The following is a 60,948-nucleotide window of genomic DNA, read 5'->3' as shown; positions in this document are numbered from 1 at the left end:
TCCCTCAAATAAGTCCTCACTGCGAGGTCATACAAATCACTGACTTCATTCACCTTAGTGTTTAAGCAGATGCCAAGGGTACAAAGAGGTGAAGGCTACCCTGAAAGGGATTTTTTTTTCCTTAAAGAGTTCAATAAAAGGGAAAAAAATGCTCATAAATTGTTTAGATCCTGAAAAGGAAAGTCGGAGAAGACATTTTGTGTGGCTGATTGCAATAGTTAAATAAACAGATTGGGGTGGCAGTGGCGGGAGGGAGGCGCCCATGGCGTGAAGAAAATCCTGTGGCTTTTGGAGATTTTATAGTCTTCCTGTATGGGCAGAAAGAAACTGAATCTAAGAAGATTTTGAATTAGACAAGGAATTGTATCAGACTCCACTTAATCGCGTGACCTTGGGTAAGTCACCTCACCCGTCTGTGCTCTTGTTTATTTATGTGCAAAGTGGGAAATAATATCCACTTCGCAAGACCTCTGTGAGAATTACGTGAGATAATGTATATGAATTCGCTTTAGTACAAAGTAAGAGCTCATTAAATGTCAGTGCTGCTACTGCAGCTTCCCAGAATGGGCCGTTCGTTACTCCAAAATTCCAGAAACTTTGTTTTCTACAGTTTATCACCGTCGGCTGTAAACGGATGAGAAGAAACAACACATTTATACCTGGGGCTCACTTATTTGAACAAAAAACCGCTTTAAACTTTAAATAGGCAAAATACACTTAAGTGGTGGCGGGACGCGCTTTGAAAGCACCCCCACCCCGTTCTCATCCCAGTGGATTGTGGAAATTGTAGTCCCTGGCTCTCGTTGTTTGGGCACAGAAAAGCGAGTAGGAAACTACAACTCCCAGGAGGCAAAGAAGCGGGACTATTTCCCAGTCGGGCGGTAGAGCTGTAGGAGGGAATTGGCAATCTCGCTGCCTACGTGGGAGAGAAGGGAGGGTTGGGGGAAGCGTGGAAAACCTGAACCCAAGCCGCTGCAGCCTGAGGAAGATTTGGTGGGAGGAGAAGTAGAGGGAAATAGACGGGTGGAGGAGGAGGTGAGAAGGGCATCTGGGTCGCTGCTGCTGGGCGGCACAAAGTTCGCGATGTGGCTAAAGCCTGAGGAAGTGCTCCTGAAAAATGCGCTGAAGCTGTGGCTGATGGAAAGGTCCAACGACTACTTCGTGCTGCAGCGGCGTCGGGGCTACGGTGAGGAAGGCGGAGGGGGTCTCACAGGTAAGCTGCGGCCACCCGCACCCACCCCGGGGCCGTGCTCGCTGCCACTTAAAAGGCGGTGAGGGAAAACAGTTACTCGTCGCCACCCGCCGCTCGATTCTAAACCCCTGGCGGAGGGGCTGGGGTTCTTCTCCCGCCACCACATTTCCGTTGCCCTCCCTGAGTCCTGAGAATGTCTCACCGGGCGAGCAGCTGCTCTTTGGGTGGCAGGAGGAAAGGTTGGAGGGGTCCTTTCTGAGGCGGAGGAACAATCAGAGGCAGAGGACGGGTTCTTGGGCAAAGTACCTGCCCGGTCCCTTCCCACGGGGGCGGGGGCTGATGACGAGTGTTAGTCCTCGACAGGTAGCTTTGAAGCTGGTGACAGGGGCCAGTTCGCAGTTGTGGACTTAACTTTTTTCACAAAATCCCCTATCGATAATCACCATCCTGGGGAATGCGGGATGTGTGTGTGTGTGTGTCTGTGTGTCTGTGTGTGGGGGGGCGGGGAGGATGGTGAGGAGAAAGGGAGGAGCCCCAGTCACATCCTGAGGGATGGGCTTCAAATGAGAGATTAGGAAGCGGGGTGGGGGGAGCAGATCGGAGTGGGGGGAGGGCGAGGGATAGGTCTCAGAATTGCTGACCTCTCCCAATTTAGCATCTTTTACTTTGTCACCCCGTTTTCAGTCCTTGGGATCTTATTTCAGAGTAACCGTCGTAATTCGTTTCCCTCTCGAGGGTTTGGCGCTGCCCTTTCTTTCAAAGCCATGATTGTTACCAAACCCGTGAAACAAATGAAGTTTAACTCTGGCCGCCTAATCCATCCTGCCTTCAGTGATTTGATTTGCAAATCCAGAACTGTCCCTTGGTCAAGTGTTGAAAGCCTCCAGAGAATTTTGAGACCTCCCGTCTGGGGCGGGGGCATTCAAACTTTTGGACACTGGGGCACGCAGAGCTCTTTTTCGTGACAATTTGCAGTTTGGTATGGTGGCCTTGAAGTGGTGGGCCAGACTTCATTTAGGCAGCGTGATGTAGCGGAAAGAGGGAAGAGCACAAAAACCTGCGTTTTAGTCCTACACTCATGTCTTGTTGAATGGCATTCGACAAATTCTTTAACTTATTCAACCATAAACGTCTGCTCTGTGCCACATGGAATGCTAGTGTACAAAGACAATTAAGATTCACTTCCCCCCCCCCAAAAAAAAAGATTCACTTCCCCGCCATTGAATTAATTGCTCATAACCTGGATAAGGGGGGAGAGGATCGGGTTAGGGGGAAGTAACCAGTAAACCAGGCAAATTATAATTATAACCAGTAACTAGTAAATCAGGCAAATTAGAATTAGAACCAAATAACTGAAAGGTTGTGTAAAGATTCATGCAGGAGATGGCATGGCTTTTCCTCTTCTGTGAAATGGTATCTACCTCACAGAGGTGAGAGGATAAAATAGGTGCCAAATCAATGTATGTTGTTAAGATGCTGATAAATGTGCACTGTTCTTTCCTCTTTTTCAAGCCCCCCCCCCCCCAGGGTGGAGATAATTCTGAGGTTCTGCAGCACTTTTTTTTTTTTTTATTTTGCAACACCTCTTCATCTCATCCAGCATCTGAAAAGGTATTCTTGAAAATATGGCAACAAAAATTGCCTCATTAAACTTCACATTTTGTCATTTTCTGATTTTTAAAAATTACAAGTGTTATTTTGCAGAGGAGCCTTTCCATTTAATAGATGCATATATTTTCCAGATTAACATTTGAGAATCAGTCTTGATAAATACCAAGTGACATAATTTACCCTCTTTAGTCCATGGAGGACAGGTCAGAGTATATTTAAAGTAGATCTTATAGCCCTGTGTTACAGCATAATATTTTGGTTCCCCATTTTATTTGACCAGAATTTTGATGGTGCTCTTGTCCACATTACCAAAGAAGTATATTTCACTTTGTACAACTGTGTTCCTGGAAAATAATAGGTAAATCAAATTCTTGAGAACCAGATCAGTGTAATGTAGTATGAAATAGTTTTTCACTTCTTGCAAATTTCCTTTAAATAATCATTCCTTGTTTTCTGTTTTTAGTTTTTCATTTGACATATTTTCTTAAAACATGGACCAGTTGCACCAGTTTCTCTATTCCACCCACTCCCATGTACTCTTCAAACGCATATCTGTAGAATAAGAGATTTGTCCGCAGAAATAAACCAAGATTTCTATCGCACATGTATGTTGAGAATAGCCATAACCCCATATTGTGGTCAGTGTGTCTGTCTGCATGATCAGTTTACCTGTGGTATGTTCAAAATGCTTGAAATTTCCACATGAGTGCTGCCACTATATTACATGTAAATTAAGCAAAATGGGTCAGAAAGGAGCAGAGGTGTTTTTAAGCTTTGTTTGGTTCTTTTGGGTCCAGAAGAAAAGTGTGTGCTGAGTTTCATAACTGCTCAGTTACTCTATTCTGACTTAAATTTGTGAAGCCAAGAGCTTTGCTATGCTTTACCGCAAATCCACATTTGGATTAGCTCTCACAGGAGTTTGGGTGCCAGCATAAGCTTGCCTTTGTCCATTTTGTTTGCTGAAATCCAATGTTATGTGCTACCCTTTTAAATGATTCCATTATACATTTTGTTTAATGAGGAAGAGATAATAACCACCTAGAAATGTTAATAGTTGTACTTTCTTTAAGATTTTATTCCTTTGCCATGTGATAATTGGCAATAACCACCAGCAATGTAATGACTTGAGCTGTGGATTTGAAGTTAGTTGACTCTGTTTTTTTTTCTAATAATGGAATTGGGGCAACAGAGAACCCTAGGGTGGTTATAACAGGAGACTAATTTGTAAGTTAGAATTCTGAGGTCCTTTTCTAAATGAAACACATCTAAGGGATATCTTGTAGATTACCTATCACTTGCCTAATTTATCTTACTTAATTGTCCTGGTTCACAGCAGGGTAAGATGTCTTGTGGATATTTTTGTTATACATAAAGGTTATTTTATAGATAAAGTAATTTTCTTTCATTTAGGAAGAAATTCACCCTTCTGGATTTTTGCAGTTACCTTACATTATCCCTTGATCATCCTGGCTGATAAGGGTAATGACTTTCCTGTGGCATCTAAATTTAGCACCTGGCTTTATGTAATTGAAAATAATTTATGCATATTTGGCTTATTAAGCACAAATCAACAATTTGCTCTGCTTGATAGATTGGAGCTACTACATGAGTGGAATTATGGGGCTACATTCTGGTGTATGGGACTTAGGAAGACCTATCAATCAGGAAGCTTTAATTTAGATTATTTGTTGAGACTATTTTATTCTTGAATATTCCATATCTGAAAAATGTAAGCAGGTTCTTGTGTGTTACATTGACAGTCTCCCTCAGTAGACCTTGTTTGAGGGTTGTAGAACAATACTAAAAAGTAAAATTTATTAAAATGGAGAAGTTTTAGACATTCTGTTTTCTTATCTCCTCTTTCATCTTGGCACCATTATTTTGAAATTAAATCATATGTAAAAACTAGAACATAATAACGTTTTAAATAAGCTTTCCATTTCAAAATGTTTTATGATTTTTTTAAAGATTTTATTTATTTATTTGACAGAGAGAGAGAGAGCACAAGCAAGGGGAGTGGCAGGCAGAGGCAGAGGGAGAAGCAGGCTCCCCGCAGAGGAGGGGGAGCCCGACACGGGACTCAATCCCAGGGTCCTGGGATCATGACCTGAGCCGAAGGCAGTCCCTTAACCCAACTGAGCCACCCAGGCGCCCCAAAATGTTTTATGATATTTATATAAACTTAACAAATCACCATGTAAATGATTCATCATAATTATACACATACATAATAAACAATAAAGTAGCCTTTTAAAGAATTTCTTAATGACCATCCCTCAAAAATATAAGGCTTTCTCTCTTTTTTCCCCACTCCCAACTCAAGGAGTCCAACTCTGAAAATGTTTTCATTTTTTTCTTAGCAAAATATGCCTGCATTCCATGTTCACAAAGGAACTATCTGATAAAATTTTTGGCTTCCCAGGTACCTTATTACTGGGACTGGAGTACCCAAATGGTGGCCATGATATCACATTTTAGATAAGGAAATATCAAATCCCCCCCTACACACACTGTAAATTAATAAATATCATTTTGACTTATTGAAGAGAAAATCCCATAGGGCAAACTTCGGGAGGACAAATCACGCTGTGTGCTTCCCTCCTTTACTCCCTCCTTGGAACATTTTGATCCATGTGAAATCAAGTAAAAAATTATAGTTGACCCTTGAACAATGTGGAGGTCAGGCATACCAGTCCCCCTATCCCCACCCTGCCATGTGCAGTCACAAATCCACATATAAATTTTGACTCTCCCAAAATTTAACTACTCACACCCTACCATTGAGGGAAGCCTTACCAATAACATAAAGAGTCAATTAGCACATATTTTGTGTATTATATACTGTATTCTTACAATAAAGTAAACTAGAGAAAAGAGAGTGTTAAAGAAATCATAAGAAAGAATAAATACATTTATATTACTGCACTGTATGTGTGGGAAAAAATCCACGTATAAGTGGACCTGCACAGTTCAAGCCCATGTTATTCAAGGGTCAAGTGTACTTTATTATTTTTTTTCAAGTGTACTTTAAAGATGGCTAAAATTAACAACATAGGAAGCAACAGATATTGTCAAGGATGTGGAGAAAGGGGAACCCTTTTGTGCTGTTGGTAGGAATGCAAACTGGTGCAGCCACTCTGGAAAACAGTATGGAGGTTCCTCAAAAAGTTAAAAATAAAACTACCCTAATATCCAGCAGTTGCACTACCAGGTATTTACCCAAAGGATACAAAAATACTGATTCAAAGGGGCACGTGCACCCTGATGTTTATAGCAGCATTATCAACAATAGCCAAATAATGGAAAGAGTCCAAATGTCCACCATCAATTGATGAATGGATGGAGAAGTTGTGACGTGTGTGTGTGTGTGTAAAATGGAATATTACTCAGCCATAAAAAGAATGAAATTTTGCCATTGCAGTGATGTGGATGGAGCTAGAGAGTATTATGCTAAGCAAAATAAGTCAGCCCGAGAAAGACAAATACCATATGATTTCACTCATACGTGGAATTTAAAAAACAAAACAGATGAACATAGGGGAAAAAAAGAGAGAGGCAAACACAAGAAACAGACAACTATAGAGAACTAACTAAGGGTTGCTGGAGGGGAGGTGAACAGGGGTGTGGGTTAAATGGGTGATGGGTATTAAGGAGGGCACTTGTTGTGATAAGCACTGGGTGTTGTATGTAAGTAATGAATCACTGAATTCTACACCTGAAACTAATATTGCACTGTATCTTAACTCGCTGAAATTTAAATAAAAACTTGAAACTACAAAAAATAAAATAAAGTAGAAAAATAAAGATCTTTTTAAAATAATTATCTAATTCCAGTATACTTAACATACAGTGTTATATTAGTTTTAGGTGTACAATATAGTGATTCACCAATTCTGTACATTACTCAGTGCTCATCACAATAAGTGTACTCTTAATCCCTTTATCTGTTTCACACATCCCCCACTCACCTCCCCTCTGGCATTCACCAATTCTGTATATTTAAGACTCTGTTTTTATTCATCTGTTTGTTAATTTATTCATTTGTTTTGTTTCTTAAATTCCACGTATGAGTGAAATTATATGGTATTTGTCTTTATCTGACTTGCTTCACTTAACATACCCTCTAGATCCATCTATGTTGTTTTGAGTGAGAAAGGACAGCTTCATTGGTGGTCTAATGACTTGAAAGATGATCATTGTCACCACTTTCTCTTGGTAGTAGTGGAAGGATTATTGACAGCATACCTATAAGCCTCAGGAGTTTTTTAGATACCTGTTGATAACACTGTTCTCTCTTCTTTTCCCCTCCCTTGCTTGTTGCTGGAGTCTTTCTTTCCTTAAGCATACAGGAAACCACTACTCCACTTCACCTTAGGATCATGAATCTTCAATCCTCAAGAGTTAAGTTAAAATAACAATAATGAGGGTGCCTGGGTGGCTCAGTTGGTTAAGCGACTGCCTTCGGCTCAGATCATGATCCTGGAGTCCCAGGATCGAGTCCTGCATTGGGCTCCCTGCTCAGCGGGGAGTCTGCTTCTCCGTCTGACCCTCCCCCCTCTCATGTGCTCTCTCTCTCTCTCATTCTCTCTCTCAAATAAATAAATAAAATCTTTAAAAAAATAATGATGATGTGGATTGTATAGAGAGGGGTTTTTGGCTAAGATATTGGAAATTTATAATGTAAGTAGGAGACTAGTATTTGCTCTCAAGTGGATTTCATTCTAATAAAAAGACTAAACAAATTTAAAAAAGTGATGATATTGACCAACTTTCATTTTTCCAAACCTCTTATAAAGCTGACCTTTCTCATTCAAAGAGATCTTTAAAAGTAACTTTTTACTTGATTTCACATGGATCAAAATGTTCCAGGGAAGGAACAGAGCACAGTATAATTTGCCCTCCTGGGGGTTACCCTATGGGATTCTCTTTTTAATAAGTCAGCTACAAGCCAACATCCATAAATACATCAATATACCACTGAGTTCATTGATTGCACTTGCCTCATTAACTCTACTACCTTTATCTGCCCTGATTCTTTAATATTTTTATGTCTCTATTCAGCTATAATTGTTTTATAAAGGCTTTGTTTCCTCATCCATAAAATGGAAACAAAACTTGTCTTCCCTACCTCATGACATTGTTCTGAGAGTCAAATGAGTTTTAAAACTTGTGAGCAGCTATATAAACATCTGATATTCATTTATCTATTAATGGAGTGCCATTTTCTGTAGGGCCAAAGGAGCATCTATATTTATACCATTTTCCATAGTAATTACTTTTCCCATGTTGTATACAGAAATTGATTTGGAGTAGTAACATTGAATATGTCCAATCTGCAATGATTCCATTACAAAAGTAAAACACTGATAGTTATTCAATAATTTTGGTATGATTGTGATTATGCATTTATGATTTAAAACCAGAATAATATACAAGCATTTGAATAAAATACCATAGCAGCATTTCATTTTGATCTATGATTGCCCCAAACCTGGAAGTTCCCCAACAGCACTTCTACAGATAAAAACATCACTTGTCTTACTGAGTGATATTGAAGAATACATATAGTTTTAGTCACATTAGTTATATTTTTCAAAACATGATACTTGAAGTAGAAATGAGTCAGCTGATGAAAACCCATGCTTCTCGTGGACTATGGATGTAAAGTAAGCTAAAAACTAATAATAAAATAAATGGCTCTATAATGTTTACCCTGTTGGAGTACCAGCTATGACATGTATTTTATGTTACCTTTACGTTAGAAAATCTGCCCAATTTTCCACCTTTTGCTGCTGCTATATAAGCACAAAAGATAAGAAGGAATTTTGTATGTGGTTGTAGAGGATACATTCATTTAACAGATACTTACCAAGTGCTTTCTAAAAAGCAAGCACTCTTTTAGGTGCTGGAGATAACAGCAAATGAGCAAAACTAAATCCTTATTCTCATGGGCTAACATTCTAGTTGAGGGAGGCAAATAAACAAGTACTACATGGCTGGTGGTGATAAGCCATATGAAGAAATACAAAGTAAGGTATAGTGATAGGGGAGGAGGTTGGTATTTTAGATAAATTTGGTCTAGGAAGGCCTCTTTAAGGTGACATATGAGCAGAGACCAGAGGGACTAGAGCATATGAAGCCAAGCGGATATTTGGAGGCCGAGTGAATATATATAATTCTTCTAGGAATTTTGCTATGAAGAGGAACAGAGAAATGGGGTAGTAGCTGGTTTCTGCCCTGGGCATTGGGTATACAGTAGTGAATAAAACAGAAATAGTTCCTACCCTTACAGAGTTCATAATTTAGTGGGACAGACAGATAATAAACAAGTAAGCAAGCAAATATATAATTACTGGGGTAGTCAGTAATATCTCCCTGATTTTGGTGACTTACAGTCATGAATGAGGGGTGTTTGAGACCCCCAAACAATTTTCCAAGGCCAGTTCTGGTGTGAAGTATGCTTATCAGATGTCCTGTTAAATGATACAAAGATTCCTAAAAGCAGTGATTAATAACAATAGGTGGTATTCTGGTGGCAGAATTCCAATGTGATATCTCAGGAGCATCTTGTCAAAAAGCAGTTTGTATTGTTTTTGAATTAAATCAGCCAAATATGAAAACTAATAATATCTGGGATGTGGTTTGATAGAGAGAAATGAGGAGGACATTCTAAGCAGGACAAATAATATGATAGTATAAAATCAAAAGATGGCAGTCACTGGGGACACAGCAAATATTCCAGATTCATTTCTTTGCGGTTGGAAATACGAGACTCAAGATATAATGCCCTTAGCAACTAGAAAAGGTTGTTGAAAAGGAATGCCCGTATCTATAGAATAGGAAAACCTGATAGAGAATTAAAGGTACTTGAGAATTAAACCTTGTGTTTTTTTGTCTCCACTATTCTTTCAACTCCAGTCTAGATGGTCTTGTTTTTTCTTCTCCCTTACTCCAGTATAAAGAAGTGAAGTTTTAAAACAATCACATTTGTTGATTTTTTTATCATTGTATTAGTTGTCCTCTCATTTTATACTAATGAAGATTATGGTCAGCTTTAGGCCTTTTTTTTTTTTAAGAGTTTATTTATTTATTTGAGAGAGAGAGAATGAGAGACGGAGAGCACGAGAGGGAAGAGGGTCAGAGGGAGAAGCAGACTCCCTGCTGAGCAGGGAGCCCGATGCGGGACTCGATCCCGGGACTCCAGGATCATGACCTGAGCCGAAGGCAGTCGCTTAACCAACTGAGCCACCCAGGCGCCCCTAAATAACGTTTTTAAAGTGCTGTATCATTTGTATATCTAGTTTTCAAGTAAATGTCTTTAAAAGAATGCAGGGAGAGGAAAAACAGGACAAAGAAGAGTTATTTTTATTAACTGTTTTCCAAAGCTCTTAGTGTAAAGTTGGCAGCTTTCAAAATGCCAACTGTGGCTATTGGATTATCCTAAAATAAGCATTCACAGTCCTGTTTTAAGGGCTTAGATCTGGTAGCAAAAGCAATAGAATCAAGAATACCCACAACCTCTGAGAACACTACTTTCTCCTATTTGAAAGTATTTTCTACTAAGTGTGTTGGCAGTTTACTAATTAGTTTGTTCATTAACATTTAATGAAGTTGAGATTATAAAAAATTCAGTAAAGGTGTACTTTTTTGACTTTGTAAACATGACAATTTATGACAAGATACAGAATCCACTATAAAGTTCTAGCAGTCATTTCTATGGCCAAAATTTATAATCAAACATTTTACTTAGAATGTAAATAAATCTTGTTTGTAATTAAGAAGTTCATTTAAATGACTCTTCTGCAGCTAGAGCAGTGTTGCCTTACACAGTGCCCTCAATCTAGTTTACAAGCAGAAAGAGACACTTGTCAAACTAAAAGTGTGCAAAATTTGTACACTGATAATGAGTACCACCTTCAAGCTGTGGCTGTTTTAACAGCCTCTCCAACACTCAGCCCTTGGGGTCCTACCTGTTTGTCATTATTATTGACCTAATACAAAAAAGAAATGTTTGGGGCTCCTGGGTGGCTCATTTGGTCCAGTGGCTGGCTCTTGATTTCAGCTCAGGTCATGATATTGGGGTCTTGGGATCAAGCACCTGTGTCCCGCTCCATGCTTGGCGAGAAGTCAGCTTCAGGATTCTCTCTCCCTCTGCCCCTCCCCCGGCTTGCTCTCTCTCTCTCTCTCTCTCAGATAAATCTTTTAAAAAATTTTATATGCAACTAATGAATTGTTGAGCACTACATCAAAAACTAATGATGTACTATATGTTGGTTAACTGAACATAATAAAAAATAAATTAAAAAATTTTAAACAATGGAGGCGCCTGGGTGGCTCAGTTGTTAAACGTCTGCCTTCGGCTCAGGTCATGATCCCAGGGTCCTGGGATCGAGCCCCACATCGGGCTCTCTGCTTGATGGGAAGCCTGCCTCTCCCTCTCCCACTCCCCCTGCTTGTGTTCCCTCCCTCTGTGTCTCTCTCTGTCAAATAAATAAATAAAATCTTTAAAAAAAATTTAAACAATTTAAAAGAATAAAAATTTTATCAAATTTGCAAGTGTCTAAAAATTGAAAGGGACAATTAACACCATAGATCAGTTATCTCAACACTGGCTGCATATTACGTTCAACTGAGAACCTTTTAAAACAAAGTAAATGACTTTAGGAGGGATGGATGACAGAAGATTGATGAAATGTTCGTAATTATTGAAGTTAGGTGATGGTCACATAGAAGTGTCAATATATTATTTTCTCTATTTTTTTTTACATTTGAAAAATTTTATAATACAAAGTTAAGGGAAAAAATAGAATACCCAGGCCATATCCCAGATAAATTAGAATCTCTGGGCTTTAGTAGTTTCAAAAACTCCAAATGATTCAAATTTGAAGTTTCAGTTGAGAGTCACTGTCATAGAAAATAAAATCAAGATCCATAAAGATCTGGACAAGTTCGAATGCTCAGTTGACATCAGTGGAATAAAATTTAACATGGATAAATGTAAACTGCATTTAGGGGTTTTTTGTTGTTGTTGTTTTAATCAGCTGTACAGGACAGAGAATACCTAGGTTGGTGCTTGTACTTGTGAAATAGATCAAAGTAGATTAGTCAATCACAAGTTTAATATAATATGACGTAGTGGCTTAAAAAGCTAATATGATCTTAGACTGCATTAATATAACCTTGGAGCCCACAATATAAAAAACCTGCATTTATTCAGACCATATCTGGCATTCAGGTTTGAATGGCACATTTTATAAGAGACTTTGACAAATAGGTACGTTAAGAGAATGGTAGAAGAAAAATCTCATATAACAGACAATCTCATACAACAAACAATTGAAAGAACTAGGAGTATTTTAAGCTAGGAGAAGAGAAGAATAAGCAAGGGGAGACAAGATAATCATAATATTTGAAGACCCATTGTGTTGAATAGAGAATATGTTTTGCATGGTCCCAGATGCTACAAGGAAATAGCATTTTATTTATTCTGAGAAAGACCTTTTTTTTTAAGTGTATAAGAAGTAGCTTTATTTTTTATCTAAAAAAGGTAAAAAATGTTCATTGTAAAAGTTTCCAAAAATATGTATAGGCATTAAGAAAAAATGATCACCCATCATCCTGCTGCCCAGTGATAACCACTGTAAGTAGGATCACCTACCTTGTTTGTGGGGCCCAGTGCAAAATGAAAATTCAGAGCTCTTTGTTCAAAAATTAAGAAATTTCAAGACAGTGACAGCAGAGAATTAAACTAAGCAGGGGCCCTTCTGAGCATGGGGCCCTTTGGACAGGTCACAAGCTCTTGAAGCTAGCCTTGACTATAACATTTAGATATATAAATCCTTTCATATTTTAGAAAGGACTTTCCAATTTTTTATTGTGTTTAGTTAGCCAGCATATAGTACATCATAAGTTTTTGATGTAGTGTTCAAGGACTTTCCAATTATTAGAAAGTCCCACCAAAACAATAGTCTACCTTGGGAAAAGTAGGAATATATAGGAATATAAAGGAATAAGCCAGGCTTTTTATCAGAAATACTATAGAGTGAATATGCTAGAGGTTGGACTACATGACCTGTTAGGATATTTTTCAGCTCAATGGTGCTTTATCTCTATCCAGCAAAAGAGAATTGGTTCATGAGCAATAATCATTACCTGCAAATAGCCTATTTAAAAAAATGGTAGAACCTTGCTTTTTTGTTATCTTCCTATGCCATTTAATAAAAGTATTGTGATGGTGTATATCCTTAAGAAGTTTGGTGTTATTTGTATGGCTGGATGCTACCAAAACCCCATAGACATTACCAGGATCTAGAGCTTTGGTACCTTACTCAATATAGACATTCAAAGGATGATTTGAACTTCTTTATAATTTTAAATCTCTTGTTCTGTCTTGTAGCTATTCTCTCAGTGTCTATTCTCTTCCCAATTTACTATAGCTATAGAAATTCCCATGTGTAGGCTGATTGATGACCTTGGATGTTCAGGCTGTCAGATAATAAACCTCTGTGTACATAGAAAAGCAACCCAAAGTTATCTGCTTGTTTTCTTGTACTTTTACAACCCAGACATTGGCACATATTAATTCCTGATTGACTTGCAAGGACTTGATGATGATTATAGCTTAATGAGCTAGAAGAGTTCCCCAAGTGACTGGAAATGTATTCTAGCGCTAGCTTCCAAATTATTTGTCATATAGCTTTATATTAACTGACAGATTTAATGTACTTATAAAAACTGAACAATTTCCTTTCTACATAGTGTAAGGCACTTATAATCTTGTGAACACATTTCTGCTGCAAAAAAAAAAAAAAAAAAAATGGCCTTTCCTGTCAGTGATTTTGACTGCTTTGTCCCCAGTCTCACAACTTTCTATCAGAGAACTAATTGTTATTATGTTACTCAGGAATGGTTATCTGTGGCCTCTCCTTTCTTTTCTGCCTCCTTACACATCCACTCTCCCACCATTATTTTTCAGCTGAGCCATACTTTTTTTTTTTTTTACCATTTTGCTCTTTCTCCTGTTCTAATATTACTTTTTCTAATGTATGTACGTAAGGAAATAGAATTTAAGCTAGTTTTATTTAAAATGTAGTAAAGCCAGGGGTGCCTGGGTGCCTCAGTGGGTGAAGCATCTGCTTTTGGCTGAGGTCATGATCTCAGGGTCCTGGGATCCAGCCCCATATGGGGCTCCCGGCTCAGTGGGGAGTCTGCTTCTCCGTCTCCCTCTGAGCCTCCGCCTGCTCCTGCTCTCTCTTTCTCTTACACTCTCTCTCGCAAAAATAAATAAATAAAATCTTAAAAAATAATAAAATGTGGTAAGGGCAAAATAAATGATTTTCCTTATAAATTTGACAATACTTTTTTAAAATTTTTAGAATTTAAGTTTTTGGAAGGCAAATCTAGCAGCTAAAACAGTGCTGTTTAATAAATGCTTTTATTTAAAGTTATAATTCCTTTATTTTGACAATGTTGTCAAGTTGTTATATGTATATTTATATACACAGACATTCATACCCTTGGTTTTGTTTTTCAACTTGAAGAGAGTTACCTCTTTTGGTTCTTTTACTTCTACTCTTATCTTTCTTCTGAATATTTTCACTTTCTGGTCTTCAAACTGAGAACATTCTCCTTTTTTTCCATTTCCTGAATAATTTCAATCACATTGCTATGAAGAGGCTATCTGCAATGTTTAGCTCCTACTTTTCTTTATCCTTGATCTCTTAGCCAAATCCAGCTTCTCACAGTACCTTTTTCATGCTGGAAGTGATAGAATTATTTTTTTTCTTTTATCTCCAAACCCTCCAGGATTTCCGTCATTATTAGTTGAAATATAATCACTTCTTCTCTCCTCCTCATTCCCATTCTCTTTTCCCCAGCACCTCCTCTTTCATAATATTGTCTGGATTTTCTTATTTCTATTTCTTAAATTCTTCCATTCATACCAGATTTTTTTTTTCATATCAGATCAGTTTTTTTCTTTGTAATCTGTACATGTTGCCATTGCCAAAATCTTCCTTGATACTTTACCTCCACTATCAAAACCCTCTGTCAGGTTGCTAATTGATATTATATAATGCTGCATTTGTGACCCCTGTTTTTATTTTTTATTGATTCTTACATTTACTCTCTTACCCTTTCCTTTCAGCTGAGCCAAATTTCTCTTTATATCTCTATTCTACCACCTAATCTTCTAATTTACCTCCCTCAATGCTCATAATAACTTCCTATCACACATCTGCCAACCTACCTATATTCTCATTCAAAGCTTGCTTGTAATCTTAACTCCTTTTAAGTGAGTAAAGAAAGGAAAATAGCCAAAAGCCTACTTTGTAATTGGTTTGAATTTTTTCTCAAATCTATATGCTGAATTAAAAATACCTTATAAAACAACACCAACACTCAACCAATCAAAGCTTACAGGAAAGGAAAGCAGTTTTATATATTTCAGTCATCTCATTGAAATTTTGCCCCTGTTGTGCCCAGCAACATGTTGAAAGTTAGGGGGCATACAAACCCAGAAGTAGAAGACATGATTATTGTCCTCTGAGAGCTAACATTCTAGGTAAAGAGACAATATGTGAAGTGTTTAGAAAGTAGCTTTAATAACTAGCCTAATAATCAAAATGCTAGGTTGTATTGTACAGACTTTAAGTGTTCAAAGTAATCAGGGAAAAGAGAAAGCATTATTACTTGGGGTTGCTAGTAAAGATTTTATGTGGGAAGTGGGTCTTGAGGAAAATGTAGAATCTGGATTCGCGGACTGAGCTAGAAGACTTGCATTAACATGCATAGGTAAAAAGAGAATTGCTTAGCAAAGACTCTAACAGAGGAATTAGCTGATTGTTAAAGCAGCAAACTTTATTCTAGGGAGGAGTAGGAAATATAATCAGATAATTACATTGGAACTAATTGATCAAAAGCCTTGAATTCAAATTGAGGAATTAAAAATTGTTAAAAAGAAAATCCCCTTCCTATACATTTATTTAATCAACGTTTTACCTTGTTTAAATATCCAAGATTTGTTAACATTGAGTGCTTTATTATATGGTAAGCATTGTTCTAATTTTTATATGTAATAATAGCTCATTTCATCTTTTTAACAACCCTTTGTGGTAGGTTCTATTTTAACCCCCTTATTTTACAAATGAAGATGAAGAAAAAATAAGTACAGCTTGTTCAATTTGGCACTAGTGACAAGAACCAGTATTCAAGTCTAGTAGATCTCTGGTACCAGAATCTACATTCTTATCTGCTATATATACAACCTTATAAAGGATATATATAAGTGCTGTAAATATATAGTGAGATTTGGACAATTGAACCTGACTTATGTTTTATTGAACGATAATTTTCTCAAGCACTACTCATGTTGGAGCACAGTAATCTCTTCATCCTGAATATATTTTTTCTTTAAGAAAATCTTTATAAGGAAACTTTGGGCTAGAAATTTTAAAAAAGATTAATCCATTGGTTGTTCTTCAGATGAAGTGATATTGGTTTTATGTTTTGTAAAATCTTTATTTCAATGGTCTCTTTATTACACCAGGGCTTCTGGTTGGGACTCTTGATTCAGTTTTAGACTCTACTGCTAAAGTTGCTCCATTTCGCATCCTACACCAGACACCAGATTCTCAAGTTTACCTGTCAATTGCATGTGGTGAGTACGATTTTTAAAATGTATAATCCAGGGGCGCCTGGGTGGCTCATTCCTTAGGCGTCTGCCTTCGGCTCAGGTCATGGTCCCAGGGTCCTGGGATCCAGCGCCACATTGGGCTCTCTGCTCAGCGGGAGGCCTGCTTCTCCCTCTCCCACTCCCCCTGCTTGTGTTCCCTCTCTCACTATGTCTCTTTCTGTCAAATGGAGAGGTGAAATCTTAAATAAATAAATAAATAAGTAAAATGTATAATCCATTCTATAGTGGTTTGCCATTAGGATATTCATTCAGATAATCTTTTCCTACTAGGAATTACAAACTTTAAACACTTTTTAAACCTTAAAAATATTTAAAAACATATTAAAAGGGTGTGTTAGTCCCTACATTTTTCTTTACTAATCATTTCAGTTTGTTTTCCTTTGGATTAATTGGGCAAGGAAGATACTTCAGTGTGGAATATTTATTGCTCAGTTTGAGTGAAATAAAGGTTTATTAGTGGGAGGCAAATATAACATTTAAATAGATGAAGTTTGAGTTGGAGATATGGTTTCTGAGACATTTTGACTTGTCTTTTTAAATGCTTTATTTTTTAAACACAATTTATTTGGATAAAACCATTGGGACCACCAGCATTGCAGTAGGACCTGGGTAGGGACCGGAAGTGCTCGGCAGGGCAGCAGCAACCTTACTCCTTTTATATAGTGTGCACCCTTGTGCAGATGCATTTAAATCTTACACTGTGGTGAAGGGATGATTTTTACAATGCTGCAGTAGAATTGGATTACTAAACTGTGTTCTTGTCTGATATAGAAAATAAATGTTTGCATTATTTCCACATGGGGGAAAAATGTATAATCCAAACAAATAAGGATACTAAGAAATTGAATATTTACATTTATTTATACTCCCTAGTTTTAATTTAGAAAGGAGTTAAATGTGTAACTCTACATTGAGAGAATAGCAAGACATCTAATTGTTTAGGGAAGAAGGATTACAGATTATTACAATTTTTTTAAAAATCCATTAGTGTGAAGGACCTGAAACATGTGTTCCAGCAAATTTTGAGCAAACTTTGGTCAGCACTACTGCTATATGATTCCTTTCTTCAACTTACATCTGCTTCACCCAACTGCTGAGAAGATGAGAACTCCTCACACTTCATCTGTAATAACTCAGATTAGGGGAATCAAGCCCAAAACTAAAGATTGTCCCCTAAGAAAGTTTAAGCCTGAAAAATTGAAACATTTTTAGTTACACACCTACTTTCTCACAAAAGGCATTATATCCTTGAAATAAGAAGAGATGTCTTACTGGTAATGCTACATATTCATTCATGCTGAGGTAGTTCAGATGCCTCCATATATATATATATATATATATATATATATATATATATATATATACACACACACACACACATTGTAGATAGAAAATGAATTAGGATATTCTTCCTGATAAAACAACTCAAAATTAAAAAAAAAACCCACAATGACAGTTTACTTCTTTTATGATGCCATTATAATGTTCTAAATTAAAAACCCGGATTTCTGGCCTTATTAATGTTGAAAGACTGCCTTTTTCTCTTTCATCTCCCCCTCTCTTAAGTAGAGAGGTACACTTAAAAAAAAAAGCATGTGAGTTCCTGGATAGTTCATATGTGTGAACATACAGCATACCATGAATTTTTAAAGATATGTGGCTTATCTTTTGCATCTCCCTATATTTTTACTTTAGCATTGCCAGTGAGTGTTTTCTCTTGGCTCTCTTAAAAAGAATGCCATCTAAACTAAATGAAGAAAACATTATACCTGCTGATGTTATGAGACATTTGTAACCTCAACTCTAAACCTAGTTGGTAGAAATTATTTAGGGAAAAATATCCATTCTACTTTAAAGAGGGGGGATTATTATGTAACTTATTCTCCCAAATTAACATGATGCAGAAATATAATAATTACCAACTTGAAGCTTCCTTATACATAAAGGACCAAAATAAAGGCTTAAAATTTTCCCATGGCTTTTATTTGTGATTCATTAAAAAAGTTATTACACTTGGTATTGTGACTTTAGTAACATGAATACAATTTTTAACTGGATTATAAGAAATAGGCAGTTTTGCAATTTCAGTTAATATATCACTTGCATGTATCATAAAACATACTAAGGAGCCAAATGTGTCTTTTGAATGATATTTTTTATAATCCACAAAGCTGGGGAGGTCTTAAAAGTATCTTAAAGGTAAAGATCTTAAATATCTTTTTTAATCCGCAATGCTGGGGAGATCTTACAGGCTTTAAGATCTTAAAGATCTTAAGTTCTTCAAGCCAAAGCAACCCAGAGCTAACTGTAATATTTGACCCTCAACAAGCTACCTAACACTGATCCAGCAGGTCACATAGATTTACTTGCTACAGGGTTTCTAACCTCTTTGCTGAAACTTCTTTAGGTTAACAAGGCCTTTTAATGAAAAGGGTGACTGAGCAAAGGCTTCACCTTCTAAGATAAGTAGAGTTGCCACAGTTGAAATCCACATTTATACAGTGTGCATAGTATTGTCATGTGCATGCTGTTTGCAGTCACACAGATTATAGGGACAGTACTGACTGTATTACTTGAAGACCACGGATTAAATTATATATTTATGTTCTGGCACTCTATATATTCTCTTAAAAAACATTGGTTGCTGTAGGCACCAGTTATTGGCATCTTGTTTTCAGAATTTTATATCTTTTGTCATGAGTTCTATTTACTTTTCCCCCTTTCATTAAATATTTTAGTCTTTCATTTATAATAAAAAATAGTATTTATCCCTACATATACAGATGAAGTAGAGAATAAGTGTAATTAATATCTTTATTCTTTTATGATCATCTTTTCTGAAAACGAGCGAATATAATTTTATTTCTTTTTAAACTGAGCTTGTAAATATCAAGAGCAGTTTTGTTGTGGAGTTTCCCTTGAGTCTTTATTCTCTTTCATTATTAATCAGGAGCCAACAGAGAAGAAATAACCAAACATTGGGATTGGTTGGAACAAAATATCATGAAGACCTTATCTGTGTTTGATTCAAATGAAGATATTACTAATTTTGTACAAGGAAAGATAAGAGTAAGTGATGGATTTATTTTGTAGATGGAATACTATATCTTTGACCCTCTTATTTTAGGATCAAAGGCCATGTGGGAAGGTCATTGTTTTACTGACACCTTTCAGGATTGGCAGAAGTACACATATGAATGTCAGAATCAGTGCTAAAGAAAATTATGAGGTCAATGATTAGTTTTTGGTGCCCTTGTGAGTGCTCTTAGGGATATTTTCATTTCAGTATTTCATGAGTTTGGAATTTGGATGAATCCTTCACTCAATCAAAAAAAATATTTAGCAACTTCAGTCCTGGGTTTCGGCACCAAAAAAACCCAAAAAAACAAAAAACAAAATATTTAGCACCTACGTTTGTGGTAGCTCCTTGTGAGGCATTAGAAAAAGCCTTATTACGAAATTAAAGAAAATTTGCTCACCTCTCTCCTAAGAGAAGCATTTATGTACACACATTTATACATATATGTAGCTTGTAGATATATACAGTTGTATTCAGTGAACTGTTTAAATATATAAAATGTATTTTTATTAGTAGGTAATAATTGTCAGAAAATATTTTGTCTCCTTTAGGGATTGATTGCTGAAGAGGGAAAACATTCTTTTGCAAAAGAAGATGATCCTGAGAAATTTCGAGAAGCTCTTTTGAAATTTGAAAAATGTTTTGGTTTACCAGAGCAGGAGAAGTTAGTGACCTATTACTCATGCAGTTATTGGAAAGGACGGGTTCCTTGTCAGGGATGGCTCTATCTTAGCACCAACTTTCTGAGCTTCTATTCTTTTTTGTTGGGATCAGAAAGTAAGTGGCTTCTGTTGCTTACCATGACTTTGAACTTGCTGACTGACCTGTCAACTCTGTAGGGTTGTTAGGTTGTATATAAAGCAATAGGATTGATATTAAGAGTAATTAAACTGTACATTAAAAAGTTCACTTCATCTAGAGAAAGAATCCTTAACATAGGAGCCATTGAAAGTATATATAGAATGCCTTGCATATTGTGGGAAGTGAGTGAATATTAAATGATGATGGTGACCTGGCACATAGCTCCTTTCTTTGTCTTGTTCTAAACCATAGACTCTGCAATTCATGTTTTAATCCTTGTTTTAGAAATACAGTATAAAAACGGTAGCCATAGTATCTAATGGCCCGCAGTTATAAAGAAGAATCAAACAGTAATGTTCAGAGCACACATATAGTTTTTACATCAGTGATTATGCAATTATGTAAAGTAACAGATTTAAATATAAAAGCAGAATAATTTTTTAAAAATTCTTTAAAATTGTATCTGTTCCTAGAATCACCAATTATTGTATGTTAATGGTTATGCTTCAAAATTTTAACTAATCTTGTAGTCTAAAGTATTTTAGTTGTTCATAGCATTTTTCAAGTGGTTAACTATTGTTTTAAAAGACCTGATTGATAAACGTTAATCAGTATTGAGAAATTTAATCATATCTGCTTATAATTCTTATTTGCAGTAAAACTCATTATCTCCTGGGATGCAGTCTCAAAACTTGAAAAGACTTCAAATGTTATACTAACAGAGAGTATTCATGTGTGTTCCCAAGGGGAGAATCACTACTTTTCAATGTTTTTGCATATTAATGAAACATACCTTCTTATGGAACAGCTGGCAAACTATGCTATAAAGAGACTTTTTGATAAGGAAACATTTGCTAATGACCCAATCCTTGATGATCCTCTACAAATCACCAAGAGGTATTCAAAGCTTAATTAATACTTTTCAAAATACTGTTTTACCAAAGAACAGTAACATTGATTATCATTAAAAGTTAACTGTTCTGTGTTATATGATAATTTTTCTTTGGAATTAATCATTGATGTGTGGGGTATTTTTTAGTTTATTCATATGCATTTCACAAATAGTATTCCCTCCATTAAGTTTAATCCTAAGAAGTAATAGAAGTTAAGTTTGAAAATTACTTATTGAAACCCCAGTAGGATTTGCCCTTGGAGTGCTTTTAGAAATAGAGATTTTTATACGCCTGGTTAGTCTACATTTCTCTATGAGTAGTCTAAACAGTTTCAGGTATGATATTGTAAAATGTATTGTTTATTTTTAAATATAATTTGTAGACAGCATCATTTTTTTAAAGATTTTCTTTATGTATTTGGGGGGAGGGGCAGGAAGAGGGACAAGCAGGCTCCGTACTGAGCGCGGAGCCCCACTTGGGGCTCAATCTCACAAACCTGAGATCATGAGCTAAGCTGAAATCACGAGTTGGCCACTTAACCAACTGAGCCACCCAGGGGCCCCTAGACAGCATAATTTTTATGAAGAGGCAAGTTAGTGGAGCCAGTGGAACATGGGCTTTATAAGGAGAGTACAACAATGCTTGGACAAGTCATTATCTCTCAGGACCTTAATATCCTCATGTATCATTTCTACCTCAGAGAGCACTTGTGAGTAATGAACACTAACGTGTGAAAGCACTTTGTAAACATATGAAACACTAGATAAATGTTAATCATTATTAATGCCTACATGAGAAGTATCTCTGATAGCTGTTTGCTTCTCTATTTGGTTTGCTGAAACTGACCAGAGCCCTTTCATACTGCTCAACACTCAGAACAGTTGACTGAAACAAGCATGCCAAAGGAGAGGGAAAGAAGAGAGGATCTAGAAATAGCTAATGAATGCACCTTCTGGCAAGGAGCATGCGGGTATAGACTGTATGGGAAACTATGAGAGGAACCTAAGCCGCAGTCCTATGGATAGACCAGAACAAGTGACCTAGAGGGTTGTGTGATTACTACATAGCCCTAACTGGATATGGTTGTTCCATTTGCCTATTTCTAACCATTTCTAAAATCTGTATATGTAAGGACTTCTTTGTGAGTGTGTCTGCTTTTCTGGAAAATAGATCAGCAAGATGAATTTTTTCTATGTCCCAGTGTGCATGATTTATAAATAGAACTCTATAAGGATTAGGAATTCAGTTTATGTTATATTATAGTTGAGCATTTGTTTTTGTAGTTTGTTTCTTGATTGGCCACCATAAACATAAACTTTTTAGCCATTTTATTTCCCTTAGAATATCCTCTAAAAAGCCATCTATCAAGGAGTTGTTCATTACCAAGTCTGTATTTAAATGATATAGGAAATCCATTTTTGTCTATGTGTATTTTTAAGAGAGCCTACTGAAAATCATAGATATCTAAATCCTTTTTTCTAGTAAGTTAAAAAGAACAATAGATTATTTAGACTTAGCCTCCAAATGACCTTTTTCTAAAATTGAGTATCTTTATTGCTTCAGCTTATTGTTTTTACAAATATGTATTACTTCTATAATTTAAACAGTATACATTAGCAATAGTTTCGGTGTATATCCTTCCAGACTTTTTAATGCATTAATTAAAAAGTATTTGCAAAAAACATGATTGGGACTAAACATTACATATTATTCCATAGTCTGCTGTTTTCCCCCCTTAAAATAATATATCATGGACATCTTTTCATTTATATAAATAGACCTCATCTTTTAAAATAATAATAACCCACCAAATTATAATTTAAGTGAGGTAAAATTAATGTGGTTTTCTGTTCATCAGAATTATTTTGAAAGACATGATGAAATGCCACATATTCAAATAGTATATGCTGGGAGGATGAATTTGGTTTTAACTTTGTTGGCTTTGAGTTAGAACTTGCATAATTTACTTACTACCCCAGATGGCATTGCTGCTTAACACAAGTGTTTACTGCCTCTAGAAAAATTGTACTATTTTAAGCAATTGTTTTTTATTCATATATTTACATATCAGTTAACAAGTCATCTTCATTTCTTGACGCCTATCCTGTGCCCAATACTGTGCAAGCAGTGTTTATTTTGCTTCTAGTATGGCTTTTTTTAAATGTTCATTTAAGTGTTTGTTTCACTTAATTTTAATATTATCTTTTATGTACTGTTCTTGTCTAAATTTTGATCCCATAAATTTTCATTTTTAAGTTTTCTCTTTTTTATTTTTCATTTTCATTTTGTTTGAACTGGGTGACTTGATTTTCTGATAACTACATATAAAAATTGTTTGCCAATATTGGTGTTAGCCATATTTGCATATTATGAATATATAATAATATAATAATCTTCCAGCAAATCACCCCTTAACAGATGGTTTAAAGTCCTACATCATCTCTAACTTTTGTGCATTGTAATTTAGTAATAAAACAAAATTGGAATAGGGAACAAAGAAAATGAATTTGTTATGAATCCGTGTGTTTCTTCCATTACATAATTTGTTGAAGAACATAGCATGTAATATTTCTCTTTCTGCTTTGGAGTACATTTAGATTAGTCAATATGGGCATGTGTGTACTTTAGAAGTCCTTATTTGAGCCCTCTTTTTTCTTTTCTACAGAGGTCTGGAAAATCGAGCCCACAGTGAGCAGTTTAATGCTTTTTTTAGGCTCCCCAAAGAAGAGACTTTGAAAGAAGTACATGAATGTTTCTTATGGGTACCATTCAGCCACTTTAATACTCATGGAAAAATGTGCATCTCAGAAAACTATATCTGCTTTGCTAGCCAGGATGGCAATCTATGTTGTGTAATCATTCCATTACGAGAGGTAATACAAATTTGGTTACATATCAATTTTAGTTTGAAAATGCTATCATTCACAGAATAAAATATCATTTAATTCTGTAAATTATTGAAAACTCTATATGCACCACCCTTTTAGTAATTTTTAAGAATCTTTTTTTTTTTTGAGAGAGAGAGAGAACACATACGAGCAAGTGGGGGGCGAGGAAGGAGGGCCAGAAGGAGAGAGAGAATCCCAAGCAGGCTCCATACCCAGTGTGGAGCCCAGTGCAGGGCTCCATCTCACAACCCCGAGATCATGACCTGAGCCAAAATCAAGAGTCAAACACTTAACCAACTGAGCCACCCAGATGCCCCAATAATCGTTTTTTAAGTTCAGTATTATTCTTCAGGATAAGAGTACTAGTATAAGAGCATTATAGCTCTCATTAAAAGTAAAAATAGAAAAAAATTAAAAATTTACAAACCAGATAAGGTTCAGGATGACTCAAGATGGAGCATGATTGCCCAGACATTTATAACATGAATACCAAGACTTAGACTATTATATTTGATACACACAGTCAAAAAGAATATAATTGGTAGCTTTTATGTAAGTTAGAAATAAATTGTCAGCATTGTAGCCCTGAATTTTTACATTTATATTGTCATTTTTTAAGGCTACATGTTAATTAAACCTTTTTCTTGAGAAGTGAAATAACTTGCACTGAGTTTACTTGTGTCAGTGGTGCAACTAGTACCCAAAGTCTATTTCTTAATAAGTCATACCATGGACCAAAGCTTTAGCCACAAAAGATTAAGCTAAACATATTTTGCCCGAAAGCGTCAGCAACAAGGGAGAATGGGATTCATTTATGTTTTCACCCCCCAGGTCTTAGCTATAGATAAGACAAATGATTCCAGCAAATCTGTCATCATTAGCATCAAAGGAAAAACAGCTTTTCGCTTCAGTGAAGTTCAAGACTTTGAGCAGCTGGTGGCAAAACTCAGACTCAAGTATGGGGCAGCTTCAACTCAGTATCACGATGTTAGCACAGAGGTAATTATATAGCAATCAAATCATTTTTTTTTAAAGGTTGTTTCATGTGCTCCATTCTTTCAAAGGGAACTCATAGTACTTTTTCTATTCATGCTTAGGTTTAAATGACTAAAACCAAAGAAATTACATTCTCTAAGCCACATTATAAAGCAGAAGTGAGAATTAACTTTATCCTTCTTTAGGAACTCATATTTTAAAAATTATTATCATTTGATCCTTCTTGACTATATCTGCAGTATCTCAGATATACACATCTTGTACTTTCATGTGACATGGCTTTTAATAACTCAAACTATATTTGAAAATTTAATAAGGCCTTAAAAAAAGGACTCTCCTCTGACTGCTGTAGAGAGACAGCAATTTTAAACCAGTCTAAATATCTTTTATTTAATATTGAGTAGTCCAGCCTCACTTACATAATATAGCCCAGAGCAAAATAGTGGCAAAGCTATTTACTAGTAAAATATTAGAGAAGGCAAATATTCTTGGCGAAGGGTGCTTAAGAGACTGATTTTGATATTTAGTGTGTCCTTTATGTAAATGTAGATACTTTCAATTCAAATTAATTTTCATTTTCAATGCCTAGGAAACTCATGTTTTAATAGAGTGATAAAACTTATCACATTTTAACTATTGTATTTTAATTAAAAATTCAAAGAAAAAATCAACATTGGCTTTATTGGCTATATTATTTGGATAGGATTATAGCAGCTTTTACCTCTCCAGAGTAGAGACTAAAAATATTATGCTAAGTCAATTATAATGCAGTATTAATAAGACTAGCTTTTTCCTTGATATTAGAAAAACATAATGAAAACATGTAATTAAAAGATACATATATCTCTGTTCCAGACCCAGAATCTTCATGTTAACCATCAAGAATTTTCATGCCCCAACTTTATAATCTTTCATTCTCTTCACGTGTGCACCCAGGATATTCCTTAGTTTGATGTTGAGGACACAGGTAAAACCTGATCAGTCCTGGTAGTTTCTCTCGCAGTGCTTCCATATTCTTACTTATATCACTTTTTTTCCTGTCCTATTCCATTTCAGATTCATTCTCCCTGTTACATTTAATGCTCTGCTTCTCTTTCTTTCTCCTCAATTTATCTGTGTCTCTTAAACCTGAAAAACTGGAATTTTCCCCCCAAAATTCTCAGGTGCCTCTAGTAGTTGGGTGTGATCAGTTCTGAGAAAGGATTTTGTCTCAAAATGAGTTTATCCTCTTTTCAGATGTATGTCAGAGTTCTAAGGTTTTCTAGTTTCTCTTCCCATTTTTAAAGGTTTTAGTAAAGGTATGTGCAAAATACCAGTCAGTATACTGGTTTGCTAGGAATTTTTTTTTTTAAGTGTACCCTTTAATCCCCATTCCCTATTTGCCCCATCTACCACCTACCTCCCTCTGGTAACCATCAATTTATTCTGTATTGCCAAGAGTCCATTTCTTGGTTTGTCTCTCTCTTCTTTTTTCCTTTGCTCACTTGTTTTGTTTCTTAAATTCCACATTATGAGTGAGATCATACGGTATTTGTCTTTCTCTGGCTGACTTACTTCGCTTCTCATTATACTCTGTAGCTCTATCCATGTTGTTGCAAATGGCAAGGTTTCATTCGTTTTTATGGCTGAATTATACACACACACACACACACACACACACACACACATATACCGCACCTTCTTTATCCATGTACCTGTCCAAGGACGCTTGGGCTGCTTCTGTAGTTTGGCTATTGTAAATAATGCTGCAATAAACATAGAGGTGCATGTATCCATTTGAATTAGTGTTTTTGTATTGGTAGGATAGTTCTATTTTTAACTTTTTGAGGAAACTCCATACTGTTTTACAGAGTGGCTGCACCAGTTTGTATTCCCACCAACAGTGCAAGAGGGTTTCTTTTTCCTGCACATCCTCGCCAACACCTCTTTCTGGTGTTGTTGATTTTAGCCATTCTGACAGGTGTGAGGTGATATCTCATTGTAGTTTTGATTTGCATTTCCCTGATGAGTGATGTTGAGCATCTTTTCATGTGTCTGTTGGCCATCTGGATGTCTTCTTTGGAGAAATGTCTGTTCATGTCTTCTGCCCATTTTTAAGTTGGATTATTTGTTTTGTGGGTATTGAGTTGTTTCAGTTTTTTATGTATTTTGGATACTAACCCTTTGTCAGATACGTCATTTGCAACTATCTTCTGCCATTCAGTAGGTTGCCTTTTAGTTTTGTTTATTGTTTCCTTCACTGTGCAGAAACTTTTTATTTTGATGCAATCCCAATATTTATTTTTGCTTTTGTTTCCCTTGCCTTAGGAGACATATCTATAAAAATGTTGCTACAGCTGATGTGAGAAATATTACTGCCTATGCTCTCTTTGATGATTTGTTATGGTTTCAGGTCTTACATTTAGATCTTTAATCCATTTTAAGTTTATTTTTGTGTATGGTGTAGGGAAGTGGTCCAGTTTCACTCTTTTGCATGTGGCCGTCCAGTTTTCCCAACACCATTTGTTGAAGAGACTCTTTTTCTCATTGGATATTCATTCCTCCTTTGTCAAAGATTAATTGACCATATAATTGGGTTTATTTCTGGGTTTTCTGTTCTATTCCATTGATCTGTGTGTCTATACCAGTACAATGCTGTTTTAATTACTACCGCTTTGTAATATAACTTGGAATCTAGAATTATGATACCTCCAGTTTTGTTTTTCCTTTTCAAGATTGCTTTGGCTATTTAAGTCTTTTGTGTTTCCATGTACATTTTAGGATTATTTGTTCTAGTTCTGTGAAAAATGCTGTTGGAATTTTGATAGGGATTGCATTAAATGTGTAGACTGCTTTGGGTAATAAAGACATTTTTACAATATTTGTTCTTCCAACCCACGAGCATGGAATGTCTTTCCAGTTTTTTGTGTTATCTTGAATTCCTTTCATCTGTGTTTTATAGTTTTCAGAGTACAGGTCTTTCACCTTTTTGGTTAAGTTTATTCCTACTTTATTGTTTTTGTTGCAGTTGTAAATGGGATTGTGTTCTTAATTTCACTTTCTGCTGCTTCATTGTTAGTGTATAATAATGAAGCAGATTTCTGTACATTGATTTTGTACTCTGCAACTTTACTGAATTCATTTATCAGTTCTAGTAGTTTTTTGGTAGAGTCTTCAGGGTTTTCTGTATACAAAATCATTTTATCAGCAGAGACAGTTTTACTTCTTCCTTTCCTATTTGGATGTATTTTATTTCTTTATCTTGACTGATGGCTCCAGCTAGGACTTGTAGTACTATGTTGAATGGGAGTGGTGAGAGTAGGCAGCTTCATCTTGTTCCTGATCTCAGGAAAAGCTTTCAACCTTTTACCTTGGAGTATGATGTTAGCTGTGGGCTTGTCATATATGGCCTTTATTATGTTGAAGTATGTTTCTTTTATACCCACTTTGTTGAGAGTTTTTATCATGAAAGGATATTGAATTTTGTCAAATGTTTTTTCTGCATCTATGGGTATGATCAGATTATTTTTATCCTTTATTCTATTCATGTGCTATATCACATTTATTGATTTGTATATGTTAAACCATCTTTGCCTCCCAGGGATAAGTCCCACTTGATCATGGTGTATGATCCTTGTAATGTGTTGTTGAATTTGATCTGCTAGTATGTTGTTGAGAATTTTTGCATCTGTATTCATTTGGATTTTGGCTTGTAATTTCTTGTAGTGTTTTTATTTGGCTTTAGTATCAGGGACATGCTGGCCCTGAAAAATTAGTTTGGGAGTGTTCCTATCCCCTTCACTTTTTTGGAAGAATTTGAGAAGAATTGGCATTAATTCTTTAAATGTTTGGTATAATTCACCCATGAAGCCATCTGGTCCAGGGTTTTTCTCTGGTGGGAGGTTTTGGATTACAGATTCAGTGTACTTACATGTTATTAGTAAGTTCAAATTTTCTATTTCTTTATGTTTTGTTGATAGTTCATTTTTTAATTGCTGAAAAATATTTCATTATCTGGATATACCACAGTGTTTGTACATTCACCTCTTGATACCTTGTTTGCCTTCAATTTTTGGCAACAATCAATAAAGTTGCTATAAACATTCACATGCAGATATGTATGTGTAGACATACATTTTCAACTATTTGGGTATATACCTAGGAGCACAATTCCTGAATCATATAGTAAGGCTATGTTTTGCTTTCTAAGAAACTGCCAAACCATCTTCCAAAGTGGCTGTACCATTTTGCATTTCCACCAGCAATGAATTAGAGTTCAAGTTCCATATCCTCATTAGCAAGTACTTGTTACTGTCAGTGTTAGAGATTTTAGCCATTTTAATAGCCAATAGTATCTCATTGTTTTTTTAATTTGCAATTCCTCAATGATATAATATTGAGCATTTTTATACAATTATTTGTCATCTTTACATCTTCTTTGGTGAGGTCTCTATTCAAATCTTTTCCCTACTTTTTAACTTGGTCTTTTATTTTTTTAAAAACATAATTTCCTTTCATTCTCTTAATATATTTACAATAGCTACCTTACATTCTTAGTTTACAAAATCAACTGGACCTCTCAAAGCCATTTTCTATTGGTTGCTTTTTTTTAATAGTTCCTGTTTTTATTTTTAAACCTGGCTTTCTTGGATTACCCCTAGTATAAGTTGGTGGTCAGCCAGTGATGGGTCAGAAGAGCTCCTTAAATGCCTTGAACCATTAAGTTTTCTACTTTTTACCAAGGGAATCTTTATGTGAAGGTATACCTCAGATTTCAGGCAGTTTATAAATCAGTCTAGGTTTCATTGCTTACCTTCACAAAGTCAGCCAGAATTGAGTGACTGGGGCCTTCCACTGTCCCGTTTCTTTCCTGGGCAGTTTCACATCCCTGTACATGCATACATCCATCTACATCTCCAAGAATATGTTAGAATCTTTCAAAGTTCCCTGTGTTTATCTGGTTATCCAAATCTTCCTTTTAGATTTTTAGCCAGGCTCTTGTTTGCCCCAAGCTGAATCATAGCTTTAGGCAGCTGTGATTTTATCAGCAGATTACTATGGCCTTCTGTAATGCCCTGGGGATGGGGCTTTCTTCATTCACAGACCTGAGCTCTGAATCAAATCAAATGATAACACCCTGGGAATGGAGATTTTCTAGGTAGCTGTTAGTTTGGTCAAAATACTGTGTTCTGGGGATGGGGATTTTAGTGATCCACCAAAAGATCCACTGGCTGTGTTAATGTAGGCTTTCATGGCTACCATTACCTCTGAGCTTGGGAGGGAGGGGTGATGAGAACAGCCTCAAGTCAAAACTTCACAGAATCTGGTGTTCCTACTACAGTTCATTAGTTTCACTTGTATCAATGCTTTTCAGTTCATTCTGTACCTTTGGTAAATTTCCAGTGCTCTGAACTGGTACTTTTTATATCTTTTGCCAGTATTTTGTTGTTTTTATAGGGGAGTGGGTTCACTGAAGTCCTGAGTATGCTGTTCTAGATGTTGATTTGTTGACGTCTCTAATTTTGATAGAAAAACAATGTCTCTGTGAGACAGTGCTTTAACCTTTATTATGTAGATTGATTGTGGTTTATAAATGACAGATAAAGCATTAGCACTTTTTCTTCTTGCAGAAACTTAAGCATACATTTGGGACAATTACATTTTTTTCTTTTTCAGATTCCTATTAGTTCTGATTCTACAGACCCATCTGATAATACTGAAGTACGATCTTTGACATGTCAGAAAGAATGCAGTAAAACTGTGAACACTGAAGCCTTAATGACAGTATTTCACCCTCAGAATTTGGAGACTCTTAATTCCAAAATGGTAGGAAAACAAAATATTTAAATCTGTGGACTGAAACAGTTGATCAAAAATAAAAATCTTAGAGCAGACTAGAAGGTATCACAACTGAAAACTCCTCTTTTGGTGGTTGAAAAGGTTTTCCAGCAGGTACTGTTGTGTGACTTGTTTCATTCAATTACACAAAAGGGCTGTTAACAAACAAAAGGGCTGTTATCAAGAATTAAGATAAGCAATGAAAATTGAACATTGGGTTTTATTTGCATGGATTGTCAATAATCCTAAAATCAAGGTGATTGGGGAGAATGATGGTTCAAAGCTTTACCTCTGAAGTATAATGCTTTTCCCATTTTTATATGAGTTTAGGTAAGAATTAAAATAGCAAATTAAAGCTGTTATGCTCACATGGATTCGGAAGATTTGTGATGAGTGGTCCAGTGTTTGGCCCCTCTGTCAATACTGATTTTGACTTTCTGTGTTCTTGATTTCCATAGGTATTGTTTCACAGTGAAGAGAGTTTTCAAATTATTTGAAAGAAGTTAATTTCTCACCATGTTTACTTGGTTGATTTTTTTGTTACAGTTGAAAGAAAAGATGAAGGAACAGTCATGGAACATCCTATTTGCAGAATGTGGGCGTGGTGTTAGCATGTTTCGGACCAAAAAGACTCGAGATCTGGTTGTAAGAGGGATTCCAGAGACCTTAAGAGGAGAGCTCTGGATGCTTTTTTCAGGTATTACATATATTCACTTTATTTTTTTCTTTTTTTTAAAAGATTTTATTTATTTATTTGACAGAGAGAACACAAGCAGGGGGAGCAGCAGAGGGAGAGGGAGAAGCAAGCTCCCCGTGGAGCAGGGAGCGCAATGTGGGGCTCAATCCCAGGACCCTGGGATCATGACCCCAGCCAAAGGCAGTCCCTTAACCAACTGAGCCACCCAAGCACCCCATATATTCACTTTATTAACAGACAGTAGCTATGCCCCTTCTAGAAGTTATGCACTAAGTAAGAATAATTACAAAGATGGCTAGAACAAAGACTTATTCATCATGAGTTCAGATTAGTCAAAGAGACTAAGGTAGTTCCATGTATTTACCTGCATATCCACACATCTACTGTCTGAGCAAATTAGTTTATTAGGCAAGATATGGCTAATTGGAGGTATCTCTATCTCCAGTGTCAAAGGAAAGTTAAGGGATAAAAACAGTTCATGAAAATTCTATTGGATAAAATTGGTATCCTGATATTATAGATTCTAGTGAAGCCTTTTCTTTTGTTTGTACTAGGACATTAGTTGAGTATAAAGCTAAATTTAAAGTAATCCAAATCTTTATGTATATATGCAAATATATAAATAGGTTTATTACATTCCTCTTCTTTTGTATGTTAATGCAATCATCTGTACAGGTGCTGTTAATGACATGGCTGCTAATCCTGGCTATTATGCTGAAGTGGTTGAGCAGTCCTTAGGGACCTGCAACTTGGCTACTGAAGAAATTGAACGTGATTTGCGTCGCTCCCTGCCTGAACACCCAGCCTTTCAGAGTGACACTGGCATATCTGCTCTGAGGCGGGTACTCACTGCTTATGCATATAGGAATCCCAAAATTGGATACTGCCAGGTATGGCTTCATTATGAACCCATCTCTATGTATGTTCCAAATGGTAAAATTAAATAGAGCTCCATTAATTTGAAAGTTATGATAAAGACAGAAGTTGGACTGAGATTGATATAGGGGGTATTTTTAAGTAGGATGGTAGTGGGAATACTTAAGAGAATTGATATTACTTCATTTTTCTTGTACATTTAACAAATATTTATTGAATTCCTGCTCTATAAAAGATACTGTGCTAGGTACTTAAGACATATAAAGATGAATCATATAAGGATCCTGCCCTTGAAAGTAACAGACGAGTAAGTATTAAAACATATTCATTAGCAAATAAAAATGAGTGGGGCAAATTATTAAAGAAATATAAAGTTCTATTAAGATTTATAATAGGGATAAATTAATTTCATCTGGAGGAATCAGAAATGGCTTCATGGAAGAGGTAGCATTTGTAGGTCTTGATAATTGGTGAATTTTGGATGTATGGAGATGGAATGAAAGAATGTTCTAGGTAAAGGGATTAGTGTAACAAAACACAGGGAGGTAAACATGGAATATATATAGAATCATGTTCTGTTCAGTAGAAATGTAGGGTGAATGAAGCGAAGTAGATAGAGAAAAAAATCAATAAGGTAGATTGGAATAGGTTAGGAGTTTGAATTTTATTTTGTAGGTAGTGGGGGAATCACTGAAAAAAAATCCTTTAGGAGCACACTATATTAATTAGGGATGCTAGACTGCTAACATAAATAATCTCAAACAGGTAATAGCTTAAACACAATAGAAGCTTCCTCAAAGGAATAAATAGAGAAGAGCAAGTATTTAAGTCAGTAGGCAGCTCTCCTTCATGAGATTATTCAGGGACTCAGGCTGACAGCAGGCCCTGTCATCTTCAAAACATGGCTTCCAAGATGTTCTTTCATTGTCATTACCCTTCACAGGAATCAGGAGAGAGCATGGAGAAACAATTGTGGTAGATTTTATTGGCTTGTAGGCCTAGAACGTGTGTACATCACTTCATCCACATTATGTTGGAGGATCTTGGTCTTATGGCCACACCTATTTATAAAAAAGTCTGCAAATTAGAGTGTGACTGAGCACATATATGTCCAGATACTATGGAAGAAGGGGAGATTAGAATGTGGTGGATAGCTAGTACTCTCAGCCACACATTCCTTTATAATGAGCTGAGCTCTCATAATGATTATGTATCAATCCTATCTTCTCATTAATCTTATCAATAGAGAATTTTTTGAAAAGCAATTTAAGTGAATGGATCACCTAAATTACAAGTATTTAGTGTATTTTAGGATCTCTGAGAGGTAAAAAAGAAGTGTAGTGCTTTTTTCCTCAAAGAACTAACATTGACAGAGTCTATGATGTTATCTGTATGTAGGAGTGTAGTGGCATCTTCAAAGTAGGTGGCACTTGCTTTTAACTTCTAAAAGATGAGAGAGGCTCCTGGGTGGCTCAGTCGGTTAGGCATCTGACTCGTGGTTTCAGCTCAGATCTTGATCTCAAGGTTGTGGCATCGGGCCCACGTTGGGCTCCAAGATCAGCACAGGGTCTGCTTGAAATGTTCTCTCTCCCTCTCCCCTGCTCACACACTCTCTCTCTCTCTCACTCACTCAATAAATAAATAAATAAAACTCTCTAAAAGATGAGAGTAAGGTTAGAAACGTGGAGGGCAAGAGGAAAGTTACTCTGAGTTAAGGTAATAATATAAGCAATACTGTTCAGGTGAGAATAAGCCTGCCATGGAGATCAGACTGGCTAGGTTCATGTTGGAATCAAGAATTAGGTTTGTGTGGGACAAGATCATGCAGAATCATTCAAGCCTGGGAAAAGTCTGAATTTGCTAAGCAAGTTTTATTGCTTTTGATCAAGAAGCCATGTGAGCCGTACTGACTTATTAGGACTGACTAGCTTGCTTATTTACTTTTTGTTCTATCCTCCCTCCCTCCTTTCCTTCCAGCTATTTGATCTATTTTCTTCCTTTTCTTTCTTCCCTCCCTCTCTTTTGTCTTTCCTTTACTTTCCTTTAATCTATCTTGAGATAAAACTCGCATACCACAAACTTTATCCTTTAGTGTTTTTAGTATATTCACAATGTCATGCAAACACCATCACTACCTAATTCCAAAACACTTTCATCACCCCCAAAAGAAGCTCCATAACCATTGTTACTCCCCATTCACCCCACCCCCAACTCTAGGCAATCACTAATCTACTTTTCCACCTCTATGAATTTGCCTATTATGGACATTTTATGTAAATGGAATGATACAATATGTGGTCTTTTGTGTCTACTTTCTTTCACTTAGGTTCATCCATTTTGTGGCATGCATTAATACTTCATCCCTTGTATGGCTGAATAATACTCCATTGTATGGATATGCCACATTTGTTTATTCAGTGGTTGATGGGCATTTTGTGTTATTTCAATATTTTTGCTATTATGAATGCTGTCATGGATATTCATGTACAGCTTTATGTGTGGATATTGTTTTTTATTATTTTGGGTATATACCTAGAAGTGGCATTGCTGAGTTATATGCTCACTGTATGTTTAACATTTTGGGGCACTGCCAAACTATTTCCCAAAGAGACGGCACCATTTTATCTTCCCACCAGCAACGCATACTGAGGGTTCCTATTTTTCACATCCTTGATAACACTTTTTGTTGTCTTTTTGATTATAGCCATTCTAGTGAATGTGAAGTGGTATATTCATTGTGATCTTGATTTCCATTTGCCTAATATGCTTATTGGCTATTTGTATGTCTTCTTAGAAGAAATGGCTATTCAAATCCCTTGCTCATTTGTAAAGTTGGGTTCTTTATCTTGTTATTGTTAAGTTTTAATGATTCTTTATATATTCTGGATAGCAATCCCTTATCAGATATAATATTTGCAAATTTTTTCTCCTACCCTATATGTTGCCCTTTCACTTTCTTTTTTTTAAATATTTTATTTATTTTTTTGCCAGAGAGAGAGAATGAGAACGAGCGAGCACAAGCAGGGGGAGCAGCAGGTAGAGGGAGAAGCAGGCTCACCGCTGAGCAAGGAGCCTGATGTGGGACTTGATCCCAGGGATCATGACTTGAACTGAAGGCAGACGCTTAACCGACTGAGCCACCCAGGCATCCCATCCTTTCACTTTCTTAGTGGCGTCCTTTAAAGCACAAAAGTTTTAATTTGTTTTAATTTAATCTAAGTTTTTTAAAAAGTTTTAATAATGTAGTCCAATCTATTTTTCTTTGTTGTATGTGCCTTTGATGTCCTATCTAAGAAGCCATTGCCTAATCCAAGCTTAAAAAGATTTACTCCTATGTTTTCTTCTGAGAGTTTTATAGTTTTGATGATTAAATTTAGGTCTCTGAGCTATTTTATGTTAATTTTTGTGTATGATGTATGGAGGGAGTTCAGCTTCGTTCCTTTACTTGTGGATAACCAGTTGTTCCAGTGGTATTTGTTGAAGAAACTATTCTTTCACTCATTGAATCACCCTGACACACTTGTTGAAAATCAGTTGACCATAAATATTAGGGTTTATTTCTGGACTTGCAATTCTATCTCATTGATTTATATTTCTGTTCTTATGCTAGTATCACACTTTTTTTTTTTTTTTTACTACAGCTGGGTAGTAACTTTTGAAATAAGGAAATGTGAGTCCTTTAACTTTATTCTTTTCCAAGATTGTTTTGGCTCTTTTGGGTTCCTTGCATTTCCACATGAATTTTAGGATTAGCTTGTTAATTTCTGGGAAGAAAAGAAAAAGCCAGCTGGGATTTTGATAGTCATTGTATTGAATCTGTAGATGAACTTGGGGAATACTATATATCAACAATATTAAGTTTTCTAATCCATGAGCACAGGATATCTATCCCATTTATTTAGTTCTTTTTAAATCTCATTCAAAGTTGTTTTATAGTTTTCTACTGCCTAAGCCTTGTACTTCTTTGTTAATTTTGTTTCTAAATATTTTATTCTTTTTGATACAGTAAATAGAATTGTTTTCTTGATTTAATTTTTGGATTGTTCACTGCCACTATATAGAAATAAGATTGATTTTTATATATACTGATCTTGTATACTGCAATCTTGCTGAGCTTATTAAGTTGTAGCAGATTTTTTTGTGGATTCCTTAGAATTTTCTACATATAAAACCATGGAATCTGAAAGGTGATATTTTTACTTCTTCCATTCCAATCAGGATATCTTTTTTTCCTTTTTCTTGACTAATTAACATGGCTATAACCTTCAGTACAGTGTTGAAGAGAGGTAGTGAGAATGCATATTCCTGTCTTACTATTTATCTTAGGGGGAAGCAATTAGTCTTTCATCATTAAGTATGATGTTAGCTGTGGGGTTTTTTTGTAGGTCCTCTATCAGGTTGAGGAAGTTCCCATATATTCCTAGTTTGTTGAGTGTTTTTATCATGAAAGGGTGTTGGATTTTGTTAAACAATTTTTGTCTATTGAGATAATCATGTGATTTTTTCCCCTTTATTCTATTAATATCCTGTATTACATTAGTTTATTTTCACATGTTAAATCACCTTGTATTTCCAAGATAAATCTCACTGGATCTTGGTGTATAATCCTTTTTATGTGTTATTGGGTTCAGTTTGCTAGTATTTTGTTTAGAATTTTTACATTTACATTGATAAAATATATCTATACATAGTTTTCTTGAGATACCTTTGGTTTTGGTATCAGGGCCTCATAGAATGAGCTGGGTAGTATTTCTTCCTCTCCTGTTTTTTTGAAGAGTTTATAATGAATTAATGTTAATTTTTCTTTAAATGTTTGGTAGAATTTGCTAGTGGAGCCATCTGTTCCTAGAGTGTTCTTTGCAAGAAATTATTTCATTACTAATTCAGTCTCTACTTATTATAAGTCTATTCAGATTTTTCTATTTCTTCTTAATTTGGTCTCTGTAGTTTGTGTTTTTCTAGGATTTTATCCATTTTATCTAGGTTATCTAATTTGTTATCACATTCCTTTATAATTCTTTTTATTTCTGTTAAGATTGGTAGTAATAGGGGTGCCTGGGTGGCTCAGTCGTTAAGGCTTAAGCTTCTGCCTTCAACTCACGTCATGATCCCAGGGTCCTGGGATCGAGCCCCGCATCTGGCTCTCTGCTCCATGGGAAGCCTGCTTCACCCTCTCCTGCTCCCCCTGCTTGTGTTCCCTCTCTCACTATGTCTCTCTCTGTCAAATAAATAAATAAAATCTTAAAAAAAAAGATTGGTAGTAATGTTCACTGTTTTCTGATTTTAATAATTTGAGTCCTTTCTCTGCTTTTTATCTTTTTGGTTAGGCCCCTATGGATATCTCATTCCCCAGCTATTCATTTTAACCCTTTTTTAGCCTATTGTTTGGCCCAACTGTTATCCATTTCCTCAGCAAGCCATACTTGTTCAATAACTGTCTCCATTTGTTTCCAACAAACACTCTGGGGAAAAGGCTCTTTGCTTACCCTGAACCCTGTGTTAGGTCAAATAAACACAGCCTTGTGAGTGGCGTCTTTCTGTGGAAACCACCAGACAGGTCAAATAATGACAATTATGTGGAAATGGGGCTCCTAAAGAGTTCTAGCCCCTGTCTGTTCCCTAAGGTGGCTGTCTGCTAGGTATTTTTAATCACGATTGCTGGAATGTTGGTTTTTAAGACTACTATGAGGCTGAGGAGGGGGGCTGGGTATAGGGCAATTTAAAATGCCGAAGAGCTCACTTTTTTACTGAGATTCAGCCATTTTATTAAACAAATGCTTTCTGAATTGCTCTAAGATTTTAGTTAATTTTCACAGTTCTGAAAAATTGACTCTGACAATATTCACCAGTGTTCTTGTTGCATGTATAGAGGAGAGCATTTTCAGAGGGACTTACTCTGCCATTTTCACTGACATCCCCTCCCATTATGACTTCTTGAATAGGAAAATTGACAGAGTAAAAACTAAACTTGAGGGGTACCTGGGTGACACAGTCAGTTGAGCGTCTGACTCTTGGTTTCAGCTCAGGTTGTAATCTCAGGGTCCTGAGATCAGCCCCACATTGGGCTCCACGCCCAGCAAGGAGTCTGCTTGAGATTGTCTCTATCATTCTCCCTCTGCCAAGCCACCCCCTCCCCTCCCACCTCACCTCCCACCCCCGCCTGCCGCTCAGGCATGCTTTCTCTCTCTCTCTCTCTCAAATAAATAAATCTTAAAAAAAAAAAAACTGAACTTGAGGTCAAATACTGTGCCAGATCTGGCAAATAATCGACATCCTTAGTACACATATCTATAAGAAAAGTATTAAAATATAAAAATGAGCAATGAACATGAAAAGATTAGTCATAGAACCAAAAGTACAGATGGGTTAATAAAGGCAAAAAAAGAAAGTTCAGCTTCAAAGAAATTCAAATTAAAACCATAAAATACTATTTTCACTATTAAATCAACAAGGACAATTATAATTTTTACAATTCTCAGTAGTATTGGCAAAGAAGGAGTGAAATAAACATTCAAACACTATTGGTCAGAAATATAAATTGGTACAGTCTTTCTGGAATACAATTTGGTAATAATGTCATGTCATTTAAAAGTAGTATTCTTGGGGTGCCTGGGTGGCTTAGTCAGTTAGGTGCCTGCCCTCAGCTTGGATCATGATCTCAGAGTCCTGGGATTGAGCCCTGCATCCTGCTCCCTGCTTAGCAGGAAGCTGCTTCTCCCTCTGCCCCTCCCCCCCATTTGTGCTGTCTCTCCCTCCCTCCCTCTCTCTCTCTCAAATAATAAATAAAATCTTTAAAAATAAAAAATAAAAACAGCATTCTTTGACTGAATACTTTCATTGCTGTGTATCTTTCCTGAGAGAAGAGTAAAAGATCTGGATGAAGATTTATATAAAAAGATGTTCCTTGCAGTGTTATATATAATAGTGGAAAATTGGATCCAAACTAAATGTCCAACAGTAGTAGATTGGTTAAGTAATTTATAGTATATTCAATTTACTAGATTATATCATAGTCATTAAATACACTGAGAAGAATTATTTAATGCATCGAAAATGTATATATAATGTGATGCTAAGTGAAAAAATCAAGTTTGTTCCAAATTTTAAAAGGTGAAAAAGGAAGGAAAATACACACACACACACACAAATACATCAACTTGTTAACAGTGGTGATCTCTGTGTAGGTAGGATACAGGAGATTTAATTTTCTTCACACATTTCCCTTCTTTCCAGATTCTATACATTAAGGTTTTATTCCTTTATAATAAGTGCTGTGGCTGAATGTTATATAAAGGTAATGATCTGACATTTGTATACAAGATAGATTAGAAGGAGAAGGTTGGGGTGGGATAGAGAGGATAAAGCAGATCTAAAAGACATTTTATAAGAAGAAACTCTAGGCTCTAAAGATAAATTGGATGTGGCAGATAAATGGTTTCTAGCATGATCAAAATTAGGATAGCGAAGAAGAGAATCCTATTTAATAGAAAAAAGATGTTTATTTTTGAACACAATTGAGGATGATTGACATCTAGAGGGATGTTCTATAGGTAGTTGAAAATACAGATGAAGTTTGTTTCTCCAATTTTAATATGTTTTTGAGCATTGTGGGTTTTTTTTCCAGATTTGCGATAATTAAGATATTTTACTCATTGAAATTAGTCTCAAATTACAGAGGTTTTACTTATTTTGTTCTGTAGTCATATTACTGCTTTATTTTCTTTGAATTTACTGTTAAGTAACTGATTAGCAAATGTTAGCCTGACTTTACCTTGTTTTGCTTTGGACTGGCTCAGAATTCTTATGTTTCCATTATGATTATTTTTAATAGTTTTTATTGCTGAAAACTAAGATTTGAAGAAGAAATGTAATTATCACCCGAACAATATATATATATGTATATATATATGTATGTGTGTGTGTGTGTATATATATATATATATGTATGTATATTTATTTATTTTTCTGTGAATTTTAGGCAATGAACATCTTAACTTCAGTGCTGCTTCTGTATGCAAAAGAGGAAGAAGCTTTTTGGCTTCTGGTTGCTGTGTGTGAACGAATGTTGCCTGATTATTTTAACCGTCGAATCATTGGTAAAACACACACATCCCATATATAAGCACATATTTCTTTTTTAAACAATTTATATGTCTCTTGTCTATCCAGTTATGTATCAAATGGAAGAAATGATCAATTAGGTTTTGAAATATACAAAATGCAAGCAATATCAAAATGTCACATTCACTGACATGCTCAAGAGAAGAGCTTTTTGTACTGAATGGGTGATTGGAAAGATTGTTTAATATGTTGCATTTTTAAGATAAAATACTTGGTCTGTCTCTTAATAAAATAGAAATTTTAAGTATACCTTGTCTGTATTGCTGAAACAGTGGCAATCTGAAGTATCCAGAGCTACTGGAACATTTTTAGTAGTTTCTTGATGAGAGAGATTTTTAACCAGCTTATGTGAACTGTATTGATATTTGCAAGATTTGAAAAAAGGATCAAGTTCTTGGTTAGTTACTTATATAATATTTTCTTCAGTCATCAAATATTTACAGATTTTGACACTACCACAAAACCACAGGTGGTCTCTACTTTATGCCCTCATAAGCCTTCAGTATCATAGCTGGGTTATTGATTATATTGTCTTTCATTACAGTTATTTGTATATTTATCTTAAGTTCTACTAGATATTAGGCCCTCTGAAAGTGAGGCTATTTCATTAATTGGTGTATCTCTTATGGTACCTATTACAGGTTTCTGCACATAATATTCAATAAATTACTGTTCAAATGAATTTGAACTGAGTTTCTCAAGTGCTTCTTTTTTTTTTTCCTTGATGCATGACACTTTGCTAGCAGATAAAGAGATGTGTGAAATATAGAAAAGGCCCTGAAGAAGTTCATAATTTAAGGAATAGAAATGAGATATATTGGCATTCTAACAAGCGGGAAGGTATCAGAAACAAATCCTATTGAAAGGTGTTCATTTTTAAACTTCCTTTTATGTTCGCCAGGTGCCTTGGTGGATCAGGCAGTCTTTGAAGAACTTATCAGGGATCACCTTCCCCAGCTGACAGAACACATGACTGATATGACATTCTTTTCCTCAGTTTCTCTCTCATGGTTCCTCACACTTTTTATTAGTGTGCTGCCAATTGAAAGTGCAGTGAATGTGGTGGACTGTTTCTTCTATGATGGAATAAAAGCCATTTTACAGCTGGGATTGGCAATACTTGACTATAATTTGGACAAACTGCTCACATGTAAAGATGATGCTGAAGCCGTGACAGCTTTAAACAGGTACTGTCAGAACCATAGAGTTTCAATCTGGAGAGCCCCTTGGAATGTTGTTCAGCTCCCTTATTTTACAGATGAGGAAACTGAGCCCTAGAAACTTTAAACAGTTTGCCCAATGTCACAAAGCTAGTTGCATGAAAAATCTAGGACTAAAGTCCCCTTCTCTGTTTCCAAATAGAATATAGTAAGAGTAAATCCCTTTTGAAGTAAACCACTTGGTAACATACACATTTAGACTAATATTGTTGATTCAATATGCTGGGACTTTTCATAGTCCCAGTTTGAGCTATAAAGTGTTATTGTGTAAAAGTAATTTGAAAGGGGAAGGATAGTTGACAATGTTAAATATCCAGTGGGAGAAACTGGTCTGGTTTTCAAGTAATTTCAATCAGGTAGGCTGAGTTTCATTTATTCAGTGCTTTTTCTGTGAATGTTATTTTATATTGGAATATTTGTGTGTTGTGTGTGTGTATGTATGTGTGTATATGTTAAATGAATGAATATTTGATTAGGGTAACCATTGGAATGGTTCATCAAATATATTTTGTACAGAATAAAATCTAAACACTCTGGCATTCAGAATACTCTTGTGTTAAGGCCTCAAGGTACCTTTCTTATTTCTCCTCTCTTGCCTCTGCACACCTTATATTCCATCCTTACTGGGCTATGTGGTATTTGCTGAGTACTCTCTGAGCCTGTTTGCTTTCCTTGTGCTCTCCTCTCTGCCTATGAAATAATTTCTTCACCATCCCATTCCCTGCTCCCTTATCCTCCTAATGCTCTAACCATCTTCAAATTCCACTTCTTCTTAAGACCATCCTTTGTCCTCTCAGTTGACATTAACTCTAACTAACTACAGAGAAATTAGCTGTCATTTCTTCTGCATTTTACTTCCACTAATTCTTGTATTACTGTTACTTTTGGATAGGTTCTTTGACAATGTCACTAATAAGGATAGCCCATTGCCTTCAAGTGTTCAGCAGGGTTCAAACATGAGTGATGAAAAAAGCAGTCATATTAGAGTGGATATTACAGATTTGATTAGAGAGTCAAATGAGGTAAGTTTTTTTTTTATACCACAAATATAATTACATAGTATAGTTTAAATGATTGGTACTATAGTTCATAGCATAGTTTAAATGATTGGTACTGTAGTTCCATCTCTAGTGGTACATTAAGAGTAAGATGATAATACAAGTAAAAACATAATTTAAAATCCAATTTCACTTAGTGTATTTTTATTGAGGTATAGTTGACATGCAATGTTTATTAATTTCATGTGTACAACATAATGATTCAACATTTGTATTGTATACGTTGTGAACTGATCACCACAATAAGTGTAGTTACCATCTGTCACCGTACAAAGTTAATACGATATTATTGACTGTATTCCCCATGCTGTTCTTTAATCTCTATGGGCTTACTTGTTTTACAACTGGAACTTTGTACCTCTTGATCCCCTTTACCCATTTTGCACCCCCCCCAACTCCCTTCCCCTCTAGCAACTACTGTTATGTTCTCTGTATCTGAGTCTGGGTTTTGTTTTGTTTATTCGTCAGATTCCACTTACAAGGGAAATCATGTCGTATTTGTCTTTCTCTGACTTATTTCACTTAGCATAACACACTCAGGTCCATCCATGTTGTTGCAAATAGCAAGATTTCCTTCTTTTTATGACTGAGTAATATTCCACTGTATAAAAATGAGTTCTGTGAACTGTTCCTAGGTTATATAGCCTCATGTGCTTCAGTTTGCTATCCTTTAATGAAACGCTATTCACTTGCTTTCACGGGTAATGACCACTTTTAAATATCTATCACCGTATAAAAAGGTGAAAATTATTCTCTTCTTAGAGACTAAGAATTTTTCCAATGTTCTTGTACTTAGGCTAGACACATAGTAGTTGGAATTCTCTCCAGTAAATATATAGAAAAACTGAAACGTGGGAGGTGAAAATTTGCATAACCACTGAACAAGTTAGGAAAATAGCTAGAAATAGAACCAAGGCCTCTGAGAATTGAGTCTGGTGAAATTCAATTGTAGGAAAAGTGGATATTTATTATGAATGAGTATCTACTGAAATCATATTTTTTGCAGAAATATGGTAATATTCGCTATGAAGATATACACAGCATGCGCTGTCGAAATAGGTTATATGTCATACAGACCCTAGAGGAAACGACAAAGCAGAATGTGGTGAGTATCTACCCTATGGGGGGAAACCAACTGGAGAAACAGTTTTTTTTCCAACTTCCTTTAAAAAATTGACATTCCATGTAAAGAAAATGAATATAACTAAATTTTTGAGCTAGATTCTTACCACAGCTTAGCTTACTGTAAATTTTTTTGAGAGGAAGTAAATTATTTTCTTCTAGCTGAATTATGTCGATTTCTCCAAAATATTTTGTTATTTGACCTTTAATATTGAATGCTATGATATAGGCATTTAAGCATAACATCTTTGTGATGTGCTTCATCAGTAAGAACAGCTGACCTATATAGTAGTCAGTGTTGCTAATATATATTATCCTTGGAAACCTAAGATAAGGTTAAAAAGATATAAAACTGTGCTTTAAATACTCTCTTTTTTAATATTTGGGTGGCTACATAAGAAGCTGTTAATATTCGTTGCCTCTGGTGAATGGGATTAATAGATTGCTAGTTGGAAGAGGGAGAGTTTTACTTTGCTGTATATACATCCTTCTGTACTGTTTGAGCTTATCATTAGCATGTATTGTTTTTGTAAACCTGCTTGCTTAAAGGCCACGTCCTCAGAGATACCAATCTGGGAAAATAAACATTTCTGAAGATTCTAGGTTTAGCTTTCAATTAAATAATTCAGTGATGTTACTGTGATGTAGTTAGCATAGCCCCCTTGTTTTGGTTTTTATATATTAATATTTTTTAAAGATTTTATTTATTTATTTGACAGAGAGAGACACAGCGAGAGAGGGAACACAAGCAGGGGGAGTGGGAGAGGGAGAAGCAGGCTTCCCACGGAGCAGGGAGCCCGATACGGGGCTCGATCCCAGGACCCTGGGATCATGACCTGAGCCGAAGGCAGACACTTAACATCTGAGCCACCCAGGCGCCCCTTATATATATTAATATTAAAAAATAAGTCATACACGTTTGCTGTAAATAATTTAAACATGACAGAAATGTAAAAAAGTAAAGATTCCCTATCCCAGGAGCAACCAGTATTAAAATTATTTGGCATATATCCTTCCAGATCTTTTTTCTTTGTATCTGTAGACATAAATGTGTGTGTGTGAGGGGGATGATATAGTTTGTTAAATGAGATCATATCAGTTACTTTGTTCTGCAGCTTACTTTTTTCAATCAGAAATATATGATAATCATTGCATATCAGTACATATAGACGCCCCTCACTTTTTTTAACATACTGAATAGTATACCATAGTATGGATATACTATACAGTTGACCCTTGAACAACACAGGGCCCCGGTTCCCTGTGCACTCGAAAATCTACATGTAACTTTTGACTTCCCAAAAAGTTAAGTACAGTTGACCCTTGAACAACATAGGTTTGAACTGTGTGGGTTAACTTATACATGGATCTTTTTTGATAAATACAGTACTGTGAATGTATTTTCCTTATGATTTTCTTAATATTTTCTCTTCTCTAGCTTACTTATTGTGAGAACACAGTATGTAATATATGTAACATACAAAGTTGTGTTAATCTGCTGTTTAGGTTGTCAGTAAGGCTTCTGATCAACAATAGGCTATTAGTCGTTAAGTTTTGGGGGAGTCAGAAGTTATCTGTTGATTTTTGACTGTGCAGGGGGTTCAGTGCCCCTAAACCCCATGTTGTTCAAGGGTCAACTGTACTAATAGCCTACTGTTGACCAGGAGCCTTATTGATTCATTCACGTTCAGACATTTTTAAAAAATGAATATTGAATGTTAACTTTGATCAAAAGAACTTTCCATATCTTGAGATTATATATTTTTCCAGCTTTGTTAATGTAGTAAATTATATTAAGGAATTCCTAATGTTAGACTTCTGTTGGATTCTTGAAATGAATCCTATTTGATGATGTCATATTGTTATTTTAATATCCTGCTTTGATGATTTTGCTACATAGCTTAGCTATGGTCTTTACATCTGTGTTTAAGTTACATTGGCTAACAGTTTTCTTTCTGTGTGTGTGCTAACTTTAGTTTTCATATCAGAGTTGTACTCATGTCATAGAACGAATTTTGGAATAAATTATATTTTACTATGCTTGAGATTAGTTTAGATCACATAGGAGGGGTACCTGGGTGGCTCAGTCGGTTAAGCGTCTGCCTTCGGCTCAGGTCATGATCTCAGGGTCCTGGGATTGAGCCCCGCGTTGGGCTCCACACTCAGTGGAAAGCCTGCTTCTCCCTCTCCCACTCCCCCTGCTTGTGTTCCTGCTCTCGCTGTCTCTCTGTCAAATAAATAAATAAAATCTTAAAAAAAATAGATCACATAGGAATTATACATTACCTGAAAGTTTGAGTAATTGAGCCTATAAAACCATCTGGATCTGCTGCCTTTTGGTAGAAGGCAGATTTTTTTTTATTACCTTTTCAGTTCTATCTGTTTAGAATTTGTTTTTCCTGGCTTAATTTTGGTGCTTTATTTTTTTCCTAGAAAATTACCTATTTCATCTAGACTTTCAGATATATTGATATAAAGCATATAGAATTCATTCAACAGATATTTAATGCTACCTCCTCTGTGCTGGACACTTTTAATAACCTCTATACCTATGTTTATATTATCATTTTAATGATGTTTATTTGTGCTTTCTTTTATCTCCCTTGTCAGATATGTGTCATTTTACTTTTTTAAAATTAGCCAACTCTTTTATTTATGGAGTGTTTTATTTTTACTTATTCGTTTTATTTATTGTTTTTAATTTCCACTGTTTTATTAATTCTTTTATCTTCGCTCTTGCTTTTAAATTTCCTAAATACCAAAACCATTGTACCATTGATGCTTATTCGTCATGTAGTAGGATAAAACTACATGTTTTCTAAGCTTCTTCTTGGATTATGTTTTTTGGCACAGAGAGGGGAATACACATCTCTCAGAATGTCTTTGAAGTGTTTAATGACAGCCACACTTGATGACTTGACAGACTGCTTCTGTGGCAAGAGAGGAATATGTGGAATGAGACTTAGAATACTGTTGCTTATATTTATAGACATTAAATGGATGTCCTTTGGCAATGATCTCTGGGTATGAAGGGATGAAGGTGAAAGTACATGTCAGAGTAGAATTGAACTGTAGTCTATGTACAGCCTTTTCAAAGGGCAAAATTGGTGCATTTATCTTTGTTATTCTTTTTAAAAGTTAGAAGAAATTTATTTTCTTCTAGCAGAATGAGATTTCTAAATGGATTCAAGGAGAATTTCAATACTGAAGTGTTAAATTCTAAATCGCTTTTAATCTTTTTACAGTTGCGTGTTGTATCACAAGATGTGAAATTGAGCCTTCATGAATTGGATAAACTTTATGTCATCTTTAAGGTACTGTTGTTCTTCTTCAAGTGAAAAAATAATACTTTTAAGCAAGATTTTACCACAACCACTCTTAAATATTTTATCTTTAATTGTTTTAGTAGGCATGCTTAAAAGAAAATAATTTTATAAAATTACTTTTTATGACTTACTGATTTTCCTCTTATTTGTTTTTCACAGAAAGAGCTGTTTTTTTCTTATTATTGGTGCTTGAGTTGTCCAGTCCTGAAGTACCATGACCCCAGTCTGCCATATTTGGAACAGTATCAGATTGACTGCCAGCAGTTCAGAGTGTTATATCATTTGTTGAGTCCCTGGGCTCATTCTGCAAACAAAGACTCACTAGCCTTATGGACATTCAGACTGTTGGATGAAAACTCTGACTGCCTTATAAACTTCAAAGAATTCTCCTCTGCAATTGGTAGGATGATGTCCAGTAATTTTCTTTTTTAAAGCCAAAAATAAAGGTACCCCTAGAAATAATTGGTACTGCCTGTTACTGCCAGTTTAGTCAGATTTTATCAGCCTGAGTTACATTATCTCCAGCTTTAGCAGTAAGTGGACCTTTTTCTGGGTTTATTACTAAAACTAAGTATATTGGTCCCATTTTGACCCAGCCCTCTCAGAAAAGCAAGCTGTTAGATATGGATGTTTTAAAGTTAACATGAAGGAAGCAAATATCTGTGTCTCCCCCCACTCAGGCACATGGATACTTCAAAATGAGCTTCCCCCTCAGTAAAAATCAACCACATAACCTAGAAAAGTGGTAGAGAAATAATCCAACAAACATGTACCTGCAGATAGTTTACCAGTTACATTGTTCCTTTGCTTTTCCAGACACCACAGCATACTTTCTTATCAGGGATTGCCCCCTTGAAGAGGAGTTCTCTCCTCAAATGAGTCATAAGGCCTCATTCAAAAGAAAAAAGAAAATTTAGGTTACGGGGAAGGGAAATCAGCAGGTGAGCATTTTTCCCTCTGATAAAGGGTATTTTGCTTATACTTGAAGGAGAGAGAATCTGGCTGACTGGGTGGTGGTTTAACTGTTAGCTTAAGTAACGGAACATTTTTGAATCCTAATTACTGACTAATATCTTCTGTAGCTTATTAATCTGTGTCACTAGAATTGACTGAATGGTCTTTGAAAACATGATAATTTGTAATTGAATTTTATTGGACAGATATAATGTACAATGGAAATTTCACTGAGAAGCTTAAGCTGCTTTTTAAGCTGCATATTCCTCCAGGTAAGAGTTTAACAATCTTTAATGATATACAGGAGTTGATTCCATTTTAACAAGTATAATTACAGATATTCAAGTTTAATAAATCACATAATTTTCAATATGATAAAAGGTCATTACTTCATTATGTCCCATGGACCGTATGTCCAGTACTTTTGCTGATATATAGTTACAGTGAAATCTATGGAAGAGATTCTGTGTAACAGATGGGTTCACAAGTTTCCTTCAAGTTAGTGGTCAATTTAATGATAATTCATGTATAAGAACTACCTGACATTTACATATTGGTGTAATATTGAAATGTGATGTTGTTGTTATTGTTGTCATTGGGGAGTAGAATTTAACTTTAGACAAACTGCCAAACTCGTGGAATACTACAGATTATTCAGAAAAACTGAGACTAGGCAGCAGGAATGTTAAACATTTGGAAAGGAAGCAAAATAAAAGCTACCATTTATTGAGCACTTGCTCTGTTGAGGCATTTGCTTTACATGTATTCTTTTACTTAATTCTCACCGTATCTCTGAGAAGTGATAATGTCCTTCCAATTTCGATGATAAGGAAACTAAAGCTCAGAAAGGTTAAATTATTTGGTCAAGATCACATAGCTAATAAATTGCATAGCTGGAATTCAAACAGGTCTGACTCCAAAGCTCAGGTTTCTTTCTATTCTATCATACTGCCCTAATGTTACCATATAATGCCAGTTTACTTCAGTGTTTTCCACTGACCTTAAGAGGCTGCTTTCCCAGGCCTGATCCATATCTTGGGAAAAGAGTCTTAGCCTTTAAGCTAAAGGAACATTGCAAAAGTACCACTTAGTTTAGATAGGGTTAATTCACACAAGGAAACAGCACCTCGTAATTTGTCTAAAGCTACACCTGGGATTTCTTTTAGTCTTCCCAGGATAGCCAGGAACCATTCTTTTTTTTTATTTTTTTTTAAAGATTTGATTTATTTATTTGAGAGAGAGAGAATGAGAGACAGAGAGCACAAGAGGAAAGAGGGTCAGAGGGAGAAGCAGACTCCCCGCTGAGCAGGGAGCCTGATATGGGACTCGATCCCTGGACTCCAGGATCATGACCTGAGCCGAAGGCAGTTGCTTAACCAACTGAGCCACCCAGGCGCCCACCAGGAACCATTCTTTACCAGACCAAAACTCTAAAAGCTATCTTTGACTCTTCACACACTGAGATCACAAACAGAGCATTAAAAACCAAAGATAAACCACCTAATAATTTAATTATGGAGGACTTCACATTGTCAAGTCAAATTACTGTTGGAATGTTTAATGTTGCCATGGAATGAATATGCTTTCGGTAGGGGATCAAAAATGGAAAGAAAAACCACTGTGTATCTGTTACAGCACTCAGCTTCATGTTTGCCTTATTATTGAAGATGTTCTTAAATGACTGAGGTTACATTTTCAGAGATTTCAAAATGCCAGATTTTCTTATTTCAACTTGTAATGGCTCTCAGAAGACTATTAAGAAGCAAGTAAGAGAACTAATAGAACTCAGAGTGATCAAGTACTTCTTGTTATTTGCTATAGAGTAGAACCTCTTCTACATTTCTTCACATGTGTCTTTCTTATAGTGACCTTTTATTTAACTCTCTGCCCCCAGATTTGCTTGACCCGTTTCTGTCCCTTATTGTTAGTAAATTGATTTGGGTTATCTGTTTTCAGCTTATACTGAAGTGAAATCTAAGGACCCTTCAAAAGGAGATGAACTTTCCAAGGAAGAATTACTTTATTTCAGTCAGCTCCATGGTAAATATCTGTTTAAAATGTATCTTTTTTTGATGATTAGTCAGAGATCTTCCTGGCTTTAAATAATTTTTTACCCAGCTACCATTAATAAAATTTGAGTTAATTATACTTTATATTTCTTTTGTGCTACCATAACACTTAGCACAGTGCTAAATGCATGGTAAGTACCCCATAAATACTTGACTAATTAACTGAAATGTGTTTTGGGTTTTGATTTATGGAATTTTTTGTCTACTGGAGGATTAGAAAGAAAAAGCATTTTGTTTCTACTTATATGGCAGAAATTTCTAAAATGTATCCCACCATTTTCATGCCTTGTTAAAATACAGTGGAAACAGTAGAATCTTTGATGATTGAAGGTCATAGCTGTTATTCCAACAGTGAATACTCATTATAAATCACTGTAGGTGTAGGAGACAGGGATGAATCTGTCTCCAAGACATAATTTGGAAGTGTTATGAGCTTATTTTTGTATCCTTTGCCTCTTTTTCATAAACATGAGTGTCTTATAGAGAGATAGGTCCTGATTAATGTATGTTTATAGCTACTATATGTTGGTGTTTGAACATTAAGTTTGAAGAAACCTTATAAATCATCTCGTCAAATCCCTTAATTTATATAGATAAGGGCACGGAGACACAAAAAGGAGAAGTGACTTCTGTAAGATTTCACAATGAGTTATTGCCACAATCAGGATTAGTAGCTCAGTCTTCTGATCTCCTGCATGCTTTTTTTTCCCCCCAATAATAAAAGTAACACAGTTTAGTTTGAAGAAGGCCACAAGGAAGAAAATACCACCAAGAAATAAGTAATATTTGTTATACTTCTAGGATTGTTTAATATAGATTTTTTTCCCAGTGTTCTTTCTACTATAAAAGTTCTTGAAATTTTGTCTTCTGATGAGAGGAGGTCATGTCAGCTAAAATTGGTTTCCTGAATTGAAGAAAATAACATGTGCCTAAGTCTTTATATAAAATATTATTTTACTTTCAAAAGGTATTTACTTGTTAAATATTTTACAAAATGCAATTGTTTTCCTCTAGTTTCTAAGCCTGCAAATATGAAGGAAGCAGAATCACCAAAAAACAGCCCTGAAAAAGGTACTATGATTAGGAATATCATTTAGCTTAAGTTACTGTTTTTGTGAATAGGGTTAGCTACAAAGGCAAATAGTAGATTCCCTTTAAAGGCTATTGATTTGTCCTGAGAGCCTTTTCACTTTTGTGTTAGTTTAACAATTTAGTCTTTCTTGTCTTGATACTTAAGTCTCACAACTTAGAGTACATGACCCATATTCATTTTACTATTTTGAAAATTATTATGTTGAATTACAAGAGTTAGTAGATAATAAAAGAAATTTAAACAGAAGTCTTCATACCCCCACTGAACTCCACCCTGAAGTAAATGTGAAAGCATTTTTTTCTGTATCCTTTCCATACCCATTTCTATGTATACACAAACACATATAGACATCTCTTTTATAAAAAAAGAAACATTCCATAAATACTGTTCTACAATTTGCTTTTTCAATTTTGTGATATATCATGGACATTTTCATGTCAGTACATTTGGATACAACACCTTCCCTAGGTTGTTAAGTGTATCTACATAGTTTTCCAATAAGTCTCAAGTAATTATTAATAGTCACATTAATTATCTTCATTAAACTCTTCAAATGAATGAATGGATAGTAGTATTTTGAGATTTTTTAAGAAGAGCCACCATAGACCACTTCAGAATCTGCATATTAAGAACATCATATAGAAGCTATTTTAAACTTAATAGTATGCATGAGAACATCTACATGAAATTTACATTGTCAAGCCAGAGTGTACTGTTTAATCTAAAATGCGTCCTTCTCCCTCTCTCTTCACATCTTCCCTAATCCCCAGCCTTCCCAAAGTAAAAGTTTTAGTTTAATGGAACTAGAGAACATATTCTGAAAACCAGTGGGTGAAATAAAAGATAAATTCAGATAATTTTCTGGGTTATTTAAAGGTAGAATCTTGTATTTTAAATAATTTCCAATTGTAGTTATTCCTTCTGAGATTTGGGGAAATAAAGTGAACTGTTCATTATGAAATGGTTTTATTCCACTCATACAGGCAAAGAGAAAGTTGATATTCAAGCATATCTAAGTCAATGGCAAGATGAGCTTTCCAAAAAAGAAGAAAACATTAAGGATTTACCAAGAATGAATCAGGTATAATATTTTCAAAGAAAAAATTCTAGGTTCTTGTTTGTTTTTATGAATGTGGATGTATCTGACTCTAAAATAGTTAATAATACTATTACAAAAATAGTTAAGTAATCTATGTATCATCTCTGTAAGCTTCAGATGAGCACAGAAGAGTAGGAGCAAATTTTTAAATGATTTCTTACTTTAAGCACTTAAATGCACTTAGTGTTTCAGAATAGTTCCTCTGCTATGACAACATTTGTGACTATAGAACAGATGTATGTATAAACATACATTTCAGTGTTTCCTATTTCCAGCTTTATTAAAAGTGTTCATTTATTCAGTAAACATTTTTTTTAGTGCCTACTAGATGACAGACCCAATGTTAGGTACTAGGAATAAGAAGTTACTAAAATAGGTCACATGCTGGTTTCTAATCATCTTGTATTTGAACCTGCTCGAACAATACTAATGACTACTACTTGACACAATTCTAAAGCCATCTCTTAAACACTGTTCGGTCTGTTTATGTTCTTATGTTTTTTAAATTAAAATCTATTGGTGATTAGATACTGAGGATTCCCAGAACTTTACCAAAATGAGAACTATCAAATAGCGGTGTTCCTCATGGACTGGCTAATTTGGTAGCTGAATAAGTACTTTTTAAAATGAATTAATATGATTTTAGTCTAAAATTTTTTATAAATAAGCAGTACTACAGACTAAGGTAGAAAGAGAAATAAAACTTAAGAGTTTGATACTATTTATTTTGATTAAGTACATCCTTTGCATTTGCTTTTATTTACAGATAAACTTTTGTTAGGATGATTGACTTATTGTGTTAGAATTATTTTTTTTAATTGACAGATTCTTTTAGGAATGTCTATGGATTATTAGGGGCAATTAGCAAACACAACAGTTTATTTCTCCACTTGGGTCCCACCTCAGCCTTTAAAGAGAAACATGTCTAAATGGGCCCTGTGGAGCTACCTTGTACTGCTAGATAGTTCCCAAAACATTCTTCCATAAATTTAAGTCGTCCTAGTTGAGCTGCCCACACTGTAGCCCTTGAGAGTGATCTCCTTATTAAGCCTTTCATTAATATTGATTAATGAATGAATGATTAACATGTAAGGAAATAGGTGAATTTGCCTAATTAAAAGTACCACCGGGGCGCCTGCGTGGCACAGCCAGTGGTTAAGCGTTTGACTCCTGGTTTCAGCTCAGGTCATGATCTCAGGGTCCTGAGATCAAGCTCTGGGCTCAGGAGGGAACCTGTTTCCCCTCTTCCTCTCCCTCTGCCCCTCCCCCCTCGAATAAATAAATAAAAATATTTTTTTTTAACAAAAGTACCACCTACAGTCTTCTGGGTGGCTCAGTTGGTTAAGCATCTGCCTTCCGCTTGGGTCATGATCCCAGAGTCCTGAGATCCAGCTCCTTGCTCGGTGGGGAGGCTGCTTCTCCTTCTCCCTCTGCGGCTCCCCCTGCTTTGTGCTCTCTCACTCTCGCTCTTTCTCAAATAAATGAATAAATAAAATATTTAAAAAAAAAAGTACCACCTAACATTGAGGGAATGATGGCAGGTAAGCTGCCCAAGAATTATTGTGTGTGTGTGTATGTGTGTGTGTGTGTGTGTGTGTGTGTGTGTGTGTATAATGTACTGCTATTAGGCAACATATGGGAAGATTTAAAAGGCATTTTAAAGGGCATTTTCTTCCATGGTTTATACCCATCTTTCTAGAACCAAGATTTATTTGTTTTGCTTTTTTTTTTAACTTCTATGGTGAGGGTTAAATGGTACAAATTCTAAATAGGAGACTGTTTACTTCTAAGTTCTCTTTCTTTTTGCTAAGTCTAATATCAAATGTGGTAATTCTAACTTATGTCTTTCAGTCACAATTCATTCAGTTTTCAAAGACCCTATATAATTTATTTCATGGACACCCTGAAGAAGAGTCGTTATATCAAGCCATTGCTGTTGTAACCAGCCTTTTGCTCAGGATGGAAGAAGTTGGAAGGAAACTACATAGCCCTACAGCATCAGCCAAAGAATTCTCTGGTACAGTCTGTGCTTCTGGAGGACCCAGTGAGGGGAAAACAGAGAGCCACTTGAAGAAAGATCCCTCCTCTCTGAGGGAAGAACCTCAGTGGTCATTTGCATTTGAACAGATTCTTGCGTCTTTGTTGAATGAACCAGCATTGGTGAGGTTTTTTGAGAAACCCATAGATGTAAAAGTGAAACTAGAAAGTGCAAAAACCTCTCAGTTAAGCTGTAGAACCAAGATGTAAATCTCTTAACAGGAATTGCCTATTATAGACAAGTTTACTAAGATTCCTATAGCTGTCAGTTTGATTCTTGGGAATAGGGATCAGGGATTTATCTTGTTAACCAATGTGCTTGAAGGTTAAAAAGGAAAAGATATGTGGAAGCACAATAATTCATTGCTTTGTGGTAATCTCTAATTTTGATATTCTTCATTACAAATGAACTTTTTATAGTTCACATGATATGCACTATCAGGGGAACATGCTAAATGTTACCACCAGAGGGCACTACCATATCACTTTTAGTAAGAAAATGCCTAATTTGTTCTGCTATTTACATATGAATTACTGACGATTTTGAAAATGTGATGTTATGTTTGAGTATTAGTGATGCTGACATGTCATCGATAAACCCTACTTTCTAAATTGCCTCAGTGCTATTAGAATGCTTTAGAAATCCAGGCTCTTAGATCTATAGCCTTAATTATCTAAGGGATTACCATACAGGGACCTCATTTTCAAGTTATCTAACTGAAATAATACTAACTTTTTAAAGTTAATATCATTCAGTTTTCTAATAATAAATGGTTTTTTAGTAACTTCTACATTCTTCCTACCTGAGAGCAGTTCAGAAGCTGCTGACACACTTCTAACTCTGTGACTGATAAAAACAAGTCAAGAACTCAAAATTCTGGGATTATTATTATAAGGAGAAACAATATTGGATTTAATTTTAAGCTGGATAAAGCCAGTCTCTTCAGAAGGGTTAAGAAACAGTTCAGTTAACTATATAGGTCTCATTAGACTGTGCAATTACTTGGAATTCTTCTGAGCACTGCTGTTTGTGGCATTTGTCTCAGAGTAGCCTGTGACTGCTTTGGTTCTAGCTTTAGATTTTGAATTTTCACCAGTCATGTTTTAAGCTACATTAGATAGACTGAATTACTGTGTTAGTCTGGCAAGTTCATAAAGTATACTTGTGTGTAATAATAGTTAAGGTAATTGCTGGTGTCTATCTAAAACGTTTTGACCATCTATCTGATTTAGATATGTGATTTCTATATTTTATGCTGCTTATATTTCAGTCATTACAATGAAAGCCCATTTAGAGATGATGGGCTTTTGTTAGCACTTTAAAAAAAAAAAAACAAACAAGCAAACCACACCCATTCGATCTTCTGTGCTATTTTAAACAAGAGCAATTTATTAATCAATTGACTTAAGAGATTGTGGGGAGAGATCATCCATTGGAGCTGCTTTTTTCACAAAAGGCTTTGGTTTTAAGCCCTTTGACTTTTCAAATATGAAACAATAAAAGGGCAAAAATTCTTTAGAGTAACCCAAGATGATGCCCTTTCTGGGAAGGAATTGGTGTAGTCAACCTTTGACAAGAGTCCACTGTGAACAAGGCCTAACACAAAGGGTTTCATCATCACAGAATGTTATTTTCAAAGAGATTCAAGGATTTTAAGTTGATCCTTTAAATTTCATAAATTGGACTTGGCCAAACACTTAATAGTGTTGTCTTTAAAATGATTTGGTCAACTTTTTCTTTTCAAGGAAATTATCACTTAAAGATACAGTTGGTAAATAAGCATCTATGCCTTTTCTCAGAAATAATTTGCTGAAATGTGTCCAAATTTTAGAGTTTAGTTAATAGTTTATATGTAAACTATCATACATCTGCTATTTTGCAATGATTGTTAAATTATAGTAGGTCTAGAAAGACACAAGGTTCTGTGCTTATATACAAAGGTACTATTGCACATACTCTGTTGGATATTTTGTCAATTATATTTACAAAAAAAGATACTTTCTTAAGAGCATATGTTATTAATATTTGATATGATTTTAAAGTCTGAATATTGAAGTTTAACCTATATTAATTAAAATTGAATACTTAGATTTTTGAATTGCAAAATGATTATAAATGGAAGTTTAAAAGGCAAACATTTATTTTCTGAGTCTGCAAGAGAAATAAGATGAACACATAGTTTTATAGTTGCTACCTTGTTAAGCAAATGAGTTGTTCTTAATATTAAAAATCTTATGTAGTTGTGTTGAACTGAACCACTGCGTTATACCTTATACATTAAATTAAATGTGTTATAAGGTGGCTTTACTTGTCTTTATAAAAATAACTATTACAGGGGTGCCTGGGTGGCTCAGACGTTAAGCATCTGCCTTCGGCTCAGGTCATGATCCCAAGGTCCTGGGGTCGAGCCCCTCATGGGGCTCTCTGCTCAGCGGGGAGACTGCATCTCCCTCTCCCGCTCCCCCTGCTTATGTTCCCTCTGGCTGTCTCTCTCTCTGTGTCAAATAAATAAAATCTTGTAAAAAAATAAAACAAATCTATTACAGTAAACATGAAAAGTTGTTTACTAAAAGATATTACTGTTATTTATTACAATGTATTTTTATTTACACTTAATTCAGTTATCACTTGAGGACTTCTCTATTAGTTAAGGTTAGGTTGCAGAGAACAGAATTCACTCTAATTAGTTAAGGCAGAAAAGATTTATTACCAGACATGAAGTGGCTTACAGAATTATCAAGGGGACTGACTCTAAATTGAACTTTCAAGAACAACTTCCAAAACTACACCACAGAACCAGGCCACCAAGGGAGTTGCTAATTCTTCTGCGATTAGGAAACTGCTGCTTCCTGCTACCATGATGAAAAGCCAACACCACAGCTGCTACTTACAGATCCATGCTCCACCTGCTATGATTTATACCAGCAGAAGAGATGCCAAGGATCCCACCTCTCACCACCCACACTCTAGTGACTAAATTGCAATAGAACAAGCAAACGTCTTCGCAACCATGTTTACCAGCAGAAATGGCAGAAGCATAGCCTTCACCTCCCTTCTGCCATTCAAGTCTCAAGAGTATGCATCTGAGTGACCTGTAATATATCCAGAATCCTAGTTGCAAGGGAATCTGGAAAATATCCTTTTAGCTTTTAAGCCTCTGCAGTACAGGAAGGTACACTAAGAGGCTAGAATGGACATTGAGCACTGCATTTGTTTTCTATTGCTGTGTAACAAGTTACCATGTCACACATTTATTATCTCACCATTTCAGTGGGTTAGAACTCTGGGCTCAGCTTAGCTGGGTGCTGTGTTTAGGCTCTCACAAGGCTGCAACCAAAGAATCAGCCAGGCTGGTTCTCAAGGAAAGGCTCAACTGGGGAAGAATCGACTTCCATGCTTACTTAGGCTTTTGGCAAAATTTATTTCCTTATGGCTATAGGTCTGGAGGCGCCAGCTTCTTGCTGTTAGTCAGTCAGAGGCTGTCCTCAGCTCCTAGAGGCTTCACTCAGTTCCTAGCAGCTGCCCTGAATTTCTTCAGGCTGCCCACAGTTCCTTGCCATGTGGACTTCCCCAAAATGGCCACTTACTTCATCAATCTAGTAAGGAGTGTCTCTAGAACAAGACGGTATTTTATATAATGTAACATCTCACAGTGGTGGCATCTCATCCCCTTTGTCAAATTCTGTTGGTTAAAGGCAAGTCACAGGCCCTACGCACTCTCAAGGGAAGGTTACACAGTGACATGTACATCAGGAAGCAGGGACCATAGGGGGTACACCATAGAGTCTGTCCACTACAAGTACCTATCTATGTTATCCACCTCTTTTACCATGCAACATACCCTTCTTCCCATATTTATACATAAGAGCTAATAGCATCAATGGCCAGCTGCTGCCTGTCATGACCTAAATCCTCATACAAACAAAAATACATTAATCCTCTCTCCTGAGGGAAGATCCAAGTTTCTATTTGGTCACTTGGATCCATGGATGAGTGATACCTACTTGTCCTAATTCAATCTCAGTCCCATCTTGATATCCTGTAACGTGAACTAAAAAAAAAAGTTAATTACCATAAAACTCGCCTTATATAAAACAATAGAGGGAAAGTAGGGAAATAAACTGATTGCTATATGTAATTATGTACCTTAAAGAGAAAGGGAGAGACTATGGGTAGCTACTATGGTCCTCATTTCTGCAACTAGTCATGAGGCCGTGGTTGCGTTTTATTTTTTTAATTATCACACAATAAATTAACTTCCTTTTGCTATACACTTCTATGAATTTTAACACAGGTATATATTCCTGTAACCATCATCACAATTACAGTACAGAACAGTTCCAGCACCCCCCAAACTCCCTCATGCTATTCGTTTATAGTCACACTCTCCTCCCACCCAACAACCACTCATGTTTTCTGCCCACCATATAAAAGACCAGATGTTTGCTTTCCCAGAATCCCCACCTCCTGTGGCCCTGTGACCAAGGATTGGCTAATCAGATGCTTCTGCTTGGAATTTCTTAATATACAGCAGAGCACGATGGAAAGTGAGGTATACATTCTGGTGGCAGTGGTGGCATCCTCACATTAACATTCTGGTTCTGACATAGGACTTAAAGTGCTTTTGGATGCCCAGACTTTATTCTCCCTTTTGGGGGGAGCTTCTTAGTGGACCCATGAGCTCAACAGTTCAATAAAGTCTTTTTCCACTTTTCCAGCCAAAATCCGTTTCTTTGGCTATTTAAAGTAAGACTGATACATATGACACTGGGAGCCCTATACCACTAGATCCCTCAAAGCAACGCAAACAAATTATCCCGGTAGCTACATTCCTCGGCTTAAAATCACCAGTAGAAGGGTGTTTTATCCTTCATCTCACATTATACTGCAACTTGTTTCTATTATCAGAACCACATCTTTCTCCTATCCTAGAAGCATCAAGCAATAGATTTCCTAGCTTCTAATTCTACTTGTCTTCTTCTGCAGGTAATGTCTCCTTTATGGCTGCTTTTAAGACCTTGGTCTTTCCGGTGTCCTGCAGTTTCTTATGATTTATGTAGATTTTTAAAAATCCTGTTTGGGATTAATGATTAAATTTTGATAATCAACTATCATTCCCCAAGACCCATGTACCTTCTGCACCAGCCAAACAGGCAAGTTAAATGAGGATGTAATAGAAATCCCTCTCCCGCCTCCCATATGACTACATACATCCCTTATATCTTTGATGGGCACTCATTTCTGTGATTTCCCCAAGGATACAGTATTGACAGGTACAGCAAACCCTTCGTGGCCCTTCCTACCATAAATAGTCCTTACTACATTGGTCAGAGAGAAAATGTGATAGATCTGTCAGTTGCTGAGTATGGCTATTTTATTTCTTTTTAATATTTTATTTATTTGTCAGAGAGCACAAACAGGGGGAGTAGCAGGCAGAAGGAGAAGCAGGCTCCCCGCTGAGCAAGGAGCCCCATGGGGGACTCAATCCCAGGACCCTGGGATCATGACCCAAGCCGAAGGTAGATGTTCAACTGACTGAGCCACCCAGGCATCCCTGAGTATGGCTATTTTAAATATACATCCATAAACTAAGAACTAACCATATGAATATTTGCAGATCCACTGGACCCACTGTAGATGGATTCAGGATAAAATTCTGTCTCTTGACTCCGTAAGCCCTGACTCTCACCAGTAGATGACAATTGTATTCTAAGTGGCCCTGGATAAGTGTGAATTCAACGTCAGTGTCCAGTCTCTGAAAAGTATGAGTATTTCTAGTTGCCCAGTCATGATTACCCTGGTAAATGGCCATAGGCCCCTCTGGCCAGAAAGAAAAAGGAAAGCCAGAAAGAAAATGTACAACATGCTTATGGTATTCATTGTGGAGTCCTTCTTCAAGTGTACCTGGCTTTCCCTTCAAGGGCCTCTGGGTATGTGAACTGACTCAGGCCTGCAAACTGGGGTAGAGGCCATGAATCTCCATCACAGTGACTTAAATTAGATCTTTGTTCACCAGACACATATTTTGGCTATACGGATCAAGTAAAAAATAAGTAGGCTGCTCATTTATTTCCATCTAAGGAAACTGAAGAACAGTTAGCCACTACCAAACTACTCTGCAAGTCAAAACATTCAGATTACATCTCTGGCCATGCTTCTATCACATTAACCATGCTCACCCCATCTCTTGTCATTAAGTGCTGCCACTTCGTCTTTGCCAGTCTAAGATCCCCTTATTGAAATTAGCAAGTTCCTTTCAGTGGCAGCATCTCTCATTTTTATCCCTGGCCTACTGAAGAGGAATA

General features: G+C 35.8%; 1 protein-coding gene across 2 annotated transcripts; it reads left to right on the top strand.

Moving 5' to 3' along the window:
- The first annotated feature begins 1,083 nt into the window (after positions 1 to 1,083).
- TBC1D8B (TBC1 domain family member 8B) lies at positions 1,084 to 54,852 on the top strand. 2 transcript variants are annotated; one of them, XM_028089744.2, is made up of 21 exons: positions 1,084 to 1,213; positions 16,350 to 16,460; positions 19,447 to 19,565; positions 20,127 to 20,352; positions 21,033 to 21,273; positions 23,935 to 24,142; positions 24,989 to 25,156; positions 30,809 to 30,958; positions 31,517 to 31,667; positions 32,343 to 32,557; positions 40,522 to 40,639; positions 41,566 to 41,851; positions 42,777 to 42,906; positions 43,949 to 44,047; positions 47,310 to 47,378; positions 47,550 to 47,790; positions 48,551 to 48,616; positions 50,301 to 50,384; positions 51,428 to 51,484; positions 52,490 to 52,587; positions 54,457 to 54,852. In XM_028089744.2, exons 1-21 carry the CDS (start codon positions 1,084 to 1,086, stop codon positions 54,850 to 54,852), a joined length of 3,363 nt encoding a protein of 1,120 aa, XP_027945545.1. The 2 variants fall into 2 exon arrangements, with proteins under 2 accessions (XP_027945545.1, XP_087885080.1); XM_088028954.1 differs by lacking the exon at positions 30,809 to 30,958.
- The last annotated feature ends 6,096 nt before the right edge of the window (positions 54,853 to 60,948 follow it).

The sequence above is a fragment of the Eumetopias jubatus genome, unplaced genomic scaffold, assembly GCF_037043125.1.
Source record: "Eumetopias jubatus isolate StellerSeaLion01/CBP00866 unplaced genomic scaffold, mEumJub1_p1.0 scaffold_11, whole genome shotgun sequence".
Classification (NCBI taxonomy): Eukaryota; Metazoa; Chordata; class Mammalia; order Carnivora; family Otariidae; genus Eumetopias; species Eumetopias jubatus.
This window is presented reverse-complemented; position numbering and strand designations above follow the sequence as displayed.

What these genes read in the sequence shown, in the direction of transcription:
- TBC1D8B (XM_028089744.2), top strand. Translation starts at nt 1,084, where the DNA reads ATGTGGCTAAAGCCTGAGGAAGTGCTCCTGAAAAATGCGCTGAAGCTG. An exon ending in TGATTAGAGAGTCAAATGAG is followed by an intron (nt 42,907 to 43,948) that starts GTAAGTTTTTTT and finishes TATTTTTTGCAG; the next exon opens with AAATATGGTAATATTCGCTA. An exon ending in AAAAAACAGCCCTGAAAAAG is followed by an intron (nt 51,485 to 52,489) that starts GTACTATGATTA and finishes CCACTCATACAG; the next exon opens with GCAAAGAGAAAGTTGATATT.